The sequence below is a fragment of the Balaenoptera borealis genome (genome assembly GCF_965194805.1).
Source record: "Balaenoptera borealis genome assembly, chromosome: 20".
Taxonomy (NCBI): Eukaryota; Metazoa; Chordata; class Mammalia; order Artiodactyla; family Balaenopteridae; genus Balaenoptera; species Balaenoptera borealis.
The window spans coordinates 41,449,718-41,511,160 of record NC_138879.1 but is presented as its reverse complement, the minus strand read 5'-3'; the positions used below and the strand labels follow the sequence as shown (position 1 = coordinate 41,511,160).

General features: G+C 47.9%; 1 protein-coding gene and 1 long non-coding RNA gene across 3 annotated transcripts; one reads left to right on the top strand and one right to left on the bottom strand.

The window, feature by feature from the left end:
* The first annotated feature begins 1,772 nt into the window (after positions 1-1,772).
* On the top strand, positions 1,773-10,558 carry LOC309617943. Of its 2 annotated transcripts, none has more exons than XR_014238207.1 (3): positions 1,773-2,532; positions 4,453-4,803; positions 9,682-10,558. It is a non-coding gene; the product is annotated as an uncharacterized lncRNA (long non-coding RNA). The 2 variants fall into 2 exon arrangements; XR_014238208.1 differs by lacking the exon at positions 9,682-10,558 and adding an exon at positions 6,304-6,781.
* A 62-nt stretch (positions 10,559-10,620) lies between these two features.
* Positions 10,621-30,252, bottom strand: CCL1 (C-C motif chemokine ligand 1). The gene is made up of 3 exons (XM_082373402.1): positions 13,517-30,252; positions 12,232-12,346; positions 10,621-11,086 (listed from the first exon to the last, which is right to left on the bottom strand). The coding sequence occupies exons 1-3, from the start codon at positions 13,590-13,592 to the stop codon at positions 10,996-10,998; spliced, it is 282 nt and encodes a 93-aa protein (XP_082229528.1). The 5' UTR covers positions 13,593-30,252; the 3' UTR covers positions 10,621-10,995.
* Between the last annotated feature and the right edge of the window lie 31,191 nt (positions 30,253-61,443).

Sequence of the window (61,443 nt, the reverse complement as noted above, 5' to 3'; positions counted from 1 at the left end):
CATCAAACTTATTAGCTTTTGCAAAAGGTAACCATAAACAAAATAAATAGAGAGCCTACGGAATGGGAGAAAATATTTGCAAACAATGCGACAGACAGGGCTTAATTTCCAAAACATACCAACAGCTCAAACAACTCAATAACAAAAAAACAAACAACCCAGTCAAAAAATGGGCAGAAGCAAGGTGCTAGGAAATGACTTAGAGGGGATTTAGCCATTTCAATTGGGCTTTAAATATTGATTAGCATTTTCCAACAGGTAAAGAAGGGGAGGGACGAAGGCCCTCAGGCAGCAAAGCTCAGAAGGTGTTGGGACACGGTAAGCCCTCTGTTGTGTGACTTAGGAGAGGGTACAAGAGGAGAAGGAGGAAGAGAAAATATTTTGGATTCAGATAGGAGGGTCGTGAGTGCCATGCTTGGGAGCATGGATATTCTGGGGAGATGGGGAGCCATCCAAAGAGGGTCTGTGAGCACAGGGGTACCATAGTGAGATCTATCTAGACTTTCCTAGAGACAGCAGCCATCAGGGTATTAGCTAATGATTTTTTTTCTCTTCCTCCCATTGGGAACTCCTAGTCTTCATGAACATATTTATTTTCCTTCTACCCTGGGGTTTGTGATCAAACATGAATTTAATCTGCCTAAACACACATACCACAGAAGCAAAGTTTCTGTTTTATCCAAAGAAGACTGTAATCAGGCATTCACACTCCTTCAGCTCTCTGGGTGTTTCTTTTTATCCTCTTTGAAATAAACATTCTTGTAAAATAGTGCAACCTCAGAATACAGATCAAGGGATAGAGCTCAAAAAAAAAAAAAAAAAAAAAAGATGGGTGGAAGACCTAAATAGACATTTCTCCAAATAGGATATCCAGATGGCCAATAGGCACATGAAAAGATGTTCAACAGCGCTAATTATCAGAGAAATGCAAATCAAAATCACAATGAGGTATCACCTCACACTGGTCAGAACGGCCATAATTTAAAAGTCTACAAATAACAAATGCTGGAGAGGGTGTGGAGAAAAGGGAACCCTCCTACACTGTTGGTGGGAATGTAAATTGATACAGCCACTATGGAGAACAGCATGGAGATTCCTTACAAAACTAAAAATACAGTTGCCATATGATCCAGCAATCCCACTCCTGGGCATATATCTGGAAGAAAACTCCAATTCGAAAAGATACATGTACCCCAATGTCCATAGCAGCACTATTTACAATAGCCAAGATACGGAAGCAACATAAATGTCCATCAACAAGTGAATAGATAAAGAAGATGTGGTGTGTGTGTGTGTGTGTGTGTATATATATATGACCTTCAAGATGGCGGAGCAGTAAGACGTGGAGATCACCTTCCTCCCCACAAATACATCAGAAATACATCTACATGTGGAACAACCCCTACAGAACACCTACTGAACGCTGGCAGAAGACCTCAGACCTCCCAAAAGGCAAGAAACTCCCCATGTACCTGGGTAGGGCAAAAGAAGAAAGAAAACACAGAGACCAAAGAATAGGGACGGGACCTGCACCAGTGGGAGGGAGCCATGAAGGAGGAAAGGTTTCCACACACTAGGAGCCCCTTCGTGGGCAGAGACTGCGGGTGGCGGAGGGGGAAGCTTCGGAGCCGCGGAGGAGAGCGCAGCCACAGGGGTGCGGAGGGCAAAGCGGAGAGACTCCCGCACGGAGGCTCGGCGCCGAGCAGCACTCACCAGCCCGAAAGGCTTGTCTGCTCACCCGCCGGGGCGGGCGGGGGCTGGGAGCTGAGGCTCGGGCTTTGGAGGTCACACCCCAGGGAGAGGACTGGGGTTGGCGGCGTGAACACAGCCTGAAGGGGGCTAGTGCGCCACAGCTAGCCGGGAGGGAGTCCGGGAAAAGGTCTGCAGCTGCCGAAGAGGCAAGAGACCATTGTTTCGGGGTGCGCGAGGAGAGGGGATTCAGAGCGCCGCCTAAACGAGCTCCAGAGGTGGGCGCGAGCCGCGGCGATCAGCGCGGACCCCAGAGACGGGCAGGAGACGCTAAGGCCGCTGCTGCCGCCACCAAGAAGCCTGTGTGTGAGCACAGGTCACTCTCCACACCGCCCCTCCAGGGAGCCGGTGCAGCCCGCCACTGCCAGGCTCCCGTGATCCGGGGACAACTTCCCTGGGAGAACGCACAGCGCGCCTCGGGCTGCTGCAACGTCACGCCGGCCTCTGACGCCGCAGGCTCGCCCCGCATCCGTACCCCTCCCTCCCCCCGGCTTGAGTGAGCCAGAGCCCCCAGATCAGCGGCTCCTTTAACCCCGTCCTGTCTGAGCGGAGAACAGACGCCCTCAGGCGACCTACACGCAGAGGCGGGGCCAAATCCGAAGCTGAACCCCGGGAGCTGTGCGAACAAAGAAGAAAAAGGGAAATCTCTCCCAGCAGCCTCAGAAGCAGCGGATTAAATCTCCACAATCAACTTGATGTACCTGCATCTGTGGAATACCGGAATAGACAACGAATCATCCCAAAATTCAGGCGGTGGACTTTGGGAGCAACTGTAGACTTGGGGTTTGCTTTCTGCATCTAATTTGTTTCTGGTTTAATGTTTAACTTAGTTTAGTATTTAGAGTTTATTATCATTGGTAGATTTGTTTATTGATTTGGTTGCTCTTTTCCTCCTTTATATATATAAATATATATATATATATATTTTTTTTTACTCAGCCATAAAAAACAATGAAATAATGCTATTTGCAGCAACATGGATGGACCTAGAGATGATACTAAGTGAATTAAGTCAGAAAGAGAAAGACAAATACCATATGATATCACTTATATGTAGAATCTAAAATATGATACAAATGAACTTATTTACAAAACAGAAACAGACTCACAGACATAGAAAACAAACCTTGTTACCAAAGGGGAAAGGGGGTGGGGTAAGGATAAATTAGGAGTTTGGGATTAGTAGATACAAACTACTATATGTAAAATAAATAAACAACAAGGTCCTACTGTATAGCACAAGGAATTATATTCAATATCCTGTAATAAACCGTAATGGGAAAGAATATGAAAAATAACATATATATATATAAAACTGAATCACTTTGCTATATACCAGAAACTAACACAACATTGTAAATTAACTATACTTCAATGAACATAAAAATTTTTCAAAATAGAAATTATTGGCACAGGACTGAACACTTTGCATGCATTCATTATCTTATTAGGTTCTCAGAACATCACAGTGAGGTAATAATTAGCAATCAGTTCCTCTTAGAGGCTCAGAGAGGTAAGCAATTTGCTCCAAATCATATAACCAGTAAATGGCAAATACAGGACTTAAATCCATGTCTGGTTGACTCCAGACCCCAGGCTCCTAAACATATTTTCTTACAAGATAATAGGTCCTGAAGCAGAGGGAAGGACAGACAGGAGTCCCTTCAGCTGGAAGTGTTTGAATGTCCCCCCACTCACTCAATTTGGAGAAAAGTTTGGGGTGCATGTGTAGGAGTGGATTGTAAGAGGATAATAACATACAAGACTCAGTTGGTTAAATTCATTGGCATAAACGTGCTTATCCAGAATACAGCATTCAATGCACTAGCACAAGTACTTGGGGATGGTGAATATTTAGCTAGATTGGCTGATTGGAATCTGGACTTTAAAACAGGCCTGCAGTTGATGAAGTTGAAATGCCAGAACTCCCCTGGGACATTAGGAAGGTATCTAAAGCCACGGGGAAGTGGGTCTATTGAAAAGGATCTATTATGTGCAAGCTGCCTAGCCATCCCTAACTGCACTCCCGGGCTAGGCCAGAGGACACTTCCTTTTTACCAAGGCATGCTTTGATGGGGCCGTGAGAGGAGGGCAGCGTCCTTAAGAGCTCTCTGGTGGGTATTCACTATAGATCAGAGATGGCCATGGGATATGCTGGAATCCCGTGGTTCTCAAATTTTAGTGCCCATTAAGAATCACTTGGAGGGCTTGATACAACACAGTCTGCCATCCTACTATTGGTGATAATTTAAGTAATCATGATGCCAGCAGGTGCCATTATTATGCTCCTAAAATATATGAGCAACCCAATTCCAGAATCCCATTTGGAAGGTCTATTATCAGGAGCCACTTCTGGTACCTAAACCTATGTCAGTCAGGAAGAAATAGATGGCACTGAAATTGGAATGATTTGAGGAGGGTTTAATAAAAATGCTATTTACCAAGATGTGGGCTGGGTGTGGAGAAAGCATAGGGCTGCTTTGGTACTCTGAGGCTAGTGACAGCATGGTGACCACCCTTGGACCCGACGGAGCAAGGACAGAGTGTGGGTCCCCAAAACTGGACGGAGAGAGTCATGGAGAGGGCCACCTGGAAAGGAAGTGAAAACCATTGGTTGAGGGCTGCGTCCAGGCAGAGGTATAAGGAGGCAACAGAGAAATCAGTACTTCACCCTAACTACTCCCTCTTTCCAACACCCTGCAGGGTTCCCCCATGTCCAAACCCAACCCAAAGCCAGGAGACCTGCAATCTCATTGACGTGATCCACAAAAGAATGGAATGTGTGTCTGCAGGGACAAGCTTGAAATCTTTTCTTTTGTGGTTCCTGAGAAGTTTTCATGTCAAAGACTTATAAAATGAGTCGAAGAGTGAACACTTTTGCTATTGTCTGGAAGTGATTGTGTAAGATTGGAATTCTTTATTCTTGGAATGCTTGGTGGAAGAGCTGTTAAAGCTTCTGGAGACTGGAGGATGCTTTGTGGGAAGGTTTTCCATTACTCACTCAATTTTTTTAAACAGTTTGAGGATTTTAAAAAAATTTTTTCTTGCAATCCGGTAAGTTAGATTTTAAGAAATCCGTCCACTTCTTCTAAATTAAAGTTATTGGCATAAGGTTCTTATTTTCTTCTTGGTGTCTGCGGGCTCTGTAGTGATGTCCCTTACTGGTGCCTTTTTTCCTTTTTTCATGGTCAGTTCAGGAGAGTTTCAGCTTCTTCGTAGGCTTGCCAAAGAACCAAATTTGAGCTTCTTTAGCCCTTTGTCTACATATTCTTTCCTATTTCACAAACCATAGCTCTTTATTTCATTTCTTTTACTATCACTGGGCTTGTTTTGCTAGAGTAGAAAAACTTGCAAGGATGGAAAGTGGACAGGAGAATATTCCAAGCAGGTGCAAAAAGTAAACAAAGTCTGGGAGCCAAGAATGAGCATGGGGATAGGAACACACAGGTCAAGGGCCTTGCCAGGTATTCTATCACAGCCCAAGCTGTTCCCTCCTTGCCACCGTGCTCATTGGCACTCCCCCCCACCCCAAGCTCCTAGCTCAGACCCCTTGCAGGAGGGAGCCAGGTTCAGGAACAAAGAGCCCACTTCATTGCTTCGCTCCCTACCCTGTCCTATCAATGATCTTTCCTGAAAACAAGGGGCTTAGACAAATCAGTGGTTTTCAAACCGTATCCCTCTGGGCCTGAGTAGCAGAAGGGAGCACCTATATGTGATGGGAGGAACCCGGTCACCAGAAGCTGGCTTTAATTTGTCTCCAGTATGAGACTTCCACCTAAAACTTGCCTTGGAAAAAGACATCAGCTACATGAAACTCTCTTGGTGATTATATGTAAACAGACTGGCTTTTTCTCCCAGTGTCACCCCTCACTCCCCATGAGACGTTGGGCAAGTTATTTAATCTCTCTGTCCCTCGGTGTCCCCATCTGTAAATGGGCATGATAATAATAGCGCTTACCTTGTCAGGACTAAATATGTAATAGGGGAAAGTCCTTAGCATAGGAGTTCTTTTCTATGGTTTCTTTTCCATTTTGGAGAAAGCAGCTCCTTGGATCACTTACTAGGGTGAGTGCCAGCACATCTGTGTTCTGTCTTCATCTCTGTGGTCTGGGAGGCTGGAAGGAAACAGCGCCTACCCTCCTACAGGCCACAGCTTTTGCCTTGCATTTCCTGGAAAACTCTTTGGCAGCCCAGCCTCCAGCTTAGTAGATTCAGGATACACACTAAGAATTCAGAATCTTAGTAGATTCTTCTTGACTTGACTGTACCCTGGCCAGGCAACGATCCCTCTGGGGGCCCCCATCCTCTCTGCTACCTACAAAGGCAGGCAGGGCAGCCAGAGCTGCCAAGAGGCTGAGATAAACCCAGAAACCAACAGCTCTTAGGCTGAAGCTCACATCTTCCCCCTCCCACAGGAAGGTGTCCACAGCGCCTCTGTGTCTGCTGCCCACAGCAGCTGCCATCAGCACCCAGGTGCTCGCTCAGCCAAGTAAATTCAATCTTTCTCCCCCCTTCCCTTCCTCTCTCTCCTTCCCTATGTTTCTCATCTTCTAGGAAGGCCTAAGCCAAAGTGACCCACTTCGGAGAGTATCAGAGCATCCGGGGTCCTTGGAGTCTTAACATCTAATTTTGGAGACAGAAAGCAGAAGCCTAGGTTGGCGACAGCAGGCGTCCTACCTGCCCCCTCCCACCTCCAGGACACCGCAGAACCGGAATAAAGCCTAAACCCTACTGCAAATCCAGGGCCTTTTCTTTGACCCCAGCTGATCGCCCCAAACCCTGCAGGTTGGGGGCCATATCCAGGACCTGTCACTCTGGCCCCCCTCAGTCAGCAAAGACGTGTCCCCAACATGCAGAATCAACCTCAAAATCTCGAGCCACATGTCCCGGTCCCACCCCCTCACGGGGCGGCGGGCAGGAACACTGGACCTGGGGTGGAGAAGACCCACTTCTACCTCTTAGCTTTCCTTCCCCTGCAGCATTCAAGCTGAGAAAAGCCTGACATCTCAAATGGTTTTTCTCTGTGACGTTATTTCTAGATGCACTCCGCGACCTGTTCACCTGCTGTTTCCCATTTAACCATTAAGAAGATCCCCTTGCAGAGGCTGAAGAGCTATGGAAGCACCAGTAGCCAGTGTCCACAGGCAGCTGTCCTGGAGGTAGAAAAACCCTGCTCCCCTCCACCCTCCCCACCTCATCTCACCCCTTCCCTTTCTTCCATCCCCCCCATCCTAAGTTCTGCCCCACAAGACAGACATAGACTAATTTGAGATGTCATACTCAGGGGATAAGATCCAACCAGACTATGTAATCCAAAGCCTCCTATTATTACATCAGGGACAGGCCCAGAGAGGGCCAGTAACCTCCCACACCCTCCTCGCTGAATGGGTGCCAGCTCACACTTGGGTGGTTGCTTTGCTGGATACCAGGCCAGCTTCTCCCAGGGCGCGGCAAGAACAGCAACTACCCCCAGAGGGCCTCTCCTTTCCACACCCCTCTGACTTCCTGTCCCAGGGCAGCCCCTCACCTGCAGCAGGTGGGCCTGGTCATCCCTAATGAGTCATCCCTTGGATAAAACCCTCCAACATTTCACCTAACCCTGCCAGCCCACCTTCATCCACAGCTTCAGAACCAAACTGGCCAAGGACATCGGTGCCAACCCAAAGGAGAAATGGGTCCGGAATTATATGAAACACCTGGGTCAGAAACCTCACACCCTGAAGACTTGGACTCTTTCGGCCACACTAAGACCGAACCAGAGGCTGAGAAATGATTATTCTCCCCCAGCCTTCCTGTCTCTATCCTGGACTAAATTGACCTGAATTTTCAGATAGGGTGCTTTCTGTTTCCTGATGCAAAATGTACTATGTCTTAAGTAATATTGAGTATTATTTGAATTGTGGCTGGTTGGGGAGTTATTTTGAATATTGGTGATCTCTTTTTTTAAATCAGGGCCTTGAGCCACTTGGCTCCTGTCGTGAGCCCCAGCTCCTTCTCCTGTAAGCTGTGGGCAGTGGGTCTTTCTCCTGCCTAACTCCCCAGGGGTAATGAGCATGCCTATGAGAGCCACGACGATGAAGGGCTACTGCAATCTAGGGAGGACAGCGCCTGGTGAATGTGAGGTGTTGCTAAATGTGTTATTATGGAAACATGAATGCAATTGTAGGATGGCTGACTTTTTGCGGAAAATACATTTTGCTTAAAATCTCTGATACAGTAGTGGTGTTTTCTTCAGGGATAACTCCCAACCAGTAGGGGGTGCTCTCAGGTGCAGGTGGATGGCAGAGGGTGCTAGAGGAATGCGGATGTAGCCAGGGCCTGGCTGTGTGGCTAACCTGGGCCCATCTGAGTGTCAGGGAGGGCCTGGCTCATCAGCCCAGGATATTCTAGACCCATGGCTCCAGTCCCCAGCATTAGCTTCCAGTGGGTCTCCCTGCCCTCGTCCTCCACCCTGGAGTAATACAGCCAGTAAGTGCACTTGACACACCCCCTGGTGGGGGCAGGGGAGGGGGAGGAATCAAGTGACCCCGTCCTGATTAGCATCAGACTTGACGGCAAAGATGGGACTTGGACAGATGGGCTTTGGAAGATGGTGTAGCACCCTCACAGCAAAGACTCTCCCGGAGGAGATGCGGGATGGAGAAGAGGGGAGAGGGCCTGCAGGGAATATCCCCAAATAGTCAGAGTAAGGGATCCAGAATGGAAAAGCCAGAGACCTTTGGAAAGGGAGGTTGAGGCATGGTTATAGAGGAATCGGAATATCAAGGTGGGAGTTTGGAGTCAGCTCTGAAGTCTTTGGAGCGATGGGGAGGGCAGGGTGTGGGGTGCCGGGAAGAGTAGCCTGGGATCGGGGCCGAGGGCAGGATGGGGTTGGCAGGGGGGCACTGAGAGCAGCCTACTGCAATGGTCCATGTGAGGGGTAGCCAGCGAAGCAGGGCAGTCCTGGGGGCGGAGGGAAGAGATGGCCTAAGAAGTATGAGCCAGATGTGCTGCGTGTTGAATGCCGGGGAAAGAGGGAAAAGCCCTGAGACACAGGACAGGAGACCATCTCCCCTAAAGCCATCAAACCCTGAGACCCAGAATTCACTGCCCTCCTTTGCTAGTCTCCCTAGAGTCTCATGTTACACAAGTTGGAGCTTGTGATTGTCCCTCTTAAAGGGACAGGACCTCCTCTTCCTCTCTATCCCCTGAGGGGCCTCCTGTTCTTCCTGAGACTGCCTCCCTCCTCTGTACCATTGATTTTTTTTTTTTTTTAACTTTGGGTTTATTTATTTATTTATTTATTTATTTATGGCTGTGTTGGGTCTTCGTTTCTGTGCGAGGGCTTTCTCTAGTTGCGGCAAGTGGGGGCCACTCTTCATCGCGGTGCGCGAGCCTCTCACTATCGCAGCCTCTCTTGTTGCGGAGCACAGGCTCCAGACGCGCAGGCTCAGTAATTGTGGCTCACGGGCCTAGTTGCTCCGCGGCATGTGGGATCTTCCCAGACCAGGGCTCGAACCCGTGTCCCCTGCATTGGCAGGCAGACTCTCAACCACTGCGCCACCAGGGAAGCCCCTGCCTCCCTCCTCTGGATGACTTGTGTTGGCATCTTCATCAGACGTGGACCCACCAATGCCTGGACCCTCCCCACGGCCCTCCCCAGGAGAAGGCCCTGCTAACCAACTCTGCAGGCTCTGTCCGGTTGAGACAGGGTCCGGGTATCATGCTGTACCACACAGTCAGGTGGCATCTGGGGACTCGGGGAAGAGCTCTACCCTGGGAGGCATTGTAAGCAGCTTTGGGCAGGAAAGCGCTCCCTGCAGGAGGTCCCTTTTGTCTTGTTGCTAAACTTAAACCAGGCGTCCCCATGCTCTACTCGCCTCTGGCCCTAGCACACTTTTCAAACCTTTTGATCACACAATACTTTGCCTAACTTGTTGGTTCTTTACATAGATCAAAGAAGCAGAAATGAAGAGTAAGTAATTAACTGAGGACCAGATGGCTTCCCCAGCTTCCCCTTCAGTAATCTCTCGAAAGAACTGCTAACAAGAGAGCATCTAAAGAAAGATCACGAGGAGTCGACAAGCTTGCACACAAGCCTGCACACAGTGGGGGATGGTGATGACTCTGACCCCCTATTTCAGTGATTAACTGAGATTACTTCCCTGTTTCCCCTTAAAAACTTTCACGGCCGGACTTCCCTGGTGGCTCAGTGGTTAAGAATCCGCCTGCCAATGCAGGGGACACGGGTTGGAGCCCTGGTCCGGGAAGATCCCACATGCCGCATAGCCACGAAGCCTGTGTGCCACAACTACTGAACCCACGTGCTACAACTACTGAAGCCCGTGCACCCTACCTCCCCTGCTCCGCAACAGGAGAGGCCACCGCAATGAGAAGCCCGCGCACCGCAACGAAGAGCAGCCGCCGCTCACCGCAACTAACTAGAGAAAATCCGCGCACAGCAACGAAGACCCAACACAGCCAAAAATTAATTAATTAATTAATTAATTAATTAACTAATTTATATTTAAAAAACTTTCATGGCCAAGCAGAATCTTCGGAGGTGGTTCTGGGGGGACACTGAGTCCACCATCTCCCCAGATTGCCAGCATTCTGATTAAAGGCAACTTTCCTTTCTAGCAACACTTGTGAGTTTGGTTTTGTAAGCAGCCGAGCAGCGGGAACCCTGGGCTCTAACGCCAGATCTGATCCTGACTTTCTGCATGTCCTCAGGCCTGGGGGTGTCCCTCTCCAGCCCTCAGTCACCTCATCTGTACAATGGGGCTAGCATCGTCTTACAGGCAGATGATGCCCAAGATCCCTTCCAGCTAGGGCAGCTTTTGGGTATCATCAGCCTCTGAACCCTCTGGGCAGGGCAGAGTAGGCGGGGGTGATGGGGAGCATCCTGCATCCAGATGGGGACCCAGCCCCGCAGAGAATCTACATCACAACCCAGAGTCCACGCTTATCCCCCAGGACAAAGGCAGTCAGCTGAGAGGTGTAAGTCATTTATTGGCTCTTATTGATGAGAAGTCAGTTCTCCTGGCACCAGGTCCAACAAGAGGCACAGGGAGGCAGAAGTTGAAGATTCTAGAATTTAAGTATATAAAGTGCGACAACATAGCTTATCAGGACCCAGCAGACCCTCTGGCGTGACCCGGCAAAGTTGGGGCAGAAGGGCTGGTGTAGGGTTGGGCGTTGAGGGGACAGGTAAAGCCACGCGGTGTCCGGAGTCCAGGATGGAAAGGAATCAGCTCATATTTCCTTTCACTGGCAGGGGTTTATCCTTTTTAAATAAGCCTGAACCCACGATTTTGTCTGTGAGACACAAGCCTCTCGGCCTCCGTTCAGCTTCAATCTGTAGGCAGAGAACAAAGGAAGGGCTAAGTCACCTGAGCCACCCCCTGGGTGCCACACACAAGTCCCATCACCCCCTCATTGCTCCTGGGTGCCCCTAAGCTTTTCTCCCGGGGCCTATAAAATGAAGTCGTTGCTAAGACCTACAGCTTGTACACTGGGAGGAACACCCAAGCTTCAGGGGCAAGGGGTGGGGGGGCTTTTAAAATTGCATTTCCTGGACCCCTTTTGCGAATTCATTGTATCAGGGTAGAGTGAAGGCTGCAGACATTCTGAGGATCTGCTAACATGGAAAATTCCCCTCCTAGAACATCTCTGAGGGCCCACCTGCTCCATCTTTTCATGTGTCTGTGTCCATCCGGGACCCCTAGTCATCGCCTTGGATGTGTGTGTGTGTGTGTGTGTGTGTGTGTGTGTGTGTGTGTGCGCGCGCGCGCGCACACGCGCGCACGCACGTGTTTCTTTTCTGATCTGCCCACCTCCCAAACTTGGCTATTGTCCAAAACCGTAGATCAATTCTGCCTTTAATTATCTGCAAGACCTTAGACAAATCTCTCCAATTCCCTGAACCTCAGTTTTCACGATAATGAAAATGTGTGCACCAAGAGAGTTAGATGAGATAGTAATATACACGAAAGTGCCTTATAGACACTGAGTGGCAAGTGTAAGCTACCTCACTGGAGCTTCATAACGACCCTGTGATGCAGCTATCGTGTTTACGCCACTTCACAGGTCAGAAGTGCAGAGGGGCTACCCAGATAAGGAGGTTCAGAAGACTTACCTGCCCAGAGTCACCCAAGACTATAGGTTGGCAAATCCAGAAGCAGGAACTAACTGAGAGCCCCTCACTCTTACCATCACACAGTAGTGCCTGGAGCTTTTAAGCTCCGGGCATAAAATATTAAGATATAACACTTGGCGCCTTGCAGCTCCAAGAAACCCATGTCACTGCAGGAGCACAGCTGTTCGTCCTAGCGCCCACTCTCAGCTCTGCGCCCAGGTTTTGGCCGCCTCACTAGTTTGGTTAAAAAAAACCTTAATCCGGTGGAACATCGCCACCTAGCGTCTGCTATTCTAATTCCAGGTGGGCCGGTTTCTGTCCTCCGGAGAAGGGAGTCAAGGATGGAAGAGGATACAACCACTCACATTAGACGGTTTTTGTAGGAGCAGGTGGAGCTGGTGTTCTTGTAACACTGGATTATCTGCAGGGACATCTTTCTCTTCACCAGTGTGAAACAACAACTGGAGGCTGGCACATGCACTAGAAGAGAAGCGCAAAAATGGTTTGCATCCATTTCTCAAGATGGACTGAGTTCCTCTCAGCCAGGATGGGGAGAAAAACAAAAACAAAAAACCCTTCCAGGACAGGCTCAGGCTTTGGGATCACATCCAAAGGGCACTAGTGTCTCATCAGCCACCCAGCTCTGTATTTAGGCAGTCAGGACACTGGGGTTCAGATCCCAGCTCCCCACAAAACAGCTGTGTGGCTTTGGTCAAGATGAGCCGTCCCCTGGGCCCCAGACTTCCCAGCTGTAAAGCAAGACTCTTTAGACTGATTTCTAAAGGCTATTCTAGTTCTGACATCCCACCACTAGGGTGTGGTTCTGCCCTCATATTTGGGTTCAAGGGCCCTGAGACCCTGGTGAGTCTGATTCAACAGCAGTCCACTATTTGGGGCAGGATTAGGGACTGTTTTAGGAGCTCAGACTGATGAAATGACCAGGCAAGAGCTTCCAGGAACTGACAAGCTCCACGCAATCCCAACCTCGCCCTCCACCCTGGTCCTCAGCTCTGACCCGCAGCTCCCACTCTGCCAGTGTGTAACCCACCCTACACACACCCCACCCTCAAAAGGCTTGCATTTCAATCCTGGCTCCTTTCTCCTAGTTTGACCGTTTGCAAAGCCCCTTCCATATGTCTGCTGTTAGGTCAGTATTCTCTCATCAGCCTTAGAGGGTAGGCATTATCAAACCCATCTTACTGATAGCGAAAGCAGAGTTTGGGCAGTATAGTAACTTGTCCAAGGTTAGCCAACTGTTAAAGCCCCAGATCCTGACCTCAGACTCTGCCCGTTATCTGTTACACAGTGGAGGCGAGACCCCAGTCAGTCCCTCCTCTGGACCTCAGGCCTCCAGCTTGGCCTCAATGACCTCACAGCTGCCCTCCATCAGTCCGCAGGGTCTGGACGAGGCTGACCTCCTTTGGCTGAAAGCAGCTACTCAGCGGTCTGTGTTGGCCCCAGACTTATGGTTCTCCTGCTGTCCCCCTGCCCCCGAACAAGTCCTCCCTTCCTCCTCTTCAGGGAGAATTCTTTCTGGAGGAGTGGAGATGAAGGCAGTGAGCTCAGGGTGAGCCCGCCCCCAACCCCAGAGCACCTGTCTGCGTCTCCGCCCTCCCCAAGGAGGAGCAAAGCGACTCCAGCCAAACTCACTGCTCTTGGCACCCACAGCCTGTAGCCACGCCCCGGCCAGCAGCAGGCACACCAGAACCGCGGTGATGATCTTCATCTCGGGACGTCCAGCTCAGGCCTCCCTGGAAGGGGTCCCTCAAGGAGTCTGATGGAGTGAAGAGCTGCCCTCTGGCCCATCCTGCAGAGCCCAGAGCTTTTATTAGAAGACCTGGGTGGGGTTTTCCAAGCCCCAGTGCAGAGGTGGGGAAGTCACAGGAAGAAGAGATGGTTACTCACGTCCAGTGACCACATGGAAAACTCCTTTCCTCACCTCTCCTGGGTGGTGTGAGAGGTGTAGGGAAACTTCCCCAAGCGCAGGAGCAGATAAGGATCTTGAGAGGCCGAATAGAAGCTGTCCCAGCTGAGTGGGAATTGGAAAAAGGTGAATGAGAGGAAGTGGCCTGTCTGTGGCTCCTCTGAGGCCATGTCTTTCCATCCAGGGATGGAGCTACCATCCCAGGAACGTGGTGGAGCAGGAGAGCTCTGCACCAGCACTGAGACACACGTGGGTTTGAAGCCCAGTTCTGCAAATCAGCGGATGCATGAACTCGCCCGAGTCACATCTCCTGTGCAAGATGGAAAGAGTAACTTGTGTCTCACAGGTGACGGAGGAGCATTCAGTAAGATCCGTTCTGTCAAGGGCCTGGCCCAGGTAGTTGCAATTTCTATTTTTTCAATCACTCAACACTTTTCAATCGCTTGCCCTGTTCTTAGTCCTTGGTTAGCCCCCGGGAAGACAGCTACCGATGACATGCAAGCCATTGCATCACAGCTAAATAAGGAAAAGCCGGTTGGTGTAAGGACAGCAGGGGATGTGCCATGTGGAGGGCACAGGGGAGGACTGAGAGCTGCCCACAGGGGAGAGGCCTCCCAGGGGAATGTTCTTCAAGCAGAGCTTCCTGCAGGAAGGCTGAAGTGGAAAGGGGCCTGTCCCCAGAGGAAGGAGCTTGTGTAAGGACAGCGAGGCGTGAAGGACAGTGCCCGGAGTGAGGAAATGGCTGGAGAGATGTGTGACTGTCCAGCGACCAAGTGGCCGGGTCAGGAAGACATGGGGTGCAGTGCGTGGAATACGTAGCGCTAGCAGGTGCTCAAGAAAAAGTAGCTGGGCCATATCTGTGTGTTAAAATCACAAGGCCAGCGTGATAGCTTCCCATGGCCAATGGGATGAAGCGCAAGCTGCTGACCTGGCCATTCGTGGCTCATGTGGTGTCTCCATGGATTCCCGCGTGTTGCAATATTTGCAGTTCTCTGAACAGGTCACATGCTTTCTTATCTCCAGGATTTGCTGCCACCGTAACCTCCACCTGCAGGGCCCTCCTCATTGTCTCCCTCTGTGAATTCTATCCATTGCAAATGTCGTTGTCTCTGTAAAGGCCCTTCTGCTGTCCCCACACATAGGCCTTCAGCCTCCTTTGAAGCCCCTCTGTGCCTGGATCTCCCACATGAAGGTCTTACATTCTTACAACCCCTCCATTCCGAGTATTCTCCATCCTAACACCTGCGTGGGAGTCCTGGAGTGTCAGAGTTGAAAGCTCCCTTGGAGACCATCTGCAGCAGTGGCTCTGAAAGTGTCCTGGGAGAGGAAAAAATGCAAAAATACCTTCGCCCCATTTTTGAAGCAACATCAAGACACATGTGCCTATACGTGTTGAGGGGCAGGGGAGGAAAACTCCAGGTAATTCAGGCACCAGCAGAAAAGAATCTAGTACAGTCTCTTTCTATTACAGATGGGGAAAAAATGAGCCTCAGAAAGCAGAAACTGACTTTGCCAAGGTCATACCGAGACTTCATTGCACAGATGGAACAGTGGATGCCAAGGCATCTGGTCATCTGACCGCCACGTGTGGCCACCTCTGGGAACACACTTTCAGTAAGGACCACACACTTTCAGTAAGGACCTGCTCCATGAATGCCTTCATCTGGCCAGCTGCTTCCTGCCACCCAAAAAGTACTTAAAGCAGTTGAAATCACTAAGACACTGTTGTCACTCTCCTATTTTCTTTGTCCTCACAGATTTTTTTAGTCCTTGGTTGTCATTTTAGTGGGGTCTCAAAGAGGAAGGAGATGAAAGGGATGTGGCCAATTGGCCAAATGTCACCTTAGATCCTTTAGCCTCACTTGGGACACAGAGAGGGGTCAGGTCGCCACCCAGGAAATACTTTGCTCTCCCCTCCTCCCGGGGATAATGCCCGGCCCACTCGAGACCAGGACGGTGCTGCCCCTGCAGCTGCCCACTTCCCATCCTCCCCGTCACTGCGGCTACCATGAGCCCAGGACAGGAAAAGAGGCGACAGAAAGACTTAGTCATGCCTCCGCCTTCCCAGCTCCCGCAGCCCCAGAAAGAACTGGCCAGAGGCTCCAATTGCATGGAAACCTAGCATCCCACAGGGTCCCGCCCCCAGCCCCACTCCATCTCTTCTTCTCTAAGCCTGGCACAAAGCACGGGCCAAGTAGTAACTCAATAAAATCTCCATGGCCTTGAATGTGATGGATCAGAACTGCGTAGTTGAGGGAGAGGTAAGAAAAGCTCCCAGCATCGACACTGAACCAGTTTCTCATGTGAACTACCCTTTTCTTAGTTAGAAGTTTGAAAACCAGTATGTGCCTGTAGAGAGGTTTTCTTATTTGTCATCTTTTGTGAAGTAGGGACCGATTTATTGCGCATGGGTAGAGGTCAGACAGAGCTCAACTGGTGCGGGTTCATCTTAAGATCATCTCCTCCTGGAGTGGCCCCAGGTTCTTGCCTCAGCCCTGCTGACCTGGGGGTCCTGGAACCTGGTCCTGCCTGCTTCCCCTCCAGTTACATCTCAGCCTGATTGTTCAGACCAGGACACAGAAACCCATGGCGGGTGGGGGGGGGAGGAGTCATTTGCCTGGCATCGCACAGCTGCAGCAATACTGGCCTCGCTTTGTTCATCTCTGGGGCCAAGTTTTCTTAGTTCCCTCACTTAGGGAGGAAGTGTGTTTGCCCTCAGAGGTAACTGTGTCAGATTTCAGCCCCACGACTTTTCAGCTGTGTGACCTTGGGCGAGTAACTTAAAGCTTCTGAACTTTAGTTCCTTCGTTGTAAAATCCACTACCGGACTGGATCTGGTAAAACTCTCCCCAGTGTTTTCAAAATAAACTCTCCAAACCACAGCCTAACTTTGGGCTATTTGAAGGATTAAATGAGATGTCTCACCTTATCTTGGAACAAGGGAAGAGGAAAGGAAGGGAGGGAGAAAACGAAAGAGGGCAGGAAGGAGGGGAGAGGAAAAGAAAGTTGGATCATTCAAAATCATTGTGGAGCACCTAAAATATGACAGGTCCTGAGGACACAGCAGACACAAGACAGACACCGGTCCTGCCCCTGTGGGGCTTACAACTCGCTGCAGGAGGCAGGTACTGGGAAATGTGTTTAGTGCTCGAGAAGAGACCTCGTGTCCTATGAGCTGCAGAGTATACGGAAGGGCTTACCACGGGGCCTGGCACATAGTAGGTGCTCAATAAAACTTCACCCCTCCCCCCTCTACCCATCAATCCTGGACCATCTGAGGCTTCATCCCAGTGCTGCCACCTCCCTATCCGGGACCCCCCTCCTGGTCTCTTTCCTCTCTAATCCTGTGCTGCCCAATGCCCAGGCCAGGCTTTCTGTTGTCACCCACAGGAGCAGTGTTCTCCATCCCCACCTCCGCACCCGTCCCCAGCTGCCTCCTATAAGTGCAAGTCCAGCCACAGCGCCTCCAGCACCCAAACATCTTTGAATGAAAAGCCCTTTCTCTTGTTTTCCAGAGACTATTACCCTCCACCTGGGTTCCCTTGTACACTGTCTTCTAACATTCAGCACTTTTTGTGCTTTTCAGGAGGCCTCTTGTTATCCAGTTCTCAGCAACAAAGTGAACGAGGCATCAAGCATCTCTCGTAGCAACAGCAGACCCTGGGGGTGCCCAAAGAATGTCACAGCAGTGACAGTCACCAGTTTTTCAATTCGCGTCCGCAGCCATGGAGCTCCAGAGTGACAACAACTCAGCCTGCTGTTCAGAGGTGAAGTACAAACGTCTTGGCTCGGCTTACGTAGTCCCGCACAATGTGGCCCACAGAGCTCTAGCCGCACGGCATCGTTACTGCTCTGCGCACCTGTGCTGGGGCGTCACTGCCCCTTCTGCCTGGGACGCCTGCTCCAGCTCTATCTGGAAGACCTCCTGCAGGCTGCCCCATCTGAGCTCCCAGCATGAAGCAGGCTCACGCCCCATAGCAGCCAAGCCAATCTTGGGATTGCCTGGTGGTCCACACCCCTCCCTCAGCTGGAAGCTCCTGGGGAGCAGGAGTCCCTCTGTCGTGGTCCTCATTTCATGCCCCAGCGCCCCACCCAGGGTGGGTGCGTAGTGACTGTTGCTAACGCAGAAGGAAGGAGAGGCCTTCACATCATTCTCGTCATCCCCCTGCAGCAGATGAGAAACAGAGGCCCTGGACATGACAGGAGTCATACAAGTAGCAAGTGACAGAATTAGGATGAGAAGCTCTGGCCCAGACCCTGTGCTTGTTTATACTCCCCTGGACCCTCTAGCATGGATGGACCATTTGGTGCTGATGGGCACCATTCCACACACAGGATGCTGGTGACAGGTCTCAGTTCCTGATGTGGTCATTCATTCATTCACTCACTCATTCACTCAGGAAACATCTTCTGAGGACCCGCTTTGTGCGTGGGCAGTCAGGTGAGAGAGGAGAGCTGACCACAGAGTCAGGGCCTCGAGAGGGAAACAGACACGCAAACCAGTAAGCGGGCACAGATGGTCAAGGCTGCTATAATATGCAGACTAGACTCTGCACATGCCCAGTCTGGGGGAGCGGGGAGCTCACTGGGGTGCAATGTAGAATATTGACTGGGCCTGGAAGGCTGAAGGTGGAACTTAGCCTGGGCGGGGGCCTGGATAGCACGTTGTGCGCGGTTATAAGGGCGGGCTCTGCCTGGTCCCTGGGCCCAGCTCCTCTGTACACCACTGGTGTGACTTCTTTCCCTTTCTTAACGTCCCAGCCTCATCTCCAAACAGGGATAATAATGATACCTGCTCATAGGCTTGTGTGAAAGTTAAACGTGCTGTATCTCTTAAGGAAAATTAAACAATTGTTTGATGGCATGTTAATAGCTGGTGTGCAGGCTGATGTCCTCAGGGCATGGGGGCGGGTGAGGAAGGCCTGCAGAGAGGGGCTGGAAATGGAGCCAGGAGGACCTCGGCCGGATTTCACAAGATCCTGTTTACTGGGCTCAGGCCTTGGGACTTAAGCTTGCTGTCAGTGGAGGGAAGGCCTTAAGTAATCTTTTGCTTGGGACAGAGACGGGGCCAGATTTGTGGTTTGTCCTGAGGGCTTGTGCTAGAGGCTGCAGGACACAATGAATGGAAGAAGGCAGTTGGACTGGGAAATTTGAAGGAATCCAGGAGAGGTGACAGGTGAGGAGGTGGGGTTCTGTAGAAAGAGGGTGAAAAATCAGGATTTCTGGGCTCTGCCGCTCATTTTCTGTGGGACCTTGAGCAGGTTACTTCCTGCCTCTGGGCATCAGTTCTCCCACCTAAAACGTGGGGAAGTTGGCCTAAATCAGTGACTCTTTCCCCGGAAATGGGATTCATATTAGGATCATTTGGGAAGCTTTTATCCAAAGACACGTGCTTGAACCTCACTGTGGACCTTTGTATTCTGAGTTCAAGGTAGTTGGAGTATCTCGAAAGGGCTCTCCAGATAATCTGATCCCACCACTTCCCTCTAGCCTGGATGGCTACTGAGACCCTCTCTGGTTTGGCATGAAATGATATTCTGGGTCTCTAAGGGCAGATAGAGCCCTGCCCACAATCTACACCCTAAGCAGCCCCCTCGTCCATCCGAGGTGGAACCGGCCTCTTGGATCAGGCCGGTTGTCCTGAGGGAGCCTGCTGGGGAGGGATCCCTGCCCTTTCTGATGAGGACAGAAGGCAAAGAGCCTAAGAGGGCTGATCCCATTCCCTGAGGCATTTAGATCCCACCCACCCTAGGAGCCAGGGTCATCTGACACTTAGAACGCTCCCAGGAAGCCAGAAACTCAAAGAAGCCTGATAGGCAACACATAGGCTTGGATTCAGAATGTTTTGTAGCCTCAGTTTTATGGCTCTTGAGCCGTTTGGCCCTGAACCAAAAATATCCACTTTGCAAGGTCTCTGTGGGTATATTCGGGGAGCCAGCGTGGGTCAGGTGTGTGCCACATCCCCCCAGGGCTCAGGAGGACACTCAGGACAATTGGGGTGGAAAATCTCACGTTACAGGTGAGGAGGCGGAAGCCCAGAAAGGAAAAGCGAGTTGTCACATGGGGACCCCGTGACAGAGCCTTGAAGATAGCCCCACCTTAACTCCCAGAGAGGGCTCTTTCTCTGTGATTTTCTGGCTTTATGCTCAGGACCAGAGAGCTGGGCTGTGGTCAGAGAGAGAAGCTGGGCATGACCGGGGCCCCTAGGATGCTGGAAAGCCCTGCAGGGTTCCTGCGGCCCACCTGGAGGCCAGGGCACGATGCCGACCTCGCAGGGAATGGTAGAAGAAAAAAGCCCCAGCTTTTCCACCCAACAGAGCAAGGACACAGGGGCAGGAAGTGGCAACAGTTTGACCCCAAGATATACCCACCAGCACCAACAAGGTCACCCATGATTCAGCTAACACGCCCACATGCTGCTAGGGAAGTCCCCTGAGGAGCCCTCTCTCCCTGGGGTAGTAGGTGGACGCCTGGGTCCCAGCTCTGCCCACCACCAATTTCCCAGTTCATCTTGGGGCCACAGCCCTGGGAGCCCAGGGCAGCCTGAGCCGGGATGCTCTTCCTTCATTGCCCTTTAGGCCTGGCTCTCAGGCTCAGCTCAGAGCTGGCCACCCAAAGAGACACCTCCGCTGCCAGGTCTGGCCTCATGGGCTCTGAAGTGAGCTGAACTGGTCACAGAGAGTGCATTTAGCTCAGAACTGGAGCCGGGCCTTGGATGTGCTTGCCAGCACAGCCTGGACATCCGGGTCCCCTGGCCTTCACCTCTATCCTCTAGTGTAATAGGAAAAGCACTGGACTTGGGATCCAGACACCTGCATTTGAATCCTGGTCACCGCTTACCAGCACCATCAATTCTGATCATCTTCCTGAACCTCTGGGTCATTATCCCTAAAACTGGGTTCCCAGTGCCTCTGTACTAGGATCGTGGTGAGGACTAAATGTGGAAATGTGTCAGAAGGCTTGCAGCACAGAGCCCTGCTCATTATTGTGGTTTCTAAGAGTGTTCTGTGTTTCCTCCCTCCCTGCTTGGTTTGTCTGAGGCATCTTTACAGCTGCTCTTAAGAGCTGACTGCAAATTGGTCAGGTCCCAACTCCCGCTGGCTGGCCCAGCTTTCTCGAGGGTGGGTGAGTTTCAGGAGCCAAGTCCACATGGGGAGCATCTGAAGTCAGGGCTGCGGCCTGCCAGACCTAGCTGAAGTCTGCAGTCCATGTGTTCCACCAAGCCTGCGGCCCTGACCAGGAGGTTCACATAATTTGCAGGGTCCAGTGCAAAATAAAATGAGGGGTCTTGTTTAAAAACTAAAAATTTCAAGCGTGCAACAGCAGAGTCTGCACGAGTCATATGCCATGAAGGCTGTCCTGCCCCTCTCAGCCCTCCTGCCATGTTTCTGCTTCATGTTGGATTCAAGCATCCATTGGTTTTCCCCTTGAAATATCCCACTTTGGGTCTCCTGTGCCCCGGTTTGGAAAATGATTTTCCAAAATCCCACCATTATGGTTTTATCGTTCCAAAGTCCTTGACATAAAGACATTTCCCAAACAAATCCGAAGGATGCATTTTACTTCCCACAAGCGTTGCTGCTTTAAGTGACACATCAACCTCCTAGCCACTCCCACCCACAACTCCCCAGCTGCAGAGTCAAAGAAAGACCAGACCTATCTCAAATATCAGAGAAGGGATTGCAGAGAAGGGGCAGGAGTGAAAAATAGACAGTGTTGCCTCTGCTGATCTGGGATCCATCTTGCCTCCCCTGTTTCTAGCTGGAACCAATTTCAACCAAAGATTTCTCCCACCACCTGGATATGATGTGATTCAGTAGGATGGGACATATTGGGCACCCAGCGTATGTTAGTTTAAAGGAATCTGTCACCAACCTCTTCTGCCACCTCCTCCATCCACCTTCAAGAGATGGGTCCTTTACATCCAGGTGTGGTAAAGCAGGTAGACGGCACTAAGCATCTCCCACCCTCTTGCCCAGTCCCCCCTTGCCCACAATCACATCATGAAAAGGGAGAGGAAATGGGTAGCTGGCCTTTCTCCCAGCTCTGCCATTCTTGATCTGTCTATACACGTGTCCTCATTTATGACTTATATTTTCTGCTCTTTCTCCTGCTTAGCTGACCGGAGATTGTGAGCCTCATAGGAGACAATGGCGGGATGCAGTGGGTATTTGGCAAAGCACGTGGTTATCGACCTCACCGTCCCTCTGCCTCTGCTGCCTCTCACTTGCGTCCCTTCCCAGCCAAACAGCTGGAAGAGTTGGCACAACTCTCCCCGGTTCCTCCCAACCCATGTGTTCAATATACTGCAAACTGGCCTCTGTCTCTACCACGTCACCAAAACTGCCATGGCTAAAGTCAACGGTGACCTCCTTGTTGCTAAATCCATGGCACCCTTGGCTGTCATCTTGCCTGACATCTCGGCACCCTTGACCTTGTTGACCCTTCCTTCTGGAAACATCCTCTTGCCATGGCTTCTATGACAGGTGGCCCTCATGATTTTCCTCCAACCACTCTGCTGTTACTTCCGAGACTTGGTTAGAGGCTCCTGGTCCTCTGTTCATCCCTTAATCTTGATGTTCCCCTGACCCTCCGTGGAATAACAGCAGTTATTAGCTAACGTTACGTTGTGCACTTCACGTGTGTTAAGCTACTCTAAGCACTTCATGTGTGTTCAGCTGTCTAGTCTTCCTCATGGTCCTGGAAGCAGTTATTATTATTATCACCCATTGTACAGATGAGAAAACCAAGGCACAGAGAAGTTGTCCAAGATTACTCAGCTAGTCGCTGGGAAGGTGGGATTCCAACGCAGACAGTCTGGCTTCAATCCTGAACCAGTACTCTGCACCGCCTCTTGGTAGAGACTCACCCCTGGGTGCTGCCCAACATCTTAGCTTATCCTGCAATCTGCCTCCTAATCCGGCCACAACCTACACCACCTGTAACCACATATATACACTCTGCGCCCCTAGACTGGATTCCACACCCTTCTGCCAGACACACCCTGGTCTTTGCACATGCTCCTTTCTTTAAGGGTAATAAACTTCAACTGTTTTTTTCACATGGTAAGTTCCACTCTTGTTCAAAATCACCTCCTCTGTGAACCCTTCTCTTGTTTCTCCCAACCCTCCCTCTTCCCTGGATCCCAGGCACTGTGCTTTTCTCTCTGTGCTTGCACAGACTGCCTTATGATGTAATTTGTCCATTCCTGAGACTGCCTTCCTGAGCTCCTGGTTTAACACAGGCATATGATCCTGCTGATGAACGTGTAGGTGAACTAATGAGCTGGCCCACGTCTCAGTGAAACCTGACGCTACCGAACCAAACTTGGGTCCATTCATCCAAACGCAGTAAAGCCTATCTATTGATGCTGGATTGTGGTGAAGGACAGTGCAGCATTTATTGCAAGGCCAAGCAAAGTGTATGGGCGGCTAATGCTCAAAAGGCCTGAACTCCCCACTGGCTTTTGGGGAAAGGTTTTCAAAGACAGGGTAAGGGAGAGAGTTGTGAGGTGCTTGATCAGCTCGTAGACATTCTTCTGATTGGTTGGTGGTGACGTAATCGGGAGTCAACATCATCAACCTTCTGGTTCCAACTGGTCTGGGGGCTACATGTACATGGTCATCATGCAGTTAACTCCTTCCATCTGATGGGGGTTTTAATATTTGTAAAACAACTCAGGAATGTGTGTCAGGTACTGTCATTTATGTTCTTCAGGGAAGAACTAAAGATTCTGTGACTCTACTGTATGGCTGATCTATTGTTTAAATTATTACCTGTTCTCCTGACCCAACTGCTGTCTTTTGTTATACATGTTCACATTCTTCCAATCACTAACTCTTGAACCACCCTTTTGTGACCAACAGAGGCCTGGGAGACGAAAGCTTTTCCACAAAAAAGAGGCAGGCCAGGACGTGGGGAGGTCTGTCCCAGGAAGGCCCCATAGGGTCCTGCTTCATTATCCTGAGACTTTAGCCTCATCTACCCTGTGTTTTTACCTAAAATCTAAGCCTTCACATTCAGATCCACACACGCTCTCATGTGCATACAATGACACACACACACACACACACACACACACACACATACACACACGTTCCCAGGCTCAGAAGTTCCCTTAGGCAGTCCCAGCCCCCTCAGGCCATTTTCCTATCTGTACAACCTTCCAGGAGTCTGAAAATCCTGCCTTTCCACAATGTCTCATCCCAACTCTGAGACTGAGTTTTGCATTCTTCCATAATGTTCAGGCCATTTCATGGGGCCTATCAGCTACAACTTGACTACTGAGTAATGTCCCACATAGACAGGACTATCTCCAACAATAGATACAAAAATAGTCCCTTATGTGTTCACAACTATTTGTGGCTTCCTTGGTCCCTTACACCCATGTGTTCATTTAAGCTTCACAACAAGGTATGGAATAGTTGTTATAAATCTATATATTTTACAAATGAGGAAATCAAGGCTCATAGAAATTAATACTACACACACACACACACACACACACACACACACACACACACGCCTCCATCCAAATGCCCCCAGGAAAGGGTTGGGCCCTATGGTTCCAAAGACTGCTTGTCCCATGTTGAAGCAGGTTTATGCCAGGTGAGCACGAGATGGGCCAAGGCCACATAAGAAATGAGTTTTCTCCAAAAGACTGTGTATGGAATTTCTTTCTGGCCTCCACATCTCTACTTCCCCAGGGCAAGCCTCTGTCAACATCTCACCTGTGTAAATAAGCAAGCAGGTAAATGTAGTCCAGTTTCACTTATTCAGGTACATCAGTGGAAAGGCAAGCTGAATTTAAGACTGTTATTAAATAAATGTGGTTCTCTTACTTCCAACCATATATAAATCCTTCTAACAGTATTATCGTGTTGAAGGTACTTCGAAGATACACGTTAATGGAGAGTTTATCAGGATTTGTAATTAGCACAGCAACTGATAGCACTTTAAAGTAGTTGGTGGCAGGGTAACTCACTAAAGAGAATCAACCACTCAAAAACACATTTGCAGTATCCGTTTACATGCCAGCAATTTGCTTGCCAATTAGAAATGCATAAACTCAAACAGCTACTGTAAATCTTACTCTTTATGCAGTATTTGACATCTCTCCCGGCAAAAACTACTCATTAACTAAGTCAACAGATATTTAAAGGGTGCCTACTATGTGCCAATCACTCTCCCATGTGCTGGGAACCAAGATACACAAGGCACTTGCCTTGTAGAGCTAACCCCCTGGGAGAGACATCATTTTTCAGTTAATTATATAAACAAGATAATTTCGAATAGGATAAGTCAATGAAGACATATAACAATGGGATATGACCAGAGGGGAGATTAAAGAGTTGGCATTTGAGCTGAGACCTGGAGGGGCAGAATATTCTAGGCAGAGAGAATGGTGAGTGCAAAGGCCTAATGTGGTATCTTAACAATACCCTCTGAATAAGAAGACCCAAGACAAAGATTTAAAGAGAGCCATCTATTTGGGAGGTGCAGGAAAGATGAGTAAGGGAACAGGAGAACCAAACAAGGACTTAATAAAGAACCTGTTATCAGGCCAGCTCCTTTGTGAGTCGTGGGGCCGGCTCCCCAGGGACAGTTTGGGAAACAGTGTAGAGCACACAGCTGAGACACAGCTGCGTTATCTCACCTAGGAGCAAGGGAGCTGGGGTATTTATACTCCACTTCCTGTCTCTCACTGGTGAGACCTGCTCCCTGGCTCTTCTGTCCTGTCCTGCTCACGGACAGAGTGATCTTCCAGGGCTGAAGGCAGCTTACAGGCACTGAGACAGAAGGCCTAGCTAAGGCATGTGAGCTGGCTACTGGCAGCATCTGCTACATGCAGAGACCAGCCTGGAATATTCCAGAAAGAAAGTCAGTGAGAGTGGCATATTAAACTTGGGCAGGGGGTGGGGCACAATGGTAGGAAATGAAGTCTGAGAGGAAGGCAGGGACCAGCTCAGGTGAAGCCTGAGAGGCCATGATGAGTCTGAATTTTATTCTAAGTGCTTTGGGAAGACAGCTGAGAAATTCAGAGATAAGAACTGACTTTTTTTTTTTTAAAAAAAAAGAAGATTCCTCTCTCAGTTGTATGGGAAACAGGTGTTTTGGAGAACAAGAGAGAATGTAGGAGGACCAGTCAGGAGGCACTGGCTGAAGTCCAGGTGGGAGATGAGGCTGGATTTGGTTCCTGGGGGTGGGGTGGGGTGGGTACCGTGCAAAGCGGATGGACCCAGGTGTGTCAGAGCAGAGCGGAACTGATGGATGGGTTAGATGTGGGGGAGAGTAAAGAAGGATGAAGCCTTGGCTTGAGCGTGTCAGTACTGAAGTAGGAGGATTGCAAGAGGAGCAGGCTGGGTTGCAACACTCAGGAATTGTGTAACTTGGGTCGTCACTTCTCCAACCCGGTCCTCAGTTTTCTCACTTGGGAAATAAGGAAGTAGAACTAACTGACTTCTAAGGATGCTTTTAACTCTAATAGTCTGTGACTTAAATAAAAACAATCATATATACATACACACACACATTTATATAAATGTATAACTGAATCACTTTGCTGTACACTTGAAACTAACACAACATTGTAAATCAACTATACTTCAATTAAAAACAAAATAAAATATAAAAGAGCAATCAAGGGACTTCCCTGGTGGACCAGTAGTTAAGAATCCGTCTTCCAATGCAGGGAACGCAGGTTCAATCCCTGGATGGGGAACTAAGATCCCACATGCCACGGGGCAACTAAGCCCATGTATCGCAACCACTGAGCCCACACGTTCTGGAGCCCATGCGACACAACTAGAGAGAAGCCCGTGAGCTGCAATGAAGAGCCCATGCACCACAATGAAAGATCCCTCATGCCACAACGAAGATCCCGCATGCCGCATCTAAGACCTGACACAGCCAAATAAATTAAATAAATAAATAAATTTTTAAAAAAGCAATCAAAACAATCTCTCTTTTTTAAAGTTCTAGCTCTTCTTGATAATGGCACAAACGCATGTGAACCACCACTCCAAACAAAAGCTAGAACCTTGACAATAACCTGCTTCTAATCGTATTTTCCCTCTATACTATTTTTCCTGACTCCTTCAACCCAAGGTAACCAACATCCTCAATCCCCTTGCTTATTTTAATCTCTGTGTGTTTCTAAAGTATATATACTTTTACTTTCTAAAAAGAGTATCATAGTGTTTATAATTGTAAGGACTTACTTTTGGGCCAGTAGTATTCTATTAATATATATCCATATTACAGACTGTGCCAATACAATTCATTTTGTTTTAACTGCTGTGTAATATTCCATTGGTTAAGTATGCTCCTATTTATTCATCCACTCTCTCTCGATGGGCATTTGAGGTTTTTCCCAGATTTTCGCCATTGTAAACAGTGCAGCTATGAACATTTTTGTATGAGCAAGACTTCTACTACATCTATATAAAAAAGTGTAATTGCTGGTTTAGGATAGTCACTGTTATGAGTACAGTTTCAATCATTTTCTTAAGTAGCTGCCTGAAGATACCAGCCATGTGTAAGAGGTCATGTAGATCCATGTTCTTTCCAACACTTGATATCGTCAGAGTTTCCCATTTTTCCTACTCAAATTACTTTGAATTGAGATCTCTTTCTTGTCTGGATTTGCATTGCCCTGAACAGTAATGAGGTTAAACATTTCTTCCCTTGTCCATCACATCAATCATTAAGTGTGTCCTCTTCTGTGAAATATCTGTTCCTGTTTGTCATCATTTTTCTTCTGGGTGTCTGTGTTTTTCTTATCAATACCATCAGCCTGCTTCTTGCCTGTAAAGTCTGGGGCTCGAGACCGTTTTATGTCCTGAAGAGTCAGTCTTATTTAATCCAGACCAGCAGCACTTTTGGTGATGGAACTCTCAAAAGCTTTTTGTGAAAGGTCAGTAGCCAATTCAAGTGTCAGTGGCCGCAACATGCGCTTTGAAACATGCCTCTCTGTCCTTCTCTAGATATAACTCCAAGTATTTGGACACTATCAGGATTAATGAGATTTAGTTTCTTTTCTAAGAAGTGATGTTGTCCAACTAGCAGGATTCCCTGGGACTATCTAAATCTCCTCAGAGGTCTTAACAAAGGGAGTAACAGTCATGTTCTTGATTTGGTCTTGACCCCAGGTCATGCCTTTGTTTTGATATTGCCCCTAAAGCTAGTTCCTATTTTGAGAATATTCTGCAGGCTGCAGAGGTTGACATAACAGACGATTGCACCTTTCCATCATGCAAACCCTACAATTTCTACACTTTCTATGTTCTCTTTCAATTCTGCTTGCAGATGAGCCAGTCTTATCTGCTGTCACCTCTTTCTTGTATCTGATGAAGTGTACTTAGTAACAAGTAACTCACACCAACAACATTCTGTCTCAAAACTTCTTCTCCCAAAGCCATAAATTCAGTAGGTATATTTTCTGCCTTCCGAATGATCCCATGTGACAGTTTTTCCAAGTGTTTCACTATCACATTACATAGCTTGCTAGTTTTCCAGCCCCCTGTAGTAGTTACTTCCCTGCCTGCCACTCTGCCCCAAAGCCAAAACCACACATTTTATTCTTTGGGTAGCACAGCACCCCACTGCTAGGTACTAGTTTCCATATCGGTCAGCTTTTGCTACCGTAACAACCCCCCCGCCTCAGCCCCCAAATCAGTGGCTTATAACAAGAAACGTTCCTTTTTGCTCTCAAGTCTGCAGGTCAGTTGTGTCTCTGCTCCAACCTGTGGGTCAGCTCCTTGCCCCACGTCTTCCTACTCCTGGGCTCAGGCTAAAAGAACAGCTCTTGTTTAGGATATGTCATTCTCCTGGCAGAGGAGCCAGGAAAAAGAAACTTGCAATGCTTTTAAAGCTTCTGCTAAGCTATGACACATGTCCTATCTGCTCACATTCTGTTGGCTCAAGGAAGTTACATGGCCAAGCCCAAAGCCAATGATGTAGGGCAATATATTCTGAATCATTTTAAACAAGGATAGAGTCTCTCACAGATATCAAGGAGCTCTTGAGACATTCTTATATAATCCTTTGTTAGGATGTGGATTGCCATATAGTCTACAATTTGTAGCTTATTCTCTTTTTTCTTTCTTTCTTTCTTTGGCTGCGCCGGTCTTAGTTGCAGCATGCAGGATCTAGTTCCCTGACCAGGGATCGAACCCAGGCCCCTGGCACTGGGAGCACGGAGTCTTAACCACTGAACCACCAGGGAAGTACCTGTAGCTTATTTTCAAGTTGTCTTTTTAAGAAAGAAAACTCTTAACTTTAATACAGAAAAATGTATCATTCTTTTCTTTTAGAGTCAACATTTTTGTGTCTTGTTTAAGGAATCTTTCCCTTCTCCAAAGTTCAAAAGATATTTCTATTAAGGTTTTCTATTAAAATTTTCAGGGACGTATTTTTAACATTTAACCATCTGCAGTTGATTTTTGCATATGGTGTAAGATAAGGATCCCATTTAATCTCTTCTTCCATATGGACTGCCATTTTTCCAGGCCCAATTTTTGAATTGATGTGACGCACAAGCCGTATCACATACCATAGCATCATACAGACCTGGTTCTGTTTATGGACTTTCTTTTCATCGGTCATCTTGTGTATCACTGCATTGACCATAATGAGTCATGGCATCTGGTTAAGTAAGGCCCCCCTCTCTTTTTTTGTTGTTTTTGTGTGTTTCAACCGGACGTGTTCTGGCTATTTTCACCCTCTTACTCTTTTATGTCAAGTTTGGAGCCATTTCATCAAGTCCCAGGAAAATCTCTGTTGGGTACCAGGCTGTGTTCTTTACATGTGCCAGCTCATTGAACCCTCACCACCACCTGATGAAGGTCGGGGTTATTTTCCCCATACTACAGCTGAGATGCACAGAGACGGACTGCTGGCACACAGCTGCAAAGCAGTAGCTCTTCTGTGTGCCCCCAGCACCCAGCTCACCCAGGCAGCACGGTGGATACACTGATAAGCCTGAGACCACAAAGCCTGGGACATCTGCAGAGTCACTAGCAGTGCCTGCTGTCACTTTGCTGAGGATCCCTGGTGACAGCAGAAACCATGAAGGTTTCTAAGTTGGCCATCTAAGTTTCTAAGTTGACCATCTAAGTCAGTTCATTCTCATTGACTGAAAAACAAAACAAAACAAAAAAACAACCAGGAAACTGACCCCTGGAGACAGTTCATATTGAAGAAGAAGGCAGGCTGGCAGTGGGTCTCCATAATAGAGGAGAGGGTGTGTGTGTGTGTGTGGGTGTGGGTGTGGGTGTGGGTGTGTGTATTGGTATTCACATCAGAGCAAATGACTAGTATCTGGATTGTCACATCAATTCCATATTTCAGTTCTTGAAAGAGAAGGAGGTAATCTTATTACCAAGAGGATTAAATGACTTTCCAAGTCACTCAAGTTCTCTATCCTCTTAGTTCATGGGAGCAATATTTAAGGTACTTCATTTGCAAGGTTATTCTGAGCAAAATATATGTAGAGCAAATGGCCCTCCATACTGGGTCAGCAGCTTCAACATCACTTGGCAGCTTGTTAGAAATGCAAACTCCTGGACCCCACTCCAGTCCTACTGAGGCTTATCACAGGGGGTGAGGCCCAGTGACCTCTGTATCAGCAAGAAACCCCCTCCAGGTGATTCTGGTGCTCCTGAAGGTTGAGGACCCCTGGTGTAGGGCATCCACCATAACACCCAAAGCTGTCAATTTGCAATGAATGCTAACAAGTTTGGCCAAAGATCACAGAGCTAGTTCATGGAAAGGCTAGGCCTTACTTGGTCTCTGGCCCTACTGAATAACTTTTTCCACCAACTGGAGTCTTATCTCCAAGGATCAAGAGCTGCAAGGTCAGATATTGGTATTAAATAGATCACCTGAAAATATTCAAGTTTAGGGCTTGGAAGAATAACAGAGGTGAGCCTTAGGCCTGTGAAGCACCATGGACAATTCTTAGCTTGTCATTTAAGACTCTTGTAGGTTGAGGCTGGGAGGCTGACCAAGTCCAATGTACGCATGGCATTCTTAGAGATGCACATGTCTGTGTATACAGCTCCTCGAACATAGGAGTTGCTAAGGGTCCGCAAGTGGGTTAAATCTCCAGTGCAGTTGTCAGGCTGGCTTACATTGGGTTTTTTATATTACAGATAGCTTTGGGAACCGAAATCTTTATTTTAACAACATTAAAGTAAACAAACAAAAAACCAAATCACTAATAGTCATATCTCTCTCAAAGAACTGTTCGTTTCTCACCTTCCACCATTTAACTCTTTGTAGACAAATCTTCATCTCATCCCATCCACAGTGAACTCCCAGTTTTGTGCGCTTCTTTTCCACTGACTTTATCATAAATATTTTCTGTGATGTTCCCTAGTCTTCATAATTGTCATTGTGATGTGGCTGGAAAATATTCCCTCAAACTGAGATGACGAGATTTAATTGTAGATCTTTATCTGGCTACCACTATTTCCTAAGTAACAGTGTTGTGGTTACTTTTCTATAAATCAAATTTTCTTCTTGTTGATGTGTTTCTTTAGATTAACTTCCTAGAAGTGGAATTACAGGAAAAGAGAGTATAAACACATCTGACTCCTGGAGCGATAAGAAAGATGTTTCCAAAAAAAAGTAACCGTTTCTTTGTTAGTGGCAATGTATAAAGACACTTGTTTTATAAAAAGTAGTCCTCAGCGTTGGGTGTCATTATTCCACTCCCCTCCTACTTTTTTTTTTTTTTGCCAGTTTAGTGAGCATGTAAGTTTACCCTGTCATCGTTGCAATTTTCCTTTCTGTAAATCCTTTATCCCTTCTTCTTTCCAAAGACATCTGGTCAAACGGGCTTCAAAGAGACTTCATTTCAATTAGGGTGTACGTGTATGTGTGTGCATGCTGTGATGTAGCTATGGTTCTTTGTATCTGGATACATATAAGAGTCCGAGTATCTGACCGTCTCTGTGTGTGCATCCGCTTCCATGTTTATGCCTCAAAGAACAGACGTGTTGTGGAGTGTATATGTCTGGGGTTCTGCTGCGGACACCTTGTTTCTGAGCATGTATTCCTTAGAGTATGCTCATGTGTATGTGTGAATAAATTGTAGCCTGGAATCGTGGAGGAGATGTAAGGAATGAAATCAAACACAGGCCACCTGTGGCTTAACACCGTTCTTTCATCTGCACCTTCCTGCATAGCTCTGCTAACACAGGGAACCAATTAATGAATTCCAAATAACAATGAAATGTTTAGAAGAGTTGGGACGATTTGGAAAAAAGTGGACAGATCCTACAAGCCTCTAGTTTTCATGCAGAAAATAAATAAAGCTTCAGTGGGCTGGGACTTTGAAAACCATTTATCAAACGAGTGATACTGGGCAGTGAAACATACCACCACCACCAACCCCCGCCCGTGCCTCTGTGCTCTGTTCTCTGAGTCTAAAATGAAGATCGGAACAAAGGATGCTTGTGAAAGTTAAATAAGATCATGCTCATAGAAGGTGCTCAGAAGACGTGGTCCCGTGTAGGAAAAGGCGTGGAGGGGATCCAAGTGCCAGGCCTAGGGCCCCAGTCTCTTCTCAGACTCTGAAATAGACAATGACGATTCCTAATTGTAAGTGTTGCCAAAGGTCTTTCCAAAATACCTTAACCAGAGCTAAAAATCTTACACGTCGTTGCTAAATACATGTAGTTTGGAGGTAGACCAAACTCTTCAAACCATGGGGTTTATGATGAAAAGATAGTCAAAGGCCCTCATGGGGTAGAGGGAGCTGGAAATCACTGACACAAATCTGTAGATTTCAAACTTCTAAAAAAAAACAATAGAACCACCCACCCCCAACCCTGTCAACACACACACACACTTTTATCCAAACAACTTTTACAGGGAACCCCAAGCTATGAAACAGATGGGGGCAGGGGCAGAGGCAGACGATGGGTGGGCCTGCCTACTCCTATCTGGAATCTGACGAGGGGCTCCTGGGGCACGTCCACACACCCTGGAGCCCCCCAGGTGAAAACCATGCATCTAGATGACCCCAGAGTCCCGGCCAGCACTCCCACTCTCTAAGGCTAAACCGCAGTTTCCAAGCAGTAACAGACGGGCTATTGTTTTTTGAGCGCTTCCTATACTCCAGGTTCTGTGCTTAGCTCCTGACACATGCTATCTTATTTTGGCCTCACATGTTCTCCAGGAGGAAGACCCTAGTATTACTGCTAGGATCCCCATTCTCAGCTGAGGAAGGTAAGGCCCGATGCAAGGATACTGGGCATTGTAAGAAAAGTGTCCAAGTTCATTCAGCTTGAACACCATGGAGCCAAGAAGCAAACCTAGATAGTCTGGGTCTCGAATCTGTGTTCTTAACCCAGCCTGTAAAGCCTCCCAGTTTTGAGGGTTAAGTAGCATATTTGAGATTTAAAGTTCCCAATTCCCCATCAATTGACATCGTAACACCGTTTTTAGTTTTGGGTGTTTTTTTTGTTTGCTTGTTTTGTTTTCTTTTGCTCTGTTTTTAAGAAGAGGTATGGGAGTGACCCCCAGTTCTCCTCAATCTCTTATCTAAAACCCACTGTGATCAGGACAAAAGAGTAGAGCCCAGAGCTACTGTCTAACTTGAGGATCAAGCCATTGACTTTGACAGCAACCATGGCTGCTGGGAAGATTGTTCCTGCAAGTATTTTTTGATGACAGGACAAGGTGGGGACGGAAACAGAGAGTAGCATCTGATACCTCTCAGGGCTTTAAAACCCCGCCTAATTGGACTTCCCTGGTGGCGCAGTGGTTAAGAATCCGCCTGCCAATGCAGGGGACACGGGTTTGAGCCCTGGTCCGGGAAGATCCCACATGCTGTGGAGCAACTAAGCCCGTGCGCCACAACTATTGAGCCCACGTGCTGCAACTACTGAAGCCCACGCACCTAGAGCCCATGCTCTGCAACAAGAGAAGCCACTGCAATAAGAAGCCCGCGCAACACAACGAAGTGTAGCCCCTGCTCACATGCAGCAATGAAGACCCAATGCAGCCAAAAATCAATCAATCAATCAATAAAATTAAAAAAAAAAAACGGAATGTTTAAAAAAAAAAAAAACCCCGCCTTATTTACCAGGCACAACACTCCAGTGAAGTAGACAGGATTATCCCCATTTCATGATGGCAAAACTGAAGCTCAGAGAAAATCTGCTGGAGATCCCCCAGGTCAGAAGCATCAGAGACTGGATTTGAACCCAGCACTCTCTGACCTTCCGTCACTCTACACGAGACCTTGGGGAGAGTGGGTCCTTGCTCTTCTTCAGAGCCTTCCTCAAAGCCTTCCCTCTTTGCCTGCTTCCACCATAGTCCTTGTCACCGGCCATGCCAATACTTGTTGCCACTTCTGTCTCTTTTACTACCCAGAGAGCCTTGGGGGCAGAGTGTGAGTACACACAGGGCCCTCTGTGAAGGTCGGCTAGGGAATGAACAGCCCAGACCAAGTAACCAGGCCTCCGAGGAGATGAGAACCACCCCTCCACCCTGCCCAGCACCACCGGACTCCAAGCACTGTGGACCCCTCCGGCCCCTGGAAATTCACACTTCCTCCCTCCCACACATGGTGGCCTTCTTTGGTCTCTGGGAAATCCCAGGGCAACTTTTGACTTCTAAGTGGGTGCCCAGGAGCCCAATTTTCCCCCAAAGTTGAGTGTGTGATGGGGTATTCAAATTCTCCCAGCTAGAAGGACTCTTGTCTGTCTTTCCCTCTGCTTCAGGACCAAATATCGCACAGGACAGTGTGTTTAAGAAACTAGGATCTGGAATCCGCCAGACATGGGTTTGAGTCATGGCTCTGCCTAGCTATGCGATTTGGGGTAAATTCCTTAACCTCCCTGATCCTCCGAGAGGAAACAGTTAGTAACTAATCGTGACCACACAGTGATGTTTTGAGAGTCAAATAAGATAATGCACAGAGAATGCTTAGCACAGGGCCTGGTTCAGAGCAGGTGCTCAGAAGGAGTGGGGGCTTGAAATTGAGCCCTGCCCTCTCTCAGAGGCTCTGAGCAGCTGGTAAAGGAGGAGCCGGTGGTCAGAGTGGAGCAGGGAGAAGCTCACCTGGGGTGGGGGGTGATGGGGACAGGAAGGGAAGCCCAATGCTGAGTCAGTGGGAGCTGCGGAGGAGACAGTGACTCAGACAGATGTTCCCACTCAAAGAAACTGCCCCAATATTAACCACAGGAAGCAGATAGGAGTTCAGGCAGTAGGGCCTTTCCATGGTAGAAACCCACGGGCAGTGTGCTAGGGAGGTGGAAAGGGGACGCCAGGGTGGGCAGGGAGGGGAGAAGATTTAACTTCAGGTTGTAAAACAGAGAGGGAGACACAGGGCACAGTCTCTCCCACAGCCCCTCGGAGCGAGGTCCAGGAAGATGAGAAGGGCAAGCTGCCTGGGACCAGGAAGAAGCCGGCTCCAACTTCAGTAGAACATCCTCTTTCCTGTAATCTAAGATCCTTCCTTCGTGGTCTGAGGCTGGAGGACCTAAGCTGAAGCCTAGAAAGAGAAGAAAGGAACTCGGGTTGACTGAGCCCCTACCCTGGCCCCTACCCTGGGCCAGAGCTTTATAATGAGCTTTATCTCTAGATGCCTCTCTTGCGTCCACACAATCCAACACTGCAGGGCAACACCTCCGTTGCATATCTAGGGGCCCAGGTGAGAGAGACGGCACCAGCTAGACGTGGCAAAGCGGGGCTTCAAACCCAGACCTATATGGCTCTCTCAAACCTGTGCTTTTCCTTTCAGGAAGGCAGCACCATTCTTAAGCACTGAAGCTGTCGGTCCTGGGCTCAAGTTGACACTTCTGTCGACTACTAGATATGTTAACTCGGATCAGTCACTCATCTCTCTGGGCCTCAGTTTCCCTGGCTATAAACCAAAGAGAGCAGTGGTACCCACTGCGTAGGGTGTGGTGAGGATTGAAGGAGCTCAAGCCAAGCCTGGCGCAGAGTCAGTGCTCCATTTATGTCAACTGTGGAGCTTGCGTTCTTCTCCAGTAAAGCCACTCCCCGGGAGAGTGGAAGAAAGCACAGCTGCCCTTACCCCATGTAGGCTGCAAAGGAGAGGGCCCTGGGCTTGGGGGCTAAGGACATGATTTCAGAGCCCAGCCCTACACGTTACCCGGGGTGTTACCTTGGACAAGTCACCAGACGTCTTTGAAATTCAGTGTCTTCATCTCTAGAGTGAGGGTAGTGAGGCTACCAAGTGTGCAGGATAATGGTGTCACGCCGTGCAGGTGACAGCCCCTAGCACGGTTCAGAGGGGAGCGGAGACCAGGAGGCAGGGACTGGAATTTCCCTGTGGTGGAGACTGATGAGCCGTGGGCAGTAAGAAAGAGAGGGGAAGGGGCGTGGAGGAAGGTTCAGATGCCCAAAAAGATCCAAACCCTACTGCCAAACCAAGGTGGGCGTTTCCCAGCAACAGAGAGAGATTACGATATGCACAGAGCAAAGATGGATGGGGACATGACAGGACTGGGGTCTTTACCCTTTTCTGTCACCGTCTGCTGAAGGTGGCCACCAAGAAACTTATTGCCCACAGAGACCTTCCCGCTGTGTAACCCAGGGGAAGTTGCTCACCCACTCTGTTCCTTCTCTTTTTGGTGTCTGCGCTAGGAGAATGATGTTCACAAAGCTCCTGAGTGGGAGGGATGACATTGAGGAGGAATAAACTACTGGAAAGGAAAGAGATAGAAGACCTCAGCAAAGAACCCCTCTCCCGCCCCCTCCACGCCAGGGCATTCAATGGTATCTCCCTTCCTTCGGCCCCTGGCTGGGACATGGGGGCCTGAGGACGTCACAGGAAGGTGTGGTGGAGGAGGACCAAGCCACAGAGACCAAAATTAGCAACAAGTTGGGGATGGGAAACCCTGTGTGGGTGCAGCTCTGAGGGAGGCAAAGCTACAGCAGGGGAAGGTGGGTGTGGACTGCTGTTCCTTAGCCCCTGCTACCTCCCAGCTTCCACGGGGTCAAAGTGGAACCAGCATGGGCTGGGGCTGGGGGGCTGGGGTGGGGGATTAGGGCATGAAAGATCTGGGATAATATTCCAGCTGTGTCTGTGTGAGATCGTCTATTTGACAAAGGTGTACTGAATACTCTTTATACCCAAGGCACTATTCTAGAAGCTAGACGAGGGTATGACAGGAAGAAGCCCAAGGGCCTGACCTCAGGGAACTTCAAGGAGAAGAGAGATGCAAGGCAAAATCTGACCATGGTCCAAGGGCGAGACCAATGAAACGCCATGAGGAGTTCAGAGCACAGAGCTGGGAAGGGAGAGAGATCCAGGTCAACCATCTGAGCCAGAGCTATGAGCATCACAGTTGGAAAGGACCTTAGAGGTTTTCTGATTCAAACGTCTCATTTTCCAGATTAGGAAACTGAGACCCGGGGAAAGGGAATTCTTTGCATAAAGTCATGTAACTTACTGGCATCAGCAGAGCCAGCTGAGGACCTAGGTATCCTGACTCCCCAGGCCCGTCCCCAGCACTATCATGGTTCCATTTACACCCCTGACCAAGGCTGACAGGTGATCTAGCAAACGGAGCTCAGGTAGCCCAGGACAAATCCATTGTCAGAATCGTAAGAACTCAACGTACTCAACCATGGCCTTCAGTATCAGGTAAGATTCAATTCGGCTGCACAAAGAAACCCAAAACATTCCGAGCTTTTGCACACTAGTTTTTAATCTCTCAGGTGAAAGTCTGGAGGCCTGAGGTCCAGGCTATAAGAGAGCTCTGTTCCACAAGATTGTCAGGGACCCAGGCTCACTCCGGCACCCTCTTTCCATCCCTAAGTTATGGCCTTGGTCCTACAGCCTCGAGTGAGGGCACCTGCACTCCAGGCAGCAGGGCAGGATGAGGAAGAAGAGGGGGCAGACCTTGCCTTTTAACAAGGGTTCCTGGAGGCTGTCACATGACACATCACTTTACAGCGTCCAGTGGGAGGCTGGAAAATAATTTTTATTCTGGGTGGCCATAAGCCCAGCTAAAAGTTCTGTTACAATGGAAAAAGAGAAAAATGGATACTTGCCTTTGGTTTTCACTCCTAAGTTCATTTTCTGGGCTGTGCTCCTTCAGCCTCTCCTCCTCCCCAGGTCCTAAACACCCTGGATGGAGCCCTCCCTTGTTGCCTTGCCTTATCAACAGCTTGGGGTATAATCACCCTCCCACCCGCAGCCCCACTCCTGCACCTTCCCCAGCTCAGCTGCTGTTGCCTGCTTCTCTGGTGAGCCAGGGGGCCACGTGGAGGTGGGCAGAGGCAATGTTGGATGGGCTAGGTGGCCCGGCATCCGAGTTCTAATTCTGACTTAGCTCATCACTTATTCTACGATCTTCTTCTAATTATACTCCCTCTCTGGACTAAGAGAGAGTGTGCATTTCAGATCCAGAGGAGGACAAAATGAAAATTAAAGGGAAAACATCATCCAATTTACCCTACCGACAGCCCTGTCCATAGACCCAAAGATGTGTGTATCATCTTTTGAACACTCGGGAAAGCTTTGATAATGGCAAAAGACTGGAAACAATCCTTTAATTGGGAGCTGGTTAAGCATGTATACCTCTACACAACAGAATGTTCTGGAACTTATAAGAAGGCTGAGACCACTTTATGTGCGCTTATATGAAACAATAACCAAAAATACAGTAAGTACTAAGAGCCAGAGACAGAATAGCATGCGTAGCAGGAAACCATTTGTGTGAAATCATATGCACTCAGAGTTGCATACTCCCTTGTCTGTGTGTAAAATTCCTCTGGAAGGATACTCCAGAGGCTGTCTCTAAGGAGAGGAACTCATGACTGGAGAAGACAAAGAGAGGCTTACTTTTTACCCTAAGGGCTTCTTACATTTTATACCACAAAGCATCTACTGTAAGAGATAAGAAAGAGAAAGGAAACATTTCATGATAAGTATTTAATCTTGGGCTCAGAGAGTTTTTTTCTCTAGACCTTAACTTTTAGAAAAGGTGAGAACACTTGATAAAGCAGCTGAGGCCCCAGCTGGTTCAGCTCTGTCCATGATCATTGCCACGGCTGCCCTCAAATCCACCAGAATCCATGACCCTCCTCCCTTTTGATGCGGCCCTTGTGAGGAAGAGACTCCAGATGCTGAGGAGGAGGAGAGGACCTGAGAAGGAGGCTCTAGGTCTTGTCAAGCTGGGCTCTTTCTCCCAGAGATGCACCCTTCCGCTCCTCTTATGGAGGGAAGATTGGTCAGAATGCACATATCCCAAGAGACAGAAATCGCTAAACTGAACTTGCTAAAACTGCCCAACTAGTTTAATGGCTCATATAACGCAGGGAAAGAATTGGATTTGGGGACACTGGATCAGGAGCCTCCCCTACTGTCAGAACTCTCCATCCAGCCCATCTAAGTTGTTTCTAATGCAGTCTTGATTCTTTCCTCCATCAGGTAAGATCCTTCCAACCACAAGAGATGTAACCACCAGCAGCTCTGGGCTCACAGCCAATAGCTCAGCTACCTGGAAAAAAAGGATCACTTTCTCCCACATCCTGATAGAAAACCCCCAGGGCATGGAGGCCTGGTGACAGTCATTGACCTAGCAAGAGTCACAGGTCCACGTGTGCACTAATCAGCGCACCGAGAGAACCATGGCCCTCCATCATTCCCAGCTCAAGTATCACCTCCTCTGGGAAGCCTCCCCAGATCCTTCCATTAAGCTCTCATTGCACGAGTATCTCTCTTTTACAGCACTCATCTGAGCTCCACTTCTGCATGTTTGTGCAATTATTCAGTTAGTATATGTCTCCCCCACTAAATAGAAGCTCCACAAGGGTAAGAACTGCTGTAGTTTTGCCATCGCTGTATCCATAGCACTTGGCACACGGACTGGCACATAGTGGCAGGTAGTGGAAATAGCGGGTTCCAAAGCAGAACAATAAGAAACTGAACCATAAGGCTATCCAGGGGAGAAGAATTCCAGGCAGAAAAACTAGCCGGTGCAAAGGTCCTGAGGCAGAAACATGTCTAGAAGAACAACAAGGAGTCAGTGTGCCTGGAGTGGGAGAGAGGGAGAAGTTCAGTGTTAAGTCTAGGGAAGAAAGAGCAACCAGATCTCTACAGAGACTGGGAAGCCATTGCCGAACTTTGACTTTAACTCGGAGGAAGTCAGAGGTTTTAAGCAAAGAATTGACATGATCTAAATTGTGTTTTAACAGGCGTTCCCCTGCTGCTTTACGGGGCAAGGACAGAGCAAGGATCCAGTTAGAAAGCATTGTATAAGCCAGGTGAGAGATTATAATACCATGGGTCAACATGTAGAGGGGATGGTAACCGTTGTCAGGGTTGGATATATTTTGAAGTTAGAGTCAAAAGGATTTGCAGATGGATTGGATGTTGGTTGTCAGAGGAATAGAGGATTCAAGGATTTTTAGCTGAACAACTGAAAAAGTGAACTTGTCATTAACTGAAATAAGCAAGAATATTATGCTTGTAATGCGTCTTAGACATCCCAGAGAAAATATCAACCCCATATACAAGTAGATGCAGGTACCTGGAGCTCATGGGCGATGATGTTTGGGAGTCATTAGGTTTAACCATATGAAAGTACTGATATTCAACCCCTTGGACCCATAAAATGGTGATTTCTTATGCATCCGCCTAGAGATGGTTGTTAAAACCATCCCATTGGATCCGATCACCAAGGATTGGATGTAGGCAAAGAGGAGGCAAGGTTCATTGACTGAGCCCTGGCATTCTCTATGGTTAAAACGTCAGGAAGGTTAACAGAAGCCAGGAAAGAACACTAAGAAGGAATGGCGGCGTGGTGGTGAAGGAAGAACAATAGGAAAACCAGGAGACTGTGGTCTCCTGGCGGCCAAAAAAAGAAAGTATTTCAGGAAGGAAGGGGTGATCAACTGAGTCAAATGCTTTTGAGAGTTCAAGGAGAATAACTGAGAACTAGCTTCATCATTGGTGCCTGGGGACCTTGACAAGCCCTACTACAACGGATTCAAGAGAGGATGGAAGAAAAGAATTGAAGACAGTAGGTATAGACAACTATTTACGGAACCTAATTTTCTCTTAATACCTGAAAGGGTTGCTGTATTTGAGGACTGGCAAAGGACTGAGAAAGGAAGATTTGTAATCATACTACATAGAGTGAAATTCAGACACAACTTCCAATTCTCCTCGCTAACAGTTAGTGAACCCCTTAGCTAGGAAGAGAATTTCTATGTGTAGAGCCTACCTGGATCCCTATTCTGTATCACCCAGGACCTGCTTAACTTGACCCAACTGGTCTGATTCCACACCGGTCTGAGCTGGGAAGGTCACTTCCACGTATCAACATGTTTAATATTAATTATAGAGATTTATCAGTCTCTCAGTGTGCAATTGTTCAAAGTTCTGACTTCGAGCAGAGTTCTTATTAATTATTTTCTCAAGAGAGTTGCTATCTCTAGTAGCCTTGCAAAACATCTGCAATTACCTGGAAAGACTTCTCTGTGTGGCCACACTGTAGCTCCCTCTGGGAGCTTAGTAATGGTGCCAGTGCATGAGCCCAGGCCTTCAGACTTCAAGAACCATGCCCTTTCCACTGTGAAACACTGCTTTTTGAGCCATTTTATGAGATCTTTGGGGAAGTAATACCTGCAATATAATTGATATGTTTACCTATAGCTTGCTCTGTGCTCCAACCCTGCCTGCCCCTGGGGTCTTCAAATAAATCACGGCAGCTAGAAAGGCAGAATGGAATTTTTACAACCACAGTAAAGGACAATTATCTAAATCATCCCATCTTGAAAGAACCAGGAACTCAATCACCCCAGACAGATGTGGTCCATAAGAATCTGTTAGATCCTAAGATCTACCACTCCAAATACTGACCATTTGGGCTGATGAAATTCATCCTGTCTACAGCAGAATGTCCATACTGAAAAAGAATACACGTCATCAGTATCAGGACTGTTAGTTTGCTTGGGTTTTTTTAAAGGTCATTATTTAAAGGGTAGCCCCCTGTGGGAAAGAATGCATGAGAATTCTGTTGAATTTTTTAAGCCTGTGACATTTAGGCATTAAATGATACTTGAAAGCTCTCTCTCTCTGCTTTGGTCTCTATCTTTGCCCCTTTCTCTCTCTTCTCTCTCTCTCTCTCTCTGCCTCCCCCAGATACTTTATAGGGGAAAAAAAAGAGTGGCATTTAAATAATATATGATTTTTATCATACACGACCTTAAACTTCTAAAATTATACAATAACCTTGAGATTTTAAAAATTCCCTTTGTAGCTGTCCTTGAAGGGTTTGTGGCATTGTGGTCCAGCCTGAGGGACAGTTCTAATTCACAGCCCCCTTACAGACATTTAATGATTTGCCTGCCCTGGGACCTGCTAGGGATTTACCTCCTGGCTTGGGCTTTGCTTCATTCCTCAGGTGGGGACTCTCTCCTCGTACTACCATCCTCAGTGCCAAGCGAGCACCAAGGAAGATGGGAAGATGACTTTCCCCCATAGCAACTGCATGGCAGACAAGCCCACCACAGCTTCCAAAATGAACCCAGTGGGCTGGGAGCTTCTGCTGTTGGATGAAAGAAGACCAGTGACCTTTTTGCAAAGAGGCTTTGATGAGACTCGAAGAGTCTGAGTGCAGTCTCTGCCTTATCTAGAACACCACTAATTCTGACTCAGCTGGGCAGCAGAACACCTTGTACAAATTCCAATGCAAAGCCACTCTAGATGCTCTCCAGGGCCCGATGACATACTTGGCTGGAGCTCCCCAAAGGTGTTCAGCATGAACAATAGCAAAGGCAACCTTACCTGGATAACGTAAAGACACCCAGGGCCAACCACTCACCCACCCCACAGCACCCACCAATACCAGCCCTAAAATATAGCTGCTAGGAAACTAAACAGGCTAACCTGTTGAGTAGAATTGCTTAATATTAACCACCTGAGGGCCACAGTGCTTCTGCCAAGATGAATATTATCTCAGCGAAGCTTCATGACAAACACAGTGGTAGTTATAATTATCCCCATTTTACAGAGAAGGATACTGAGACTCAGTAAGTTAATCAAGGTCATCTGCCCAGCAAGGTGAGAATTTGAACCCAGATTTATTGGTCCGCAAATTCATTTTTATAATTATCATGTTGTACTGCCTTAAAAGTTAAGAATGTCACCAAATTCCTCAGCCTTACCCAGGAGGTTGTTAGTGCCTCCCTCTTGGGATAACACACCACGCACATTCACCTTCCAATCTTAGCAGAATGCAGAGAAAGTTTGACAAGTATCTCCCGAGGCAGTGAAGTGCAGTGGAAAGAGCCCAGACAAGGGTATATTTTCTATATCTACCCTTCTTGGCTAAGGCTCTTAGTTTAGGCTCATTCATGCCCTCTTGTCCCCCACATTTATACCTGCAAAATAAACTTAATAATACCTGGGTGTCTTAGCTAAGACACTTTTGGTTGTAAGTGACAGAAACAGAAGCCAGTTCAACTTTTCACTTAGCACGGTGCTTGGTGAATAGTCGAACCTCATAAATATGTGTTAAATGCATGAATGAGTATCTTAAGACAATAGGGAATGTATCAGAAAGATACTGGGGCATCTCATAGCATCAAAGAGAAACCTGGACATCAAAGGCCAGGAAGATCAAAAATCATAGGCAGGTCTGGTGACCCCAGAAGGAGGAGTGCACGGCAGAGTATGGGCAAAAACCGGGTCTACCAGCTCCTCCTACCACACCTCTCCCCGACCCTGCCTGGGGAGTGGCCTGGGGTGTGTGCATGTGTGTGTGTGTGCACACACACATTTGGAATGTTAAGGCCTCATGGGATGGTTATATGAGATGTCAAAGCTAAAAGGGATGAAACAATAGAGGTTCCAGTTCCAATCAAGATTCGGAACAAGCCCAGCTGCTCACCCCCTACCCAAGATCATCTCCAAAGGAGCCCAAAGGAATTAGAAAGGAAAAACTAAAAAACCAGGAGAAACTTCTGGAGGCGGGGTGCTATTTTGAACTGGAGGGTAGGGTAGAAGGTCATGGTGTCTTTGGCCTGGGCAGAAGACAGCCCAGCACAGCAGTGGAAATATAAAAGAGAGGGGGAAATATTAGGAATTCTGGTCTTACTTCTTCCCAGTCATAGCTTTGGGAAAAACCTATGGAGACTCAACCCTCTGGTCTAGGCATCCTCAGGAGTAAACTCAGAGCATTGTGGGAGCCCTGTGCTTAGGAGAGGCTGAGGCAAGAAGATGGAGCCACCAAATATTGGCAGTTACTTCCTCTCCTGCCCCGTCTGAACCTCCAGGGCTGTGAAATTACATTGTAAGGATTGTGTCCTCCTAAAGCTGCCTCCTCCTGCCAGCAAAGGGTTAAGACCTCATCAGAGAGCTGTTGGGGTGGGTGTTTTCTCATGCCTGGGGCTCCCAACCCTAAGGTTCACCTCCCCCTATACATTGAACTCATTGAAATTGGAACAGAGGGGTCTGGCCCCTCACTACAAGCATTGCCCAAAGGAGTTGCCTACATTCCCAGGAAAAAATGAGCTCACAAGCCAAAATAACAAGACAATTGAGAAACACAAATATTTCAATAGGAAATAGAGTTGTCTTTCTGGGACCAGAGGCCAAGGCTGGGCAGGAGACTGAGATCCCAGCATTGTGGGAAGGGGAGGAAAAGGGGCTGGTACCGTTACTGAGCACATATCTTGTGGCAGGTGCTGGATAAGCTGCTACATAAATCATCTTGCTTAATGCTAACCTCTATCCTTTGAAATAAGACTTGGCGGCTACCACTTAACCGTGAGAAGCTGAGGCTCAGAGTGGCCAAGTGGCTTATTGAAGGACATCCAATTTACAAATTATACCACTGGGATTTTAAGCTAGACCTGGGGTCTTGGACGTTCAGGTTGAAGTCACTTCCTGGTTGTGTGAACTTGACCCAGTCACTTAACCTCTCTGACATCAACTCCCTCTTTTGCAGAACAGGGATGAGAAGTGCCCCTAAGTCATCACGTTGTGGTAAGAACACAATGAGTTTAAACAGCTCCTGACACTTACCTAGTACTCAACAAAGATTGCTTGTTATTTCCGTTATTCTCACCTATATATTCCCTTTAACAGTCTGTTCTTTGGGTAAAAGGTAATAAATCACCTCTATTGTTTTTTAATTTAATTTTTATTTTATCCTGGGGTATAGTTGATTTACAATGTTGTATTAGTTTCAGGTGTACAGCAAAGTGACTCAGTTATACATACATGTATACATTCTTTTTCAAATTCTTTTCCCGTATAGGTTATAAAAAATATTGAGTAGTGTTCCCTGTGCTGTACAGTAGGTCTTTATTGATTATATATTTTATATATAGTAGTGTGTATATGTTAATCCCAGTCTCCTAATTTATCCCTTCCCCCGCTCCCAGTCATCTCTCTTCTTGTTTAGATAACAACCAGTTTGGTTTGTTACTTTTGCTTCTTAAATAGGAAGTCTACCCACATGGTCTAGAAGGGTGACTGACCAACAGGGAAATTTTCTCTGGCCTAGAACAGCATATTTTGTCAGCTGTCTGATGTCACTCTTCCAGCTTGGTACCAGGTTAAAAGGTATTTGGGAAGACAATTTGGCACCTGAACTTAGCAACTGTGAAAGGATTTTGGGGGGGAAGAGGGGTTCCAGAGATCCCACACACAGTTACTATTCTTCAGATCACACGGAACCTTACATGATATCACAGATGCATAAAGGGTACTAATACTTACCAAGTTTTTTTTTTTTTCTAAATGTATCCACTTTAAGTTTTTTTTTTTTTTTAACCCCACATTTGTTTATTTATTTATTTTTGGCTGTGTTGGGTCTTCGTTTCTGTGCGAGGACTTTCTCTAGTTGCGGTAAGCGGGAGCCGCTCTTCATCCCGGTGCACGGGCCTCTCACTATCGCGGCCTCTCTTGTTGTGGAGCACAGGCTCCAGATGCACAGGCTCAGTAGTTGTGGCTCACGGGCCTAGCTGCTCCGCGGCATGTGGGATCTTCCCAGACCAGGGCTCGAACCCGTGTCCCCTGCATTAGCAGGCAGATTCTCAACCACTGCGCCACCAGGGAAGCCCCACTTTCCAAGTTTTGACCAGGTATCAAGCACTGGGCTAAGCCGTGTGTGTGTGTGTGTGTGTGTACGTGTGTGTGTGTGTACGTGTGTGTGTATATATACGTAAACATATGTATTTTGTATAAATGTATGTGTTACATATATGTGTATGCGTGTGTATATACATATTCATATTCATATGTTTATTTATGTATATATGTATACATACATCTGTGTGTGTGTGTATATATATAGGGTATAAATATATGTAAATGTATGTGAATATATATTTTGTATACATGAGTATGCATATGTATATATACATATTCATATCCCTAGATGTACTCATGTATATATACTTCTATATATACTGTATGTGTGAATATGTATATAGTGGAGAGAGACAGAGAGTGTGTATATGTGTGTGTGTGTATATGTGTGTGTGTGTGTGTGTGTGTCTCCTCACAGTAGCCCTCATTATCAGCCCATTTAAAAATTAGGGAAACTGAGGCTCAGAGAGATTAATTAACTTGCCAAGGTCACAAAGCCAGATTTGATTCCAACTGGTCATGACTGGGAAACCCATGTTCTTTCCACACTCTTTCCTCTCCTAAAAACAACACGTAAGGGACTTCCCTGGTGGCACAGTGGTTAAGAATCCACCTGCCAATGCAGGGGACACGGGTTCGATCCCTGGTCCGGGAAGATCCCACATGCCGCGGAGCAGCTAAGCCCGTGCGTCACAACTACTGAGCCCAAGCTCTAGAGCCCGCGAGCCACAACTGCTGGGCCCGTGTGCCACAACTACTGAAGCCCGCGTGCCTAGAGCCCGTGCTCCGCAACAAGAGAAGCCACCGCAGTGAGAAGCCCGTGCACCGCAACAAGGAGTAGCCCCCGCTCGCCGCAACTAGAGAAAGCCCGCGCGCAGCAACAAAGACCCAATGCAGCCAAAAATAAATAAATAAATTTATTTAAAAAACACATAAATATACACATGACAGATCTAGCTCCCTGAAATATTTCTTCTGACTTCTGTGTACATCGACTCCAGGCATCCCCAAAATGTGTCTTACCAAACCCAAGGGTAGGGGAGGGAGGCGGCAGCGTGCTCTGGGCATAGCCGGGTAGCCTAGGTGTGCCAGGCCAAGAGACCAGAGAACCAGTTCCCAGTGACCTGCCTGACGACCTCAACCCCCTGGTTCCTAACCCTTGTCTGTCTGCTCATGTTAAAGGGCCACCTAATCTATAATAGAACGTTTAGACTTCCATGCACGGGCTCAGGAGAAAGTGTTTGGACTTAAGAATAGAGAGCAATAATTCCCTTTTGGTTTCTATTGAAACTTTGCACGTTACAAATTGCCTTTTTGCAGGCGCTAAATAATGCATGACTCTCCAGTGATGACTGAACAGAGATTTTTTTTTTTCCTACAATATCCTGTGGTCTGTTACTGGTCTCTGGCATTTTCATAATCTTAGTCATCAACCGTTTAGCATCTCTGGCCTGCTGTGCACGCAGCCAGGGGGCTTATTCAATAACAGAGCTGCTCGCAACACCTGGCAGGTGCGCGGTTTTGGCTACACAGGTAAGGAAACCAGGTTCTTGACTGGGTGACCCACTGGACCATAAGTTCCATGTAGGCAGAGTCGGTGTTGGAAGGGCTTAAAGGCACGGGGCCCCAGGACTTAGCATGGTCCTTGGCACCCAGTAGGCATTTCATATTTATTGAATGAATAATGAATGGATGAATGAGTGTCGGGAGGTTATATTGTAAACATCCAAAGCAGGGTCTGACCCCAGGTCTGCAGCTCTGAAGTCCATATCCTTTCTGCTATATTTTGCCATCTTGCCACTATATTTTGTTTTCTCTCATCCTTTTTCTTCAATCACACTTTTCAAAATTTGTGTGTGCCATTTATTTAGCTGGGAGGAGATTTGCATTTTCAAAGTTCCCGTGTTAGTTTTCAAGTCAAGGTTTTTTCATGACTGTCATTTCTCTGGGCTTTCACCTTTCACTTTTGATTATTGTATTTAGAATTCCACATTTCTCCAGGGATTAACTGGGGAGTTGGAGTGAGAGGGGCAGTCAAAAGTACTGCTTACGTGGGCAATGGCCTGTCCATGGGTTGCCCATCTGAGGGTCCCCAGGCCTCCAAGTCCTTCACTGGCATGGGCAGCAGGCCCAGCCCACAGACCTTCTCTGCCAGCATCCTACCTTACCCTCCCCCCAACGTGGGGGATGGATAACAAGTTGGGTCTATTAATCAGGACAGGCTGAGATACGTTGTGGTACCCAGCAACCCCAAATCTCATTGGCTTATAATGAACAGTGGTCTCTTGCTTGTTCATGTTATGTGTCCAGCAGGGGGCTTCCAAGGGTTCTGCTCTACCCCCAGGCAGGTGGAGCCATAGCCATCTGGAACACTGACAGTTATCATGGTAGAGGGAAAGAGAACTTGATGGGGTCTTACACCAGCAACTAGGTACTTCATCCAGAAATAACATAAGTCACGTCCACTCATGTCTTGGTGGCCAGAGCCATTCATGGGGTCCCATCCAATCACAAGGAAGCTGGGGAATGCAGTGCCACCAAGGGCCCACAGAGGAGAACCAGAAATAACTGATAAACCACACGAATGACGGCACATCTACCAAGACCACACCCCATCTTAAACCCCTTCCCAGCTTTCTCTCCCCACCAAGATCAAGTATGAGCCCCAGAGCAGAACACATGAGCCCCTCCAAGTGTGGCTCCCACCTGATCCATCAACCTTGCCTCCAATGCTCCTCCACAGCCCCTCCAGCCTCCAAAGACCCAGATGGTTGTCATGCTTCTGCCTTGAACTCATGCTCTCCCCACCTGCTGATCCGCTTATGAACTCGCTTATGAAGCCGCGGGGCAAGTGGCTCCTCTTCCAGGGCAGCCTCCTCTGACACCTCCAGTTAGAGTTGAATCCCCACCTCTGTCCTCCTTAATGCCTTGTGCATTGTCATCTTGCCCCTTCTGTGTCTTCATGTGTACGTGTCCTCCATCACTCAGACCCCATGGGACAGTGGCTGTGTGCCATTCAGAATACCCAGACCTAACACCATCTTCAGTTTAAATGAGATATTCAGCATGTATTTCTTGACTATTTGGTGATGATTACTTCAACAGCACCTACTACTGTGTGTCTTATCAACCTTTAAAAATATGATGAGTATAGGTTCTATGGTCTAGGACTTATTCCATAATTTTCCAAAGGATGGGCCACCTCAGTCATGCTGCTGCATCTTAAGCCCATCTCCATGGCTATTTGGCTGCACAGTGAGATTTGACCTTGGGAATCAGGAAAGCATGTCACAGAGAAGAAAGTAGACTCCGACTTATGATAGACCTCTATGATACCTGGACTTGTAAAGCCTCATTGTCACCAAGACTTAGATGGCATGACTCCCATAACTGCGTTCTTACTACTCTCCTAGAAGGATAGGTGTGGGAGGTGATACTAGGTAGGGGCCTGTGCCTGGAGAGGAAGGAACTACGTAGACTTGTGAATTAGCTATGCCTCCGCTGATGTGTGGGACACATCATACATCCAGCTGACACACGAAGGAAAAATAAGCGTACACGAGCATCTCTTCAAAACTCTTCCAAATCTCTTTGAAATTGAGTCTTAGAGACAAAAGGAAGCAGGACTTGAATGCTGCTGGGATTTCACCTTCTCTTTGGCCTCTCTACTTTTTTCTGTATGTCACCTTGAACCTTCTCTCTCTACAGACCAGCCTCCTCCTCTTTCCACTCCACAGGGTGGGAAATCGGGTATCAGCGAGATTATTGCTTCCTACATAACAATCCCGACCATGAGGAAGGCTGCACAACTCTCTTGGCTCCAAATCTAAAAGTCCCAGGGAAAGGACACCTTGGCCCAGCCAGGGTCGAGGGTCCATTCTTAGACTAATCAACTGTGTCCAGAGGCTGGTGTTCCACTGTGACCTAGGTGCTCCCACCATGTGGAGGAAGAAGAAGAATTGAGGTTACTAAAAGTCATGTTGGCCCAGGACCCCTTAAGTCTCGTTTGAAAGAATCAACATTGTCTGATGGCTCGCAACACCAGAGGACAGAAAGAGTAGCGGTTCTGGGTGCATAGCAGTCATGAGGGGCATTTGTCAAAAATACAGATTCCAAGGCCCTGTCCCTAGTAAGTCTGACACAGTAAGTCCAGGCTCAAGTCAGGGCATCTATGGTTCAGACAAGCATCCCAGGTAATTCTGATGCATTGGAGGCACTGGCTTAGCTTGTGCTTCAAATTCAATTTTATGTCTCTGTTTTATTCATTTCTATTTTTGGCTTTATTACTCTTTCCACTTTCCTTTCATTTGATGATTTTTACCCTTTCTGGGTTATTTAGGTAGAGACTTAATTCCCAGTTTTTCTTCTTTCTCGCTATTAGAGACCATCTTACACAATACTTTGTCCTCTAAGTACCAGCATGGCAGCATCCCATAAATTTATAGGATATGCTGTGTTTATATCTTTGTTCTTTAAATACTCTGTTCTGAATTACTCCTTTCCGTGGTATTATTTAGGAGTGCCAACTTCTGTGTGACTGGATAACCCCTTCTGGTTGTGAGATTTATTTTGAATTTCACTGAACTGCCGTCTTAGGCTATGGAAGGCAAAATGTTTCTGTCTTTTTTTTAAAAAAATATTTATTTATTTATTTATTTATTTTTGGCTGTGTTGGGTCTTCGTTTCTGTGCGAGGGCTTTCTCTAGTTGCGGCGAGCAGGGGCCACTCTTCATCACAGTGCGCGGGCCTCTCACTACCGCGGCCTCTCTTGTTGCGGAGCACAGGCTCCAGACGCGCAGGCTCAGTAGTTGTGGCTCATGGGCCCAGCCGCTCCGCGGCACGTGGGATCTTCCCAGACCAGGGCTCAACCCCGTGTCCCCTACATTGGCAGGCAGATTCTCAACCACTGCGCCACCAGGGAAGCCCTTCCTGTCTTTTCTTATTGAATAAGTGTCTTTGCTTCCTAGTAAGTGATACATTCCATGAAGAATGTATCCAGGAAGATTAACTGGTCAAGTTCAAGATTTGAGTATTGCTACTCTATACCCCACCCCCACTGAAAAACCATCCTTAATATCATTCTTTGGTACACATGTGTTTAAAAATGTAGCAGGCAGCAGGTGAAAAGAACAGGTCCCTGGCGTTGACTCCCGGACGTGCTTCTAATTAGCTCTGTGCAACCTTGGACAAATGATTCATCTCCTCTGAGTCCATTCCTTCGTCTGGGGAAATCATGAGTGAAGAGAGGCATGCCCTGGACATTGGTAGCATCAGTTATGCAGAGTTTGCCCTGCAGGATCAGCCAGATTTCGTTAGATGAGTGAAGACGTAGCAGGGGTTTTGAGAAGGGGGTGCCGTTCTCAGTACCCCAGGAGTACATCAGAGTCTTTCAATGAAATGAAGCTGATATGAGCTGTAAAAATTGTTGATGGAGATAGACATAAGCGTTGTGTCTGCTTAGCTGCTATTTGGCCCATAGAAGAATATGAGCATTGTTCCCCTCCTTCATTCCCCAGTCGAACTCTTCCTTATTTTTTAAAACTCAGCTCAGAGTCAATTCCTCCAGGAATTATTCTGCCCCGCTGCCTCTCTCCCACATTACTGATTCCTATACACACAGATCACCTTGGGTCGTCCTCCTGGTCATTACCTTCTGCCTTGTACATCTCCACTACTGCACTCTGAGCTTCTTAATGGCAAGGACTGGGGATTATTTCAAGGAGAGTAAGCAAGAGAGGAAGATACCCGATATCCAGTACCCAGTGTTGAATGGAGCAATGTATTTTTTTTTTTTTTTTTTTTTTTTTTTTTTTTTTTAAATTATTTATTTATTTATTTATTTATCCATGGCTGTGTTGGGTCTTCGTTTCTGCGCGAGGGCTCTCTCTAGTTGCGGCAAGTGGGGGCCACTCTTCATCGCGGTGCGCGGGCCTCTCACCATCGCGGCCTCTCCTGTTGCGGAGCACAGGCTCCAGACGCGCAGGCTCAGCAACTGTGGCTCACGGGCCCAGTTGCTCCGCGGCATGTGGGATCCTCCCAGACCAGGGCTCGAGCCCGTGTCCCCCGCATCGGCAGGCAGACTCTCAACCACTGCGCCACCAGGGAAGCCCTGGAGCAATGTATTGAAGAGGATGGCTAGAGCATGCATGTCGTCACAAGGATGCAGAATGAGATATTTATTCAGCAAATATTTATGGGACACTTACTCTGTGCCAAGCACCAGACATAAAAGAGTGAACAAGAGTGTCTTGATTCCTCTGGTGGGGAATATAAACTTCTAAACAGGCTGGTGTGCGTGTGGGGTGGGGAGTGGTGGTGAGTCCGAGGATGGGTGAAACACAGGGTGCTGTGACAGCGTACAGGACTAAGCATCTCTTGCCACATGGGGAGGTCCAAGAAGCTGCCTGGAGAAGATGGCTTTTAATATGAGGCTTTAGAGATGAGGAGTTAGCAATGAACAGGAAGGGAACAGAAAAAAGACTTCCAGCCAGAGGGGACAGCAGGTGAAAATGCAAGAGGACATAGTGAGCGCAGTAAAAGGAGTCATGTTGATAGTGGCTGGATGTTAGGGGGAGGGGAGGGAGGGGAAAGAGAAATGAGAAGCACCGGACCAGATAGGAACCTGTGAGCCATACTAAGGGGGTTGGACTTGAAGAGCAGGGGGGACCCCCTGAAGAGCTCATGCTCACTTAGGCAAACCTGAGTGACAGATGGTGGCAGCCAGAGCGAGGGTGGGGGTCAGGGCTTGTGGGTAGGAGGGGGTAAGCGAGATGTTTAGAAGGTAGATGCATGGACTTGGGGACTGACTGGCCACAGGGGTGAAGAAAGCAGGGCAGTCCAGGATGTTGGGGGACTTCAGTGGTATCATCCACGAAAAAGAAAAGAACACCCGAGGAGATGACGGTTTTAAAGGACAGGTGGAGAAGATGGTGGGTTAGATTTGGGCAGGTCACATTCGCTATGTCTTTGGGTCACCAGAAGAACATGATGTTCAACAAGCAGCTGGCTGTTCATAATACTAATGACAACTCAATTTGGCCCTCAAGACAATCTCAGGGGGAAGAAAAACGAGGCACAGAGATGTCAAGTAACTTGCCCAAGGTCACACAGCCCCTAAGAGGCAGGGGTGGTTTCATACAAAGACATTCAGGTTCCAGAGCTCATATGAAGGATGTAAAGCTCAGGAGAGAGTTGCCCTGAGCTGGAGGTGTAACTGCAAAGTCATCTACACATGAACAGAGGGCTATCGAAGCCAAGAGAATGGGCATGGTTGCCAAGGCACAGTGTGGCCAATGGGGAGAATCAAGGGCATAAACAGCCCCGGGAGGAAGAGGGGTGCTGGGCAGACAAAGAGGGACCAAAAGATGAGACTGAGGGGATGGCCAGAGAGGTCTGAGGGAAGTCGAGAAGGAAAGCTATTCCCGAGTCAGAGAAAAATGTGGTCCAAGGAGGAGAGAATAGTCATATGCTGCTTGGAAGTTGAGAAGACAAGAACGCAGAAGTGACCGTAGAGTTAAAAATAAGGAAGCCGATAGTTACATTGGGGAAAACAGTCTCTGTGGAGTGGTGGGAGCCAAATCCTTAAGCTACTGAGTTGAGAAGGTTGTTGTAATGGAAGGGATGTGACAGCAAGTGTAGACCAGCTCTTGAATGTGCTGTCGAAGGGGGGATGGAGGGAGGCGATGGCTAGAGGGAGTCCTGGACTTAGTTGAAGAGTAGCTTCCCCGAGCGTTTATCCATCGTCACTATTTTAAGTTGAATACATGAAGAACATTCAAGTCCCAAAACATCTTAAAGAAAGAAAGAGCTTTTCAATAATGAAGACAGTCAAGTCTATATAAGCATGGATGGGAAGGAACTAATAGAGGAGACAAGTTTGAGGATACAAGACAGAGTGTCATCAGGAGAGTGAGTTCCCCGATAAGGCAAAAAAGGGGAGGGCTCCAGGAGGAACAGATCCAAAGGTGAGCAAGGATGCTACTCCCAGGGAAACAGGAAGAAGAAAGGAAAGACAGGCTGGAGGAGACAGTGAAGACCACGGAAGCAAAGGAGGACCACCGGCATCCCTGGGCTTGGAGACACGAATTTTCCGCAGCACTAGTCTCTGTGGCTGTTTGGTCTTCCTTGGGAGTGCCCAGCAGCCCAGGGGTGACGGAGGAGGAGGTGAACAGGTAGACTGATTCAATGTGGCAGATTTACCAGGAGAGTGTGACCAAAAGACAAAGGGGCAGAGGAAAATACTGACACTAAAGTGGTAGGAGGGACTTCCCTGGTGGTCCAGTGGTTAAGACTCTGCCCTTCCACTGCAGGAGGCGTGGGTTCGATCCCCGGTCGGGGAACTAAGATTCTGCATGCTGAACGGTGTGGCCTAGATAGATAGATAGATAGATAGATAGATAGATAGATAGATAGATAGATAAAGTGTTAGGAGACACATTCCGTGGACTCCAGCCTGATTGGAGGAGCTGCGAATCTTTTATTGTCATTCCCGTCCCAATCCACCACTTACCCACTACACCCTTATCATGGGACTCATGTGGTCTAGTCAAGATTCCCTCTTGGTCTTCTCTTTCTAATATCCAGGGCATCCTCCTGGGGTGGGAGAGGAGGGAGTTTACAGAAAAGTGACGTTACTTAAAACCATCAACCTCAGGACTGCCTGACCTATGGGACTGTCCCCAGGCCAGGCCCATTGGAAGGAAAGGTGAATCTTCCTTTTGTCTAAAGCCCTGAGGTCTGTGGGGAGCTTCCCAGCTCGGGTCTAATTGTAACCCCTAAGTACATATGCTATGTCCCAAAGTCAAAATATAGAGTTAATGCAATACCAATGTAAATCTCCCTAAGTCCTCTAATAGAATTTGACAGCTCTGAGTGTGGGATGTTTATTCTTCCAGGTGAAGAACCATCAAAGGATTTGTCTTTCAATGGCAGTGATAGCCCATCCCTCTGGAGCAATTACAATATGCACCGTCAATAAGTGGAACCATCCTATGCTGAGTTAAAAGCAGCAAAGGTCACCAGAAGAGAGATTCCTGAGATGAATTTGAACCCTGGTAAAACTAACGTTAGGCCAACAAAGGAGAACACTGAGGAAAGAAATCGTTATTTAATAAACATCACTGGGACAGTTGGCTAACGGGCCAGGGAGAGTTCATTTAAATTCATACAGCACACCTGTCAAGTTCAGCCGTATGGTACCGTTAATCTGTGACAAACCCGGAAACAAGGGACAAGCATTACCATCCCTGACGCCGATGAGAAGATAAATTCCCAGCTACTAAAGAAACAGATACCATCAGGGCTCTGATGGATGGGTTCAAATATATAAGAATGAAAATTTTTGCACTGCCATGTAATAAAAATAAATATCAAAAGGAAAATAGCAGCATCCGTTCCGTCTGTCATATTCCCCTTCCCAAGCTTGCTTACTGCCCCAAACAGATAACGGATGGGCCGCTACATGACTCCCCCTGATAAGTGGTCAAAGGAGATGAACAGAATTACACCAGGAAATGGAGACAGTAAATCACCATGTGGAAACAGGCACCATCCCGCCAACTAGGAAATAAAATTTAGAACCAAGCACATTTCAGATCCCATTACATGCCTATTAAAGTCGCAAAAAATAAATGTGATAAAACCCAAGATGGGCAGCCAGTGAAAACACATCCTTCAGCATTGCTATCGAGAAAGGCTGGACTAATTTACATAAGCAATCAGGCAACAGATGTGAGGACTCTTTTTACTCTCTGACCCGGCAATCCTCTCTGGTAACAGACCCCATGGTATTAACCGCAAAGAAAGAAAAACACGTCTATAGCGGCGCTGCCTGTGATAACTAAACACTGTCCAGCACCTGAAGGCCAAAGAAGAGGGGGCTGACCAAGCAAAGAGAAATGGGTTAACACAGTGGACTAACACGCTGCCATTGTGAATGACGGAAGTGGGGGCTTGGTAGGTTCTGGAAACGTTTCTATGAAATACGCATGGTTGTCATTAGCGAGCACATCAAATGTCTTCCTGGATTTTGACAAAGAACAAACTTTGGAAGGGATATCATTCCCTTCAATTTTAACGTTCACAAAGATTTTACGGTAAGTTGGATGCTAATTTTAGTGGTTCATTCACAATTCAATGAGTATTGACCCCATGCCAGACACTAAGGATATTAAGATGAGGAAGAAATGCTTCCTACCCCCAAGATCCTGTGGTCAAAAGGGAAGACACACACACACACACACACACACACACACACACACGCACACACATACATACTACAATCAAGTGTGGCAAATGGTACATGAGGTATAGATACGGTGTCAGGCACAGAAGGTAAGGCATGTGGACGGCATCACAGATCATCATATGCAGAATTAGGATAATTCACAGGTTGGGCAGAAGTGGAGGAAGGCAGTGTCCCAGGGAAGGAACAGAATTGCGCAGGCAGTGGCCATAGAAGTCCAGTGTGTGTGTAAGTGTGTGTGCTCTCTATCCCAACAGATCTGATGAGTCTGGGATGCTTCTCTCCTGGGGCCCAGGACTGTCTTCCCAAGGCCAAACCAACCCTGCCATTTCTCATCACTACCTTCCCCTCCCAAACGGGCCCCTTCCCCCATTCCTCCCCACCACGCACACCCCTCCCTGAAATCATCCAGGGCCATTTGCCCCGGGGAAAGGTGATCTGGTTGTGTCATGCTGTGTGAATAGGATTATTCTAAAGGCCAGTTTAAACAGGAAAGGATTCTTATTTTTTAGAGTCCACATCTTATTCACGGTGCAGTGTTCTTTCTTAAAAGGATGCTTGGATAGGATCCAAGCATATTAAAAGGACACATGGAACCTCAGGTGAAATTACCCTGTTTCCAGTTTCCTGAATGTGCTGGATATGGAAACTGCTGTTAATAAATTGAGTAAAGTGAGGAAAGTCAATAAAGAATGCAAGCCCCCCAGGTCAGATAAATACTAACAGATGTGGGGTGTGTAAAATGTCATAAAGAGCTATCAGAAGAACAAGTAGCCACAAGTTAGCACTTGAGTGCTGATGTTTTGAAAGCTGTGGACGTTATGACAATTCCACATACAGTTTCGTTTGACAATATACAGCTTGGCATTTAGAAACTAGTATGTGAGTGAGAAGGAAAGCTGAGAGCTTTGCAAAGGAAGCCGGGAGGTAAATCAAGAGTTTCTTTTCTGAGAATAATAAAAGAAGGGGCTTAAAGACATGATATGATCACCAACACCTAAGCATCAACCAGTGACTTTGCAAAAAAATCCCTTCTCTGCCGAGGAGATGACCCAACGGCCGATGGAGATGTCTGGCCTGTAATCAGGGAGCATACAAGTGATATCAACGCAGTCGCAAGTGCAGAAGGCGACCACTCCTGACTGTTATTCTTAGAAGGCTGGGGTTCCCCGAAGGAGGGGCCGTTCCAGAGATAAATTCAGGGAAGAAAGCTGGATCAGGAGCACCTAGCGATTGGAGAGCAATAATATTCTGGGGGGGTCATGTCAGACCGCCATGGGGGTGAGCAGGTAAGAGGATCTCTCTCGCAAAAGCTGTCATGCAACAGCAAGTAGAACTTGAACTTGAGCATCAAGACAATAATTACAGCCACGGAGCCGGCTGAGAGTCTGTAAAAGATACTTGAGTCTGAGCTGATCCTTTGAAAGGGAACGTTAGTATGAAGTGAGCTGACAAGATGGAAAAGTGGCAGCTGAAGGGTGTTCACACAAGTCAGGGAATGCTGTATACCCATCACACTGCATTATCAGAAATGCTTCCCCGAGTTCCGTGTGTCTCCACATTACCAATCAAGGTTCCTCTTGCCCGACAAGCCTTCAAGACATCCCCAGTGGTTTAGTCGAAGTTGCAAAATGTGTCCAGATGATTCTATCAGGATGTCTTTAAATCACGCCTAGTGTGTGTTTGAGAAGCAAAGAGGGGAGTGGAGGGGAGCGATCAGAGAATCCCCTCGAGGGTTTATGCACACACAAGGCCCCCCTGCCTCTGCCCTGGGAATGGGTCGTGGTAACCAGCCAAGGGCACTGGGACCTGGGCTGGAGGAATGGCTAGAGGAGAGTCTTGTGAGAGAGATGACCAATGACAGGGACTGACTGACCCACGACCTTCCTCCCCTGATACGTCCCAAATCCCCCCGCTTCCCTATGGAATGGTCCAAGCTTGTCGTTTGGGCTGGGATTGTGTGGCAAAGACTGCTCTCTGATCACCAAAATCGGCATCCACTTCTCGGCCCATAGCTAGACGGTTTTTCTCAGGATCTCTTGCAGTCACGTGATAAAGGTCTGACCCGGCCGATGGGAGATGAGCAAAAATATGTCACTTCCAGGGCCACCCTCCATACAACTCCCACTGAAGTTCCTCCTTGCTGGTGCTCCTCTCCCTCTCTGGCTGGCTGAAATGGAGGCGACCCTTGGATTGCTTACCAAAGCCCTTAGGTGAAGGCGGCCGAGCTTCTAGCAGCCTAGGGTCCAGAGACAGCACGAAGAATGGCCTCCTGCTGACCTGATTGCACACCAGGCCCACAGCAGAGGGAGGAAATAGTCTCCGTCACATCTGAGCCACTGTACAATTGGGGGTTTATTTGTTACAGCAGCAAGCATTACCCTAACCCACTTAGATGGCAACCTAGCCACCCAGCCCTGACTCTGACTGAATCCAGCCAATGGATGATCTCCTGGACCCCTTGCTTGCTTTTGGCCGTTGGAGGGATGGTGGCAGCATACACTTAAGGCTGGCCAACAAGGGGGCATTGGTGGCTGCCTTGAGTGGCGGCCCCCTAGGGCCGCAGGAAGGAAAACAGAGTCTACAAAATGCTGCAGGACCACCAAGGCACCATGATCCACCCTTGTGCTACATGGGCTATGATCTGCTGGACCCGTGAGGGGCTGGGTGCCACCTAAGGGCAGGAGACAGCTCTGACATCAGGACAGCAGTGGCAGGAAAGGGGACCTGGGGGGAGGCCCAGGCAGCCAACCGCACGGCGGGTACATCTGCCTGTGCCTCGCACCTCGCGGTCTCTTCCTAGAAGAACACCCCTTCCGTTAAATGTAATGTCTCCTTTTAAGTAACACATTGTTGGGCTTATTACTTTTGCTTTCAGGACGCTGAAACTGGTTAAAAGAGCAATTCACACGAGCCACAAGGGAAGGAATGACTCAGATACCTGGCCTGGAACAAACTCTCTCCACAGCTGGGCAGCTTTTTAAAGAGGAAGGCTGAGTCACTTACTAAAGACTTCTCAAAAAGCCAGAATCCATGCGCTTGCATCAGACCCCAGCCTCGTGTTCCGTTCTTGACTTTATACTGACTAACAAGAGCGTATGGAGGAAGCCAACCAATAGCAGAGACAGGAAACCAAGTAGCACACAACAAAGTCCAGGGGCTGTTTAGTCAAGAAGGAAAAAACCCCAGGATGGCTCTGATTCTAAAGGTCACATATCTGATGGTCCCCCAGATGGGTCCAATGGGGCCAGGGCCATGGGGGTGCAGTTAGATAGATGGGCAGGCTTGATTGAACACTCGGTGTAGAGGAGAATTCATCCTCTTACGGTTACAGCTGTACCAGGGGTGGAGTGAGTTGGTCTGGACGGTAGTGAGCTCCCCGTCATTAGAGGCATACAAGCAGAATCGGAAGGGCTGTCTCTCAGAAAGTTTGTTACAGGGGATCCTCTTTCTCTGGGAGAGCAGAGGCAAGTGTTCACAGGAGCTTTCAGGTGCAAAATGCTCTGCTTCTGAGTCTTTCCCCAAATAGAGCAGCATCTATTGTTTTGTGTTCTCCCTCCAGGTTCCACTCCCCTTTCCTGGGATAATAAATGCCCCAAGCACACTTCACAGGGACCACCTCTCCTAATCTACAGGCTCTGGAACAAGCAGAGCCAACCCCAGCCCCAGGCACACATGTTATCCAAGTTGCCTAAGCTTAAGGTCAGGCCATATGACAGTGATTAGTTCAGGAGTTAGTGAGCAGCTAAGTTAGTCCGATCAGAGTGAATTCTGGGGTTTATATAGGAGCTACCAGGGAGAAATTCTTTCTGTCTCTCTCCTGCAGGCCTGGAAACAGGCAGGCTGAAACTAATCTTCTACAGCCTTCTTGACAGTGGGCCTCAAGATGGAGACACCAACAAAACCGGGCTTAGAATCAGTGAAAAACCAGGTTCTGATCATATTGCTTCAGCGGCTGGATCCAGCTATACCTGAAGTCAGAAACTTTTCAGTTTATTGAAACAATATATTCTATTTTCGATCAATAATTTTCTTCACTTTCAACAGAGAGAGAGAGGGAAAGAGAGAGTATCCTGGTGAAAGTGACAGGTTTTAACAGAAGAGTCTTGGGAAAGAACTTATAGGTCCTGAGTGAATAATGAGAAAAAGAAATCAACATAGCCTTCAGGAAAGGCTGTAAAAAGAGGAGAGGGGGTCTGTTAGCTTTCTGTCTTGGACCCCCAAGGCTGGGCCACCCATGGGAGAGCCAACCATGGGAGCACCTATGTGCATATGTGCAGTATTCTCCCTAAAATTCCAGTCCAAGAAAATCATCCTAAATATTCAAAGCCATCCTACACGGAGCTGCTCTTTGAAGCATTGTGTGTAACAGTGAAAAACTGGAAACAGTTTAAATGTCCAACAATCAGGGGTTGGTCTAGCGAGCTTCCTGCCTTCAAAATGACATTTATGAAGTGTGTGTAATAACATGGAAAATACTTATAATAGTGAGTGAAATCAGGGCATGAAATGGTCTAGTCAATATGAACTCAACTATGTGAAGAGGAAAAAAGAAGAAAAAGAAAAGAATCACATACAGGAAAAACAAAGGACGTAAATGTACCCAAAAGTTAATGCTTGGGTGGTAGGACCATTTTTCTTCCTACTTTGCTTTATTGTCTAAATTCTCTTTGTATTTTTATAATGGAGGAGACTTTTGTGTGATGTCAGTTGATGATGTACGTAGGGAGAGGGACGCACAGAGACAAGCAATTTCTGAAATAAGAGACAGATGGGCGACCTCACTAGCCCTTTGCCCGGTTACAGGCAGGAGACCCTGGCAAGACGGTCAGATCTGGTCCCTAATGTGTCACTCAGCAGCTAGATGACCTGTGGGTCTCTTTGCCTCTCTAGACCCCAGCATCCTGCTCTGTCAAAGACAAGGCATCAGAATAGGTGTTCCAGAAACAGCATCAAACAGGAGTCAGAGTGCCTGGGTTCTCCACCCAAATGCTTAGCCATACATTTGCTGAACGAGTTCCCCTCTGGACCTCAGTTGTATGGATGGAGACGATCCACTAACTACCCCCTCCCCGTGGGCTGTGAGTCACTGTGGCTACAGGGGGTTGTCTTGTTAGAAAGCCCTCTCCCACTCGGTCCTGCCTCAGCCCTGTCTGCTGTCACCTCTGCCCACTCAAATTAAACCCTCTGTAAATAGCAAGACAGAGAGAATTCTGTCTGTCTCTCTGATGACTTTTCAGGCTGTGTCCTTTCTGATTTTCCTGTTGCAGAGCCTGTTTACCTGCTCTCCAGAAACATGGCTGGGCAAACAGGAG

Bases quoted from the DNA above. Each gene is read 5' to 3' on its own strand.
- CCL1 (XM_082373402.1), bottom strand. From the start codon at position 13,592: ATGAAGATCATCACCGCGGTTCTGGTGTGCCTGCTGCTGGCCGGGGCG. The intron at 12,347-13,516 runs GTGAGTTTGGCT...CTTCTCTTCTAG, and splicing joins GGCTGTGGGTGCCAAGAGCA to TGCATGTGCCAGCCTCCAGT. The intron at 11,087-12,231 runs GTGAGTGGTTGT...CTCTGCCTACAG, and splicing joins TCCTACAAAAACCGTCTAAT to ATTGAAGCTGAACGGAGGCC.